Source organism: Theropithecus gelada, chromosome 10 (assembly GCF_003255815.1).
Source record: "Theropithecus gelada isolate Dixy chromosome 10, Tgel_1.0, whole genome shotgun sequence".
NCBI classification, from domain to species: Eukaryota; Metazoa; Chordata; class Mammalia; order Primates; family Cercopithecidae; genus Theropithecus; species Theropithecus gelada.
The window spans coordinates 69570343-69636603 of record NC_037678.1 but is presented as its reverse complement, the minus strand read 5'-3'; the positions used below and the strand labels follow the sequence as shown (position 1 = coordinate 69636603).

Here is a 66261-nt window from a genome sequence, read left to right as displayed (position 1 = left end):
TGTGTGTGTGTGAGAATGTCTGTCTCCCTGGGGTGAGGCTCTGGATGTGGAAGATTGGGGGTGTCTTTGTGAGTGGGTCTGTGTCTGGGCACATACATGTGTCTGTGGGTGGTGTGGTGTAGCCAGAGGCCTGATCAGGTCAGTGCTGCCCTAGCCATGGGGCCCTGGCAGGTACACCCTGTCCCAGCCTGGGCCAGGCCCATGCCACAGAGGAGGGAGGGCCCCTCTTGCCTCGTCCCGGATGCCAGGGCCGTCCCCTTGTCCCTCACCGTGAGCTCTAATCCTGTTACTCCTCATCTCCCCAGCTCTGGGACAATGGCAGCCTTGAGGGAGGCCTGGCAGGTGCAGACGCCGGGTAATCCATGGGCTGCTGATGCCTGGCCCTGGGCATGCCAGAGACACCCCTCCACCCCCAACCCCACTTTTGGATGTTCCCACAGCATACATATGGCTCCCTAAAGTCTTGCTGCCACCCTCTCCAGGCTCAGTGTGCTGATGGGGAAGCCAGGGCACAAGCTGTTAGGGTTTGAAGACCCGGCTTCTTGCCAGGCCTTCGGTACTGTGAGGCCTTGAACAAGCCACAGCTCCTCTCTGAATCTCAGTTTACTCATCTTTACAGTGAGGAAGGGGTTAGATGCTCTGACCTCTAATCTGACGTCAACAGTCTTTGAGTGGTCAGTTCCTCCAGATTCACCCTGAGCAGAAAATGTGGGCTGGACCAGCAAGGGAGCCCTATTCCATGACCCCACTCCCTGGGGAGGCAGTGATACGAAGTCTGCTGGGCACTGCTCACCTCCCAGACTCCTCCAACCCCAGATAAGGAAGTGGAAGCCCAGAGAGATGAAGTGATTTGCCCAAGGGCACATGGCACACGTGGAGCTGGGCTTGAACCCTGTCTTCCTCAGTCCAAGTCTCTTCCTCGCTCCTTCACACCACACTCAGCAGTGGAATGCAGTGTCCTCCTTTCAAGAAACTGAGGCTCAAGCCCACAGAGTGAGAAAAGGGCAGAGCCAGGTCTTCGGTCCTGGTCCCACAGCTATTGACCCCCAGGGACTTGCCAGACAGCATCACCCTGGGAAAATGAAGACTACACAACGTTCCCCGCACCTGTGTTCATGCCAGTCCCCACCTACCTTGCCTTCTCCCTTCTCAGCCCACTCTCAGCTCGAGTAGCATGGGGAAGCCTCCCAGGGATCTCACCACCATCTGCACCCTTGGCCCCTCCCCCTTGATGCCCTAAAGTTCATTTCTAGGATACCTGTCCTCATGGCCATACCAATTAGGTGAGGGTGGCCACGTTTAATATGAGCCCATCTTGCAGATGGGAGAACTGTGGCTCTGTGAGTTAAGTCACTCAATTGTGACAGAGCCAGAATTTGGACCCAGAAATTTTGACTCCAGAACCTTCACTCTAGGAACTAGTGCCCCAGGGTATTTTTCCTCATCAAGTCCCTCCCCTGCTCTAATCCCTTCCCTGGCTCCCCATCACCCTCACCAGGGATCTCAAAAGGGCTGCATATCGCATTGCCTTGGGGGCTTGTTAAACGTCCCCCTAGGTGCTTGTCAGTGGAGTCAGGGTTGCCAAAGGTGAGGCCAAGAGATACGCATTTTAATGAATCCCTTCCTGTGGGAAGGCCCAATCCCTGACCCGGCTTTGGTGCATGAGGGGATATAGGGATGCCTGGGGAGCCTATAGGGGCATCAGAGTCCCCTGTGGTGTGGGGATCAGGAAGGAGGAGGAGAGACGAGGAAGGCCAGAAACTAGGTAGCATTTTCCTCTCTTCCAGGAGGCTAGGCTGGGCGGTGGTAAGACAATGGGTGTTAGACAGGCTGGCTGGACTCCTGTGTGACATCCAGCAAGCTGGTTACCCTTGCTGAGCCTTGGCTCCTTGAGTGTAAGAAGAGGAAATAATAACAGCACTGACCTTACTGGGTCTTTGTGATGACTAGATGTGCTCACATACAGCAGGTGCCTTGTGCACGGTATGTGCTCAATAAACGCTAGTGTTAGCTTTCTTTCCTCTTCCTTCAAACAAATGCCTTAAAAACATTGGGGATGCCCAGCACAGATGAGGCTGTGGAGTAGCAGCAGTGACCATGTGCAGTGGCATAATGCTTGGGGGAACTGTAGCCATAGAGAGTATGGCTAAACATGTACATGCATGCTGTGCTCCAGCAATTCCACTCCTTGTTATTTACCCAAAAGAAATGAAGAATAAAAACATATGCCCAAGCTGAGTGTGGTGGTTCATGCCTGTATTCCCAGCGCTTTGGGAGGCTGGGGTGGGAGGATCACTTGAGGTCAGGAGTTCGAGACCAGCCTGGCCAACATAGCGAAACTCTGTCTCTATGAAAAATACAAAAATTAGCTGGGTGTGGCAGGGTGTGCCTGTAGTCCCAGCTACTCGGGAGGCTGAGGCAGGACAATCGCTTGAGCCCAGGAAGAGGAGGTTGCAGTGAGCTGAGATCACACCACTGCACTCCAGCCTGGGTGACAGAGCAAGACTCTGTCTCAAAAAAGAAAAAAAAAGTCCGCCAACAAGAGTGTTCATAGCAGCTTCATTCATAATAGCCAACACCTGGAAAGCCCAGGCACCTCTGGACACGAGAACGGATAAACACACTGTGGGGATTCACACAGTGGAGTAGTACACAGCAAAGAAGACCCAGTCACTGCCTCACACAACGGAAGTGAGAAAGCTGTGCACATACAGCACACTGCAATTGCACTTAGTGACCCCCAGGAACATGCTGGACTCAGCACTGGGTTAGCAGTCAGGACAGTGGTCACCCCCAGGTGGGCAGTGACCTGGAGGGGACACAAAGAGGGCTTTGAGAGGGCTCCATTTGTAAAAATTCATCACACTGTATACTTGTGATCTGTGTCCCTTTTTGTGTACATGTTTTAGATTTTAGTAAAAAGTTTGTTTTTTTAAAAAGTGTGGTGTGGTTGAGTAACCTGGCCCAGGGCCTAAAGTCATCAGCATGAACATTGTAGGGTGAGGGCTTTAGAGATGATTGAGGTAAACAAGGCAAATGTCGTCCTTCTTCTCCGTCTCAGCAGGCAGAGGTTCAGGGCCCCACGCAGAAGACAGACCCACAGACTCACAGAGCCACAGACACAGTGACAGCTTGGCATGTCACAGATTCTGAGACAGGAAATTCCAGGGGAATGTGGGAGCTCAGAGGTGATACGTCATGCAGCTTGGGGCTCATGAAGGCTTCCTGGAGGAAGGGATGCCTGAGCTGGTGCCTTCAGAGGAATTGCCAACGAAAGCCAAAGTCAGTAAATCCATACAGTAGGTTCCAAGGCCTCATCACACATTGTTGGCCCCTTTTCTGTTACCCCCCTCCAGTCACATGGCCCCACTGCTGTTCCTGGAACACCACCCTAGGCCTTTGTGTGGGGGTCCCTCTGGTCAGCAGGCTCTTTCCAGACAGCCATCTGACTCCTTCCCTCTTCTCCTTCGGGTCAAAAGTCACCCCTGATCCAATACGAGGCCTTCCCTGACCGCCCTATTGAAAATGGCACCCACTCCCCACACTCCTGAGCCACTTCCCTGCTTTATTTTTGTCGTTAGCTTCTAACTTACCGTATTTTTTCTGAGATGGAGTGTCACTCTGTCGCCCAGGGTGGAGTGCAGTGAGGCAATCTTGGCTTGTTACAACCTCCGCCTCCAGGTTCAAGTGATTCTCCTGCCTCAGCCTCCCATGTAGGTGGGATTAAAAGTGTGCACCACTATGCCTACTTATATATATATATATACACACACACACATATATATACACGTGTGTGTATATATATATATATATATATATTTTTTTTTTTTTTTTTGAGATGGAGTCTTGCACTGTCACCCAGGCTGGAGTGCAGTGGTGCGATCTTGGCTCACTGCAAGCTCCACCTCCCAGGTTCACACCATTCTCCTGCCTCAGCCTCCCAAATAGCTGGGACTACAGGCAACCACCACCACGCCCAGCTAATTTTTATATTTTTTGTAGAGACGGAGTTTCACCATGTTGGTCAGTCTGGTCTCGAACTCCTGACCTTAGGTGATCCACCCACCTTGGCCTCCCAAAGTGCTGGCATTACAGGCATGAGCCACCGCACCTGGCTAATTTTTATATTTTTAGTAGAGATGGGTTTTCACCATGTTGGCCAGGCTGGTCTCAAACTCCCGACCTCAGGTGATCCACCCGCCTTGGCCTCCCAAAGTGCTGGGATTACAGGCGTGAGCCACCGCGCCTGGCCCCAACTTACTGTATTATGTGCTTATTTGTCCCTTTCAGAGCTGTGCTGTCCAACACGACAGCCAATAGCCACACAAGGCGATTGCCTGAAATGTGACAAGTCCAAATCTTGGTGTGCTGTAAGCAGATTTTGAAAACTTAGCATGAGAAAAAGAGAGTAAACCCCATTCATAAGTTTCTGTTGGTTATATGTTAAAAGAGAATATTTTGGATTTGATGGGGGTAAATACACTAGACTATTATAATTAATTTCACCTGTTTCTTTTTACCTTTCAAAGAATGTGGCTACGAGAAAGTGTTAAATTGCATTGCATTTCCACTGGAATGGAATCCTGGCTCCTTCGGGCAGCGGAGTTTGTTTCTTTTATTTACTGCGATCTCCCCAACATCTAGCAGACAGTGGGTGCCTCACAAACGCCTGCAGTGGACTGAATGAATGCGTGCATTCCTCGTTGCTGTCATCTGGACCAGCCTCGGAAAGGGGACAAAGCTCTGGAATTCTGGGAATACCGAGCCTTGGTAGGTGGGGGTGGAGTTGACGCCCCTCCCCCAAGTGTGCCCAGAGTCCCTGTCTCCAGGCCCACAGCCCTCTCCATGTGAGGCCTGGGGTGGGGGTGGTGGAAGGTAGAAGACCCAGCAGCTTTAGGTCCCTTCCTTCCCTCCCTAGGCCTTTGCTGGCTGAGGAAGGGTGGGGGGTAGGCAGGGTGGATTCTGTGCCACTGGAATGGCTCTTGGGGAGCCTTGGAGGGAGCCCAAGAGATGGCTGAACGGGTAGGTGGCAGGGCCCCACACCTCACCCCTGGCTCTGAGGGAGGTGGCTGCCTGTGCAGTCCCCAAGCTTTCACTCCCACTCCTGGGCACCAACCCCAGTCCCCTTACTCTCCTCTAAGCAGGAAGGCTTAGCCCAGGCCCTCGGGGAAAACCGCAATTTGCTTCTGACATGACATATTGATGGGTTTCTGGCGGCCATGGCCCTTTTGTGTCCTCAGAGCCGCGTGGGCATATAAGGGCCACCCCTCAGCTCGGGTGGGTGGAGGAACTGACAGGAGGCTGGGAGCCCCCATCCACCCCTTGTGGAGCTGCAGGAGCAAGGGTAAGACAGCTTGAGGCAGCCCTGGGCTCGTCCTGCTGCCCAGCCATTGACCCCACCACCTTCTGCCCTCCCGTATGACTGATGGGCACGGAAAGAGCTCACCTGAGGAGGAACTCACCCTAGGAGGGTACCAAGAGGGTGGGTGAAGAGAAAAACCATGTTCCAGATCTGGCGCCGAGAGAGAGGCAAAGACTTGTATACATTCATAGCCGGAGGGGTGGGCTGTGATCCCTGTGTATGGAGAGAGTTCCAGGAGCGCCCATGTTTCTCCTGGCCAGTGACATGCTGCTGAATGTCTATCTGCTGCCTCCTCAGCAGGGACCCCCTTCTGACACACAACCACACACAGAGGCCTTAGACAAGGTCCCTGCCTTCATGGAGTTTACAGGGAAGAGAAACGAGGACACAAACAGATGCAAAACTGCAAATGGAGATCAGCACCTTAAAATAAATATTCTGGGTGATGTTTAGTGACAGATGGATTTCTTCAGACAAAGTGAAGGAGGGAGGCCTCTCCAGGGACGCAATGTTTATCTGGAACCTAAATGATAAGGAGTCAGCCATGCAAAGAACAGGGGAGGAAACTTCTTAACAAGGAACCGCATGTGCAAAGGCCCTGGAGTGGGAAGGGGCCTGGCATGTTCAAGCTCAACGAGATCAAAGAGGCAGGCAGGGATTTTGTGGGTAATGGCAAGAAGCCTGGGTTTCAATCCAGGGCAATGCGGAGCCACTGAAGGGTTTAAGCAGGAGTGACGGGTAGGCATAGATGGATATGTGATTGGGTGGGCAAATAAGGAACTCCTTAAAGAAAAATCCCACTCTCTGAAATTAGCAGATTAGCCATGCCCCCACCGGCCACCCCATTCCCTTCTTCAACAAGATTTGGGATGGAGGTGGGGGAAGGAGAAAGACAGGACATGTTAAGTCTAAGTGTTGAGTGTCCCCAATCAGCTAGACCTTCTGAAACAGCCTCAGAGCCAGTGGGAAGCAGGTCCTGGAAACAAAGCTCTCATCCTGCTGTCCTGAAGGGGAAGCCCCTCTGTCTACAGCTGTCACTCCAGACACCCGGCCAGGCTCACTGGGCCACTGAGGACTAAGACTTTTCTGTCAGATGGACTCAGGCTTGAATTCTGACTGTGTCTCTGATTAGTTCTGTGGCTTTGGTCTAGTCTCCTATCCCTTTCGGTCTCAGTTTTCCCATCTGAGAAATGGAACCCAATGAGGGAGAGGCTTGGAAAGTGCCTTGGAGATTTGAGTGCATTGGCAGCTGCATCGTGCCATCTGCGTGTTGGCCCTGCTTACATTTGGGAGGAGAAGGCTTTCCTGGGAGTGAAGCTGGATTTGGGCTGTGCCAGGTGGGCAGGGAGGAGGAAGGCTGACAATGGGAACAGAGAGGGGAAAGGCTGGAGCAGGAGGAGGGTCTCAGAGTTCCTGCTTCTGCTCCTCACAGGCGTGCAGCCAGCCATGCTGGGCCTGTGGTCCCTGCTTCTGCTCTGGGGCCTGGCGACTCCATGCCAGGGGCTGCTAGAGACGGTGGGCACGCTCGCTCGGATTGACAAGGATGAACTCGGCAAAGGTGAGCCCCAGGTGGGCAGTCTGTGAGGGGGCTGCGGCAATGTCAACGACTCAATCTATGTGCTCAGAGCATCTGTTTTAAGAGCAGATAAGAGCAGGCTGTGATTCCCAGCTGCTTAGAGAGCACATTCTCCTGGGAGTAGCTGTGCAGGAGTGAAAGTTTCCCTTGCAGGCTGGAATGGGTGATGAATTCCCTCTTCTGGGAGGTGGACTGGGTGATATGAGCTGAGGCTGTGTGGGGACTGCGTGTGGCTCAGGGACAGGGACAGGGTGAGATTGAGAAGGTCGAGAGGAGGGCGCTAGCTGGGCCAGTGTCTGCCTCACATTACTAGGGTAGAGGAACTGTACTTGGCATTTGGTACTACAGAGCCCAGTGGCCCGTGGTGACAGTCTCAGGGATGGAGTAGATGGGTCATGAGCAGGAAATGCTTCAGGGAGGCCCCTGGCCTGCCCCTACTTCTACAGGGCTGTTCCTCCATCCTGCCCTTCCCACAGTCTGCACTGAGTCAGGCCTGGAGTGCCCAAGAGAGGAGCAGGGACCATCTCCTCCAGCTCAATTGAGCCCTGGTGGCTACAAGCTCCCCCTTCTTTGCCCTCCCTTACAGTGCTGCAGGGCAGGGCAGTCCAGGACCAGGAGCCCAAGTTACACTATTGACCCCAACCCAATTTGCTGTGTGACTTTGGGCAAGTCTCTGCCCTTCTCTGAGCCTTAGTTACCCTACTGGTAAAATGAAGGGATTGTCATGAGATTTGCTCATTCATTCTCCAAACACTTACTGGATACCTCCCATGTGCCAGGCAGGGAGGGTGGGTGGCCACAGGCCCTGTAGCGGGAGTAAGAGGCTGTTATGGCTTAGTGGGTTCCACCAGTTGAGTGTAACCGCTGGGTTAATTCCGTTTTAAAAAAGAAGCCTACTCAATCTCAGAGGAAGGAGGCAGCTGCCATGGTCCTGGGGGTGAGGTTGCAGTTTCTAGTACCTTCCTACTTCCACTCTCTCTGCAGCCATCCAGAACTCACTGGTTGGGGGACCCATTCTGCAGAATGTGCTGGGATCGGTCACAGCCATGAACCAGGGCCTCCTGGGCTCAGGAGGGCTGCTTGGAGGAGGTGGCTTGCTGGGCCACGGAGGGGTTTTTGGCGTTGTGGAGGAGCTCTCTGGGTGAGTCCCACCTGCTGCATGCGCTACAGGAAGACTTGGCTTTGTTTCCGGGAACTGAGGAGAGATTGACTCTTTTTATTTTGTCTGATAGGCAGTGAGGGTGGTGTGGGAGGGTCGTGATCCAGGTCTAAAAATGATGACTCTACTGCATGCCTGGCAGGACAAGAACAGCAGAAGGCCACTGTGGTTGAGGGTTCCAGCTCTGGGTCAACACTAGTTACTCACTGTGTGACCTTGGGGAAGTTGCTTAGTCTCTCTGGGCTAATCTAGCTATCTGCATGGCTCCCTTTCTCACCTCCTCCAGATGTCCGCTCAAAAAAGCTCTGCACCGATTAGCCCTTTCTTATCCCCACCATACATTTTACAGGTTTGTTTTATGTCTCCTTTGCTAGATTATAGGAGGGGTAGGATTTTTGTCTGACTTGTTCGCCACTGTGTCCCCGGGATCATAAATAGGGACACAGTGGATGCTCAAAAAGTTTTTTGTTTTTTTTTTGAGACAGAGTCTTGCTTTGTTGCCCAGGCTGGAGTGCAGTGGCGTGATCTTGGCTCACTGCAACCTCCGCTTCCCAGGTTCAAGTGATTCTCCTGCCTCAGCCTCCCGAGTAGCGGGGATTACAGGCGCCCACCACCATGACTGGGTAATTTTTGTGGTTTTAGTAGAGATGGAGTTACACCATGTAGGCTAGGGTGGTCTTGAACTCCTGACTTCAGATGATCTGCCCGCCTCGGCCTCCCAAAGTGCTGGGATTACAGGTGTGAGCCACTGTGCCCAGGCTCAAAAAGTGTTTTTGAATGAATGAATGAAGAGCATCACATTATACCTAATATGTGCTAACTCAATGACCACCTATTCAGGCTTTTCTGTGTGTCTAGCACTGTGCATTGTAAATGAATCATCTCACTGAGCCCAAAGGTAGGACTATTATGAACTGCATTTAACAACTGAGGAGATAAGAGGCTCCCAGCAGTGAAGTGACCTGCCCAAGCTCACCCAGCTAGGGGAGGAGAGGGGAATGTGTCTGTGTGTTTCATCGCAGCCCACACTGCCTGGTCAAGTCCAGGGGAAACCAGTCTGTGGCTGGTGGGCGAATTAGAGGAAGGTCAAACGACAGGGCCCAGGCGAGGCTGAAGCCCAGCGTATAGAGAAGAGTCACTGGACAGGAGGCAATGGGGTGCTGGGAGCGGATGGGTATTCACTTCCCTAAACGGAACACAATGTCCAGAAAGCGGGCTGGTAAATGCTGATGTTGCTTGAGGTTTGCTGTGTGTCATTCTGTGGTAGGTGTTGTCAATGTCCCCATTTTACAGATGGGGAAACTGAGGCACAGCAGCACTGTGACTCACCCAAGCCCATCCAGTCAGCTAGTGGCAGAGCTGGGGTTTGAACCATCTGCCTTTTACTGGCTGCAGTATTAGCAGCTACTCATGGGGTGGTTGCCAGGACAGTGAGTCAATCTGTGCCAAGCAGCTAAAAGAGAGCCGGGCACACAGTAAGTGCTGGATAGATATTATTATTATTATTATTATTATTATTATTGATACAATATTCACTCTCCCTCCCCTGTGAAATCTGCCCTCTCAGTGAGGCTGGAGTCTCAGACATGAACCTGGCATTGTTCATGCCTCGAAGAGCTTCTCATAGGTGGTGGAGTCTGACAGTGAAGATCCCATGGGCTCAGGGCAGTGATGGAGGCAGCCCAGGCAGGGTGGGACAGGTGCTCAGAGGGCATCTGCCTGAGGCAGAAAACCAGGGTGGAAGGCTTCCTGGAGGAGTGCATGTGAACTGGGAGGAGTCAGCAAGCTGAAGAGGGATGCAGAGTGGAAGGAGGGTCAAGGGAAGGGTGTTCCAGACAGAGGGAACAGCCTGGGCAAAGACCCAGAAGACAGAGAGTAATGACTTGTGAGGGGCCGTGTCTCAGAACCCACGTGGGTTGCATTTGTGAGTGTGTGGGGGTATAGTGGGGTGCAATGTCAAGGCCAGAAACCAAACCAGGGCTGAGACTGTGGGGATGGAGTGGGGAAAAGCTTTAATTCCTCGAGCCTCCAGCGGTGATGATGATAGGACATTTGTTGAGCACACACTGTACCAGATTCTGCACTCGAATTATCTCACTTGTCTTTGCAACACATCTACGAGGTAGGAACTAGTATCGCCCCACTTTACAGATAAGAAGACTGAGGCCCAGAGAGATTAAGTGATGGGCCAAGGGCTCACAGCTGGCTCTGTGGGTTTGAGGTGAGATAGGGAACACCACCAAGAGCCACTCTGGGCGCCGCCTGGTCTGGGATGGTGGAGGCACTGGGGGGTGTCTGGGAGTGGGCAGCCCTCTCCCTGACTCCCATCCCAGTCTGAAGATTGAGGAGCTCACGCTGCCGAAGGAGTCGCTGAAGCTGCTGCCGGGGTTTGGGGTGCAGCTGAACCTGCACACCAAAGTGGGCATGCATTGCTCTGGGTGAGTGTGCCCTGGGGACCTCTACCGTCCTGCTTCCACCCCCTGCCCTGTTGGAGACTCCTACTCTGCTGTCCCCCAACTCCCTCCCCCTGTATCCCCCATTTCCTTTCACCCTATTTCCTCCCCAAGGGACTCTCAATCCTACTGTTTCCCCCCTGGATCCTATGCCATTGCCCTTCCCCAGGGACTTCCATTTCCCTCTTCCTCCAGACCCGGACCCCACTGCCCAGGCTCACCGGAGAGGGTGGGGGAAGAGGGCGCAGGGAAGTGCAAAATGGGGCTGGGAGGCAGAGGCTGAGAAGGGGATGCGGTGCCTAGGGCACTGGCAGGGCCACCCTCAACCCGCCTCTGCTCAGGACCCAGCCGACCCCGGTGGGCGGGGCCAAGGGTTGGACCTGGCTGCCTGGCCAAGCGCCCAGCGTCCTTTCTTGCAGCCCCCTTGGGGGCCTTCTGCAGCTGGCTGCCGAGGTGAACGTGACGTCGCGGGTGGCACTGGGTGTGAGCTCGCGGGGCACGCCCATCCTTATCCTCAAGCGCTGCAGCACGCTCCTGGGCCACATCAGCCTGTTCTCGGGGTGAGTCTGCAGGTTCCAGTCTGCAGGCTCCAGCCTGCAAGCCCGACCCGCTCGGGATCATCTCGCACTCATCTGGGCGTCTCCCGGGTCTCCCTGGAGCTGCCAGCTGCCTGGACCTGAACTCATCCTACCCCTGCCTGCCCCGCCCACCGGTTTCAACCCGCTCCACAGACCGACAGATTGAGTCCCACCACCGACAGGGACTTCGGCTTAATCCATAGCTTGCGCCACCCACTCCTGGGCATTCCCCTATTCTGGTTCACCGGATCCTGCCGTCCCCTCTCCTCCAGAACGGGCCCAGGGTCTGCTGGGATCCCTCCATCTGCGGGATTTCAACCCCTGCTCTCAGCACATGAGAGGCCCAACTCTGCCTCTGACTTGCTGTGTGACTTCAGGGAGACCCACTCCCCATCTCCCCATTCTGGGCCTTCATGTCCCCATCTGTATATGTGGAGCTGGATTTGATGATTCGGAAGGCGCTATGACATCATCTCTTCCCAGGGGCTGGCCAGGTGGCCCTCCCTACACCTTGTTGAATCAGGTGGCCCTCCGTACACCTTGTTGAATCATCACAATTTTTTTTTTTTTTGAGAAGGAGTCTCACTCTGTCACCCGGGCTGGAGTGCAGTGGTGCCATCTCAGCTCACTGCAACCTGTGCCTCCCGGGTTCATGCTATTCTTCTGCCTCAGCCTCCTGAGTAGCTGGGATTACAGGCGCCCGCCACCATGCTAATTTTTGTATTTTTAATAGAGACAGGGCTTCACTATGTTGGCCAGGCTGGTCTTGAACTCCTGACCTCAAGTGATCCGCCCGCGTTGGCCTCACAAAGTGCTGGGATTACAGGTGTGAGCCACCATGCCTGGCCTCTGAATCATCACTTTCATGGGACCATGGAGGCCCAGAGGTCTCCTTGCCCAGGATCACACGTACAGATCTGGCGGGGGTGGAGAGGGACTGCTGTCTGGCTGGGTCCAAGGCCTCTGTCAGCACTCTGAGCCAGGCCACAGCTGCCTCCCACTTGTGTCTACTGTTCTGTGTCCACCTTCCAGGCCCAATCCCAGCTCCTGCCCCATCTTTGTTGGGTAACTCTGAGCAGTGAGGGGTCATCAGGCGGTTCTGCGTTAGCTAACAGCTTGCTCCTGTCTCCACAAGGGCCCTAAGAATGGGATTCCAGGCAAGGGCTTTGGGCTCCTTAAATTCCAGTGGTTCTGTCCTGCTCCTCCGGGATAGAGGGGGCCTGGGGAGGAGTGGAGCCCAGGACAGTGTTGGTGTCCTGTGGTTGGGGCTCTGTGGTTGCCACCCTGCACCCCCATGGTCTCCAAACAGACCTGAGCCCATCTACATGCACTTATCCTCAGGTGTCATTCATTCATTCATTTATTAATCTAACAAATACTTGTTGAACCTGCACTCAGGGAGCTCAATAGCAATCATTGTCCTAGGCCTGAGTGTCTCTTGTTTACAAATATTAGAGGGACAAAGGAGACAGACATTTGTCAAGCACAGATTGTACACCAGCCACATACACACTCCCATAACCCAGGCAGCAGCAACTCTCTAAGGTGGGCACTGTACAGTTGGGGAAAATGAAGCCATTCCCTGGGTCCCCTGGGGAGGCGGAGCCAGGATTTAACTCAGGTCTCCAAAGCCTCAGCCAACACCATCCCCAAGAGAAGAGACAGGAGAAATCCAGAGCCCCTAGTGTCCCCCCGACCGTGTCATCCAGGCGGAACCGTCCACCTGGCAGCCACACCCACACGTGTCTCCCTCTGCTCAGACTGCTGCCCACGCCACTCTTTGGAGTCGTGGAACAGATGCTTTTCAAGGTGCTTCCGGGACTGGTGAGTGTGGGGGCCGTGGGCCAGCATGCCCTCTCCCTGGACTGGGCCTCTTTCTCCCCCAGTTTTGGGTAAAGTTGGGTGCCAGGTGGGATTAGGCTGTACTTCCCTTCCACACCCACCAGGTAATCCCATCCGGGCCTGCTGACCGGCCTTCCTGGCGCACCTGCTAGTCTGGGGGTGGATGACACGATCCTTTCAGATCCTCAAGCCCAAGTGTGTGGCTCCAGGTGGCCTGGGTCCCCTGCTCCCAAATCGGAGGCTCCTTCTTACCCCCTGCTCTGTTTCTGCCATTTGTATTAGTACTTACTTTATGTTTTTCTTTAAATTAGCTTGAAATGCAAATTGAATCACTTGATGGTTTTAAACTGAGCCCTGTGTTTGGCAATCATGTCTAGAAAAACATGTACCTATATTCATACATCATATATAAACATATGAAGATTAAAGGATGTCTGTCCATGGCCTGCCCCAGACCATCCTGGTTTCCACACCCAAGAGAGCTGGTCTGGCCCAAGCCCCATATCACCGAGGGAGAGGGGAGGGCCACATACACAGCAAAGGGCAGTCAGGCCTCCTGGCCCCACCGCCTGGCTGGCTCTCCCTGTGCGTACTTGTGAACGCCGGTGGGGGCGGCAGAGGAATGGGAGCCTAGGGTTGGCAAAACTGCCCTGGGCTTGAGGAAGCCAGTTTGGAAAAGAAGCTTAGCAGGAGGAGGGGCCCCTAGGCAGGACCATGTCAGGCAAGTTTCCCCCAGGGCGTGAGGGTGCATTTCAATTGCAGCCCCTAACTTAGTCTCTGGGGCAGTTGGCCAGCAGCTAGGTTTTGTGTGACACAAAGAGGTTTTGAAAATGAGCATTCATTGCCCACATTTAGCATTGAAGATTTCTCGTAACAGTCCAGATTTGTGGCTTCTATTGTGCAATCGGTCAGCCTGGCTGCCGAATACCTCCCTCCTGTAAGTGGGAAGTACCTCTGGTACCTCCCGTCTGGTGCCCAGAGGGTTTGCTTTCTCCACACCCAGCAGAGTCCCTCTCGTCTCCTCTCATTTCTGTGACTTGCCTGACCTCAGAAGTTCTGGAGTTCGGGGCCCCCACTTGACATGCAACAGCCCTCTTTTGTTTCTCTGAAAACAGCTGTGACCTTGGACAGGTCACCTTCTTCTCTGGCCTCAGCTGGAGGATGAAGGGCTGGAATGGTCCTCTCTGAGGCTCCCACTCCAGTGGGCTATGGGACTCAGGCTCTGTGATTCCCAGACTCGGATTCTGAAAGTCAAACCGCTTGCTCCCTGTTCTCCTAGCACAGGGCTTAGGAATGAACACGTGGTGATATGCTGGATGGACACCCCAGATCCAGGCCTGACTCTCTGGGTGGAGGCGAGGAGGTGCCCCGCTGTGGGGTCTTGATCCTAGGCTTCCCAGTGCCCACATAGGATGGCAGGGGATGGCCTGTGACTTTATGGGGAACCAAAGCCACTTTTGCCTCCTCAGGTGAAGGCCTTGTCCGCATGCCCAAACCAGCCTCTGAAATGTGTCTCCCATGGTCCCCCAGCCACCTTTGGGGGTTTTCTAATGGGGCTCTTGTAACCAAGGAAAGACAGCTTGGGGGCCCACTCAACCCTCTGACACCTCAGGCTCCAGCCCCTCCCCTGCCTCCCACCTGTGTGTCTCCTGTCTGTCTCTGCCTTCTGCCTTGGTCCCCAGCACCACGTAGCACCAGATAGCAAAGCATTTAAAGAACATGCAGCTGTCCTCGCAGCAAGCTCTTCTTTGCCCTATAACATCCGTCTCTCTGACACAGCTGTGCCCCGTGGTGGACAGTGTGCTGGGCGTGGTGAATGAGCTCCTGGGGGCTGTGCTGGGTAAGTTAGGGCGCAACGCCCTCCTCTTTGCCCCTTCTACCCCTCTCTGTACGACCCCAATGGGGTAAGGTACTAAGGGGAGCCGAAAGGGGCAGGATCTCGGGGTCCTTCAGTTCCTCCTCACACTGACAGGCTGCCCCTTTGAGGAGCCTCATGGAGGAGGCCTGGGCTGAGGCCGCCTAGCAGGGACTGCAGACCCAGAACCATCGGTTCGCTCTATGTTGGGTGCTGCAGACCAACATTTATTGAGCACCTAGTGTGTGCTTGGCACTGTCAGAAACAGGGGGAAGATATGATGACTACCTGATCAGACTAGATGACCGAGGCCCAGAGAGCTCAAGTAAGGAACCCAAGGCCCCGCAGCCCCAGCAGACCCCAGTCTCTCTGTGCCTCATGGAGACACTAGTGCCTTCGGTGTTCATAAAATGGGTTTGGGAAAATATAAAAAGGCACAACCAGGAAAAGAATAGAAAACTTGGGGCCGGTATGTCTCTGTAGGTGGTGTTATGTAAGAGAGGCAGGGTGGCAGTGTGTTAGTGGCACCAACTCTGGAAAACAGGAATCCTGGTTTTGAATGCTGTGACTGTGTGGCCTTGGCCTGGTGACTTCCCCTGTCTGAACCTCAATTTCCACATCTGTAAAATGGGGATGAAGTCGCGGCCAAGTGAATGCTTAGCAGAGTGCTAGGCACTCAGCAGACATCAGTAAATGGAAATAGGGGCTATTAGGATTGGGAATCGGGCTTGTGGGGTCGTTCTCACCCCTCCCTTTCCCATGCAGGCTTGGTGCCCCTTGGGGCTCTTGGGTCCCTGGAATTCTCTCTGGCCACACTGCCTCTCATCTCCAACCAGTACATAGAACTGGACATCAACGTGAGTAACCAGAGGGGCCTCTCCTGCTGCTGGGGGAGGCTAGATAGGGGATGTCGGGTTCAGGCGGGTGGGTGAGCACCTCAAGACCCTCCTCGGCCCTGTTTCCTGCCCCTGCAGCCTATCGTGAAGAGTGTAGCTGGTGACATCATTGACTTCCCCAAGTCCCCTGCCCCAGCCAAGGTGCCCCCCAAGAAGGACCACACATCCCAGGTGACAGTGCCACTGTACCTCTTCAACACCATGTTTGGACTCCTGCAGACCAACGGTGCCCTCGACATGGACATCACCCCTGAGCTGGTGAGTGTGGTGCCTGGGGGATGGGATGGGGGGCCCCTGCCCTGCTGTGCCTTGGCATTGCTAGTGCTGACCTACGCGCTGATCAGCCCTGCTGAGCCCTCTTCTCTATAATAAAAGGGAGTTGAACACGTTTGGGGTGTGTACACTGCTGTTGTCCACTCCTGTACTTAAGGGAGACGTTGCTAATCGATCGTGGTCCTCTACCTGGTTAAACGTGACTGGGACCTCTGAATCCTTCTCAACTTGGCACTCCAGGAGGTCACTTTCAACTGGTCAGGACTGGCATATGGAATGAAGCCCACTTTCCGTCCCTGTATCAGATGAGCCTTTCTACAGTCTAAGCACTAAAGTGTGAACCACTAACATTTCCACTGCTTTCTCAAGAGCAGATTTGAGTGGGCCAAGAGCAGATTTGAGTGGAAGAAAAGAAAACTAGGCAGGGTGGCTCATGCCTGTAATCCCAGCACTTCCGGAGGCTGATGGGGGGAGGATCACTTGAGCCCAGGAGACACCCCATCTCTACACAAAATACAAATATTAGCCAGGCACGGTGGTGCATGCCTGTGGTCCCAGTTACTTGCAAGGCTGAGGCGGGAGGATCACGTGAGCCTGGGAGGTCAAGGCTGAAGTGAGCTGTGCTTGTGCCACTGCATTCCAGTCTGGGTCACAGAATGAGACCTTGTCTCAGAAAAAAAAAAGAAGAAAGAAAGAAAGAAAGAGAGAAAGAAGAAAGAAAGAAAGAAAGAAAAAAAGGAAGGAAGGAAGAAAGAAAGGAAGGAAGAGAAAAAAAGAAAAGAAAAAGAAAGGAAGAAAGGAAGAAAGAAAAAGGAAGGAAGGAAGGAAAGAAAAGAAGAGAAAAAAGAGAGAAAGAAAGAAACAAAAAGAAAGAAAGGAAGAAAGAAAGGAAAAAAGAAAGAGAAAGAAAGAAAGAAAGAAAGAAAGAAAGAAAGAAAGAAAGAAAGAAAGAAAGAAAGAACGAACTCGGGTTGGATTGTACCAAGAGTTACCTGAACTTTTGTTCTGTAGCTTCTAGTACCTCCCAACTTCCATTCTGTCCATTCTGGCCCCTCTCACATCCTGGAAAGCCCAGACCCCAGAGGCCCCACCCAGAGGCATTTATTTTGGTCTCAGCTTGGGCTCCCCACTTGTAGCTCAGGCCCAAGGAAGCAGGGGTTGGTCACTCACTTCTTGCAAGTGGGGTCCAGACAGCACTCTGAAGGCCTCTGGGAGGCTGGGACAGGACGCTGAGCTGCGGGGAAGGTGTCTTCTAGTTGGGGGATGGGAGCAGTCATAGCCAGGCAGAGACTCTGAGTGTAAGAACATGCCTGTCTGAGCGGCCTGCGGACGTGGGTGTGTGCATATGAGCATCATGGCAAGAGAGAGGAATGTCAGAGGCCTCGTCCTGGTGCTGCGTGTATGCTTATCCTGTGTGAACAGGGTTGTTGTGAGAAGTGGGCATGTGTAGTTCAGGGTAGGGGGGTCTCAAACATCAGGGCCCCCGGAGGCTGGGCCATCATCAATTAGCAGCCTGATGGGACTGTAGTGAACTGGGGGCCCTGTGCCCCATTCCTCAGGCAATTGCCACTCAGCTGACGCAAGGGGAGGGGGTACAGGCTCAGCGTGACCAGATTTTCCAACTCTTTTTTTTTTTTTTTTTAAATTTATTTATTATTATTATACTTTAAGTTGTAGGGTACATGATTTTCCAACTCTTTAGCCAGAAACTGAAAAATTTACATACTGATTTATAAATACTGATTTATAAAAACTTCCTGATTTATAAATACTAGAGACAAATTCATAGTTTTTGAAAATACTATTTGGGTAAAAGGCAAAAAGATCTGGGGTCAGATCTCTGGGTCTTTAGATCATGAGCCCTGGCAGAGTGAGTAAAAGGTTCTGAAGTTAGCCTGCCTGCGTTCAAATCCTGGTGTCACCACTTACCAATTGTGTGACCCTTGGCAAGAGCCTCAGTGTCTCCATCTGTTAAATGGGGGCAATGGCAGCACTCACCTCTTTGAGCTGTTGTAAAGGTGAAATGAGCAAAGGCGTGCAGAGCCCCTAGCATCTGCCTAGCATGCAGTAAGTGCTCAATAATTGCTAGCTGTTAGAACAAACTTGAGTGTTTGTAGTGATATGTATATGAAATTGACAGGGTAGGGGGAAGAGTGGTGAACAAAACTGCCTGTGTGTGCCGAGGGATTCCTGTTCTGTCTCTGTGTTCACCAACTTTCTCTCCCATTGGGGGTCCAGGTTCCCAGCGATGTCCCACTGACAACTACAGACCTGGCAGCTTTGCTCCCTGAGGTGAGTGACCCTCTCATGGGTTTTGATCATTGTAGCTTTTTCCTGATGACCATGAATGGGCTCCAGACTCTTTCTCAATACAGCTCTCCAGGCAACTGCAATTGAACAATTGAGTCCAAATTCACACTAAAGTGTGAATGACTAACACAGCATCCTTTCCTGATAGCAGATTTTGCTTAGAGAGTAAAGGATTAGTGTTTGACTGCCCCAGAAATCAACTGGGCATTTATCCTATGGAAATTGTTTCTGTAGCACACAAGGGCAAAATTCTTTTCGGGTTACTGAGCTCCCTTCCTCCAATTGGCTTACTTCATCCTGACCTTAGTCTTCAATGTCCCCAGAAAAAAGACTCAGGGCACTGGTCTTGGAGAGGAAAGAAAAGGGAGAGGGTCAGGTGGGTCTCCCTAGTGGGCATGAATACATGACTTCAAGGTCTGGCCTCAGCTTTCCCATCCTTCAATTGGGGCTGGACCAGCCGCTTTCCAGCTGTGAGAACTGGAATTCGTACTGAAGTTAAAATGTCTACTACAAGGTCCTTATATAACAGCAGATTCTGAAACAGGTTGGAAAGAGGCCTGGGGGCCTGGGCTCTCACCAGAGAGGATGGAAATGGAAGCTGGTTTTGGGGGTACAGAGGACAAACTCTGAGTCCTTGAAGGTGGTGATTCAAAGCAGTCTGGATGAATGAGGTGGGGGCCTCGGCTTTCCAGAGTCCCTTGGCTAAAGGGCATAGGAGCCTCATGGAAGGGATGCAATTGGAGTCAGACATTCAGAAGAACCTACAGATGGCAGGAGTGGAGAGGGACATGGGGCAGACAGAGATGACTGAAGCAGGGGTATCCAGATGTAGCAAGTGGGGCCTGCCCCTCCAGGGGAGGGCTAGTCTCTGGAGACTGAATCCTTTGGCCTCCATTTGCTGGCCTTGCAGCTTCACAGCCCCATGTGGCTTCAGATTCTGTGGCATGTGAGGGTGGAATGAGGCCATTCCTGGTCCTGATGATCCTGCCACTTGGGGATTCTGGGCTTGAGGAAGCCTAGACTCAAATTCCAGCAGGTAAGCGTCCCAAGGGACGTAATTATGTGTTCCAAGCTTCTGTGGTTCTGTAATTTCCTTAGTTTCATGACGTTGCAATCATGAGACCCAGAATTTCCTGATCGTGTGACTCATTTAGGCAGTCAGTGAATATCCGCTGAGCACCTACTGTGTGACAGGCCCTGCCATGGAACACGGGCATACCTGCAGCTGGGGCTGCACAGAGGGCAAACAGTGAAAGGAGACAAAAGCTTCTGCACTTGAGGGGTTGCCATTCTGCTGGAGGTGACAGACAGTGCACAAATAAACAAAAACAGAAACAGTGTCAGAAGGTGGAAGGCGTGGAGTGGTGAAGGTGGCTTAGGAGTGCTGGCTGGTGATTTTAGACACCACCAGCAAGGCCTCGCTGAGGAGGTAACACTTGAGTGAGGGAACTTTGCAGTTCTCTGGGAAGATATTTCCAGGCAGAGGGAGCAGCAAGTGCAAAGGCCCTGGGGCCTGCCGGGAGCATCCCTGGCAGCTGGAGGAGCAGCCACGTGGCCAGTGAGTCTAGAGGGAGAATGCAGGGAGGGGAGCAGGTGAAGTGGAGAGGTGGGGAGGGGGGATGGAGGACACAGAGCCTGTGGCCTCAGCGAGGATTCTGACTCTGCGTGAGACCGGAAGTCTGATGTGGCAGTCCCGCAGGTTGGTGTCTCCACCCCTGAGTGTAGCCTCGTCGGGGCTGAGACCAGGCCTCTGTTGTTCAGGCTGCAACCTCATTGCCCAGCACGTTGCCCGGTGCCTGGTAGGTGCTCAGTGAGTGTTTGCTGACTGACTGACTGACTGTAGTCCTGGGGCATCTGAGTTCTGCCCCTGCATTTCTCTAGGCCCTGGGGAAGTTGCCCCTGCACCAGCACCTCCTGCTGTCCCTGCGGGTGAAGGAAGCTCCCACAGTCACACTCAACAACAAGAAGGCCTTGGTCTCCCTCCCAGCCAACATCCATGTGCTGTTCTATGTCCCTCAGGGGACCCCTGAATCCCTCTTCGAGCTGAACTCGGTGAGTGGTCAAGGGGTAGGTGGGGGTCTGGCATTGGGGTTCCGAATGGGGCTGACCGTCTCTAGGACTGTGGAGGTGCCGCCCCCGATTTCAGGGTGGGAGCCCCACATAGCCCAGCACAGGAAGCCCCCCAACAACCATTGTCATCATCTGGGCTGAGCCCCAAGACCCTGCCTCAGTTCCTGCCTGCTCCCTCCCGTCATGTCTGCCTGGGCCTGTTGGGGCCGCCCACGCTGCTTCTTGGGGGTCTCAGGCATTGCTCCCCATCTCCCCAGCCTCTCTCTGCCCAGCTATCTCCCTGATGACGCTCCCTTCCTCTGACCCTCCCTCTCCAGTCGGCTTCCTCCACCCTACCTCTGCACACATCTGGACGGAGGCAGGCCCCTCCCGGGACCGTCTGCCCTGGCTCCCCATGGCCAAACACCTGAGCCTGACATTCATTGTCCTTCTGTCCCATCCTCGCCTTGCACATCCTTGCCCCCTAAGCCTCAGCTACTCAAGTCTACCAGGTCCTCCGCCTCTGGTTTGTCTGTGCTGGGTCCACCACCTGGAGTGCCATTTCCCCCTTCCCTCCACTAGCTCCTCATCTTTCATGATTCAGCTGCTACCTCACTGGAGAGGCCTTCCCTCACCGCACAGCAGGCGTGCTTGAGGGGCTCTCCAAGCCCCTGCAGCCCCAGAGCTTCCTCTCCTACAATACCAATTGCCCTCAATTTTAATACTGTGGTTCTCTGCTGTTCAAGAGAACAGCAAAACCTTCAAATTACCTCCTCAGAGCTCAGCACGGACCCTGACACACAGTAGGGCCTCAGTAAGGTTAGTAGACCGAACAGATGGATGGAGGCAGACCTGTCTTCAAGCTCCTTCTGCCGATTGCGGGTGACCTCTGCCTGCTTTGCCCATGCAGGTCATGACTCTGCGTGCCCAGCTGACTCCCTCGGCTACCAAGCTGCACATCTCCCTGTGCCTGGAACGGTAACGTGGGACCCTGGGGACAGGATCTTGCTCTTGTCTTTAGGAACAAGAATTAGGGGCTGGCAGGATCCACCTCCCATTTCTTGGGCATCAACGAAGTTCCAGGTGTTTTCCCAGCATCCTCCTTGCCTTCAGCACCTGCCAGGGAGGAGACAGTGTCAGTCCATGTTATAGACAAGGAATCGGGGGCTCAGAGCAGCAGGCTCGAGTGGGCTTCTTCCACGGCACCCCTTGCTGCTGAAAACCTGCCTCTGGGAGATAAAGCTGCTGCCGGGATGTGGAGTCCAAACTCCTGAGTTATCAGCCCCAGAGGCTAACCAAGAGACAACCGGCCTTGAGTGTCAGGAAGTGCGTTGTTATTCATGTGGACTTCTTACTTCTCTACTCTCCTCAGCCTCGTGGTAACTAGGCATCCATCATGATAATCATAATGACCAAGATGATGGTCCTTCATCTACATGCACAGTACTTTACAGTTTGCAAAGCACCATCTACATGCACAGTACTTTATAGTTTGCAAAGCACTGTGCTGGCCCAGGCTCACACAGCAGGCTGTCCCTAGAGCAGGTCTGCAGTCTGGGCCTCGGTGATGTCACCACGGTGGGGCCCCGGCCTGTCTGTCCCTCCCCTGGCAGTAGGGACTTTCCTGGAGATTGCTGAGACCTGGTGTCCTGTGTCACAGGCACCCATTGCTCCTCTGACTCCATCTTAGCGCCCCCACAACAGGCTACTGCTGCCCCCGCCTTCCATTGTTGCCTCATTGCAGACTTTGACGGAGGGCCTTGCCTGCTGCCTGGGTGCACCTCCACTTCCTGATGCTAGTTCACACGTCCGCCTTTTAAGGAAGTAGAGATGGCCCTGGATTTGCGCTTGGGCCAGATATGATCCATCAGTGAGTTGCTGCCTTGAGTGGACACCTGCTGTATGCAAAGCACTCTGTGTCCAGTGCTCAGTCTGGGGGAGGGCCACTCTTCTGAAGGGTTCAGCCATCTGCCCAGGGTCAAATAGCCGGGAGTCAGACAAAGGCGCCAAGGCCAGAGGTGGTGGTCATGATGCCTCAGAAGGGAGGTTAGGTCCCTTTAGGTCCATTTTACAGGTAGGAAAACTGAATCTCCAAGTCAAGGCTGGATAGAGGGAGAGTGTTGGGCCTGTAACCCTGTTTCCTGATCCTGAGAGCTATGGTGGGGCAGGCTGGGGGTGGGACAGGGGTGGTTGGGGGTAGTGGGGGCCCCAGCATCTCTCTTCTCTCCACCAGGCTCAGTGTCAAGGTGGCCTCCTCCTTTACCTATGCCTTTGACGTAAGTTCCTGGGAGGGTGAGGGGCTTGGAGGTGGTGAGAGTCTTCAGGTGTGGTGTGGAAAGGGGGTGGTCATGAGTCATGGGCCGTATGGCTGAGCTGACCTCAGGATTGGGCTCTGCCCCAATAAGCCAGAGTGGGCAAATATCAGGGCGTGTGTGGGTGTGTTGGGGGGGTGGGGGCAGTGGGGAGAGAGAGAGAGAGTGGGGGGCAGTGGGGGCAGTGGGAAGAGAGAGAGAGAGAGAAACAGTGATCATCTTAGGAAAGTGAATCTCATGATCTTCCATGGTCTTGGAACCTCACAAAGTTGTGGACGTCTAGAACCTCACAAGGGTCCATCATTCTGGAACTTCACCCAAGTAATAAGTTTCCCAAACTCAGAAAGTTCCATTTCAGAGGTCACAGAGCCCCGAGGTTCCTGCTTCTTACAGAATTTTGAGGCTCTGGAATTTCACCATGGGCTCAGTTTCTAGAACATTCTTGGAGTCCCTAAACTGACAGGAATCTAAGGTCAGACCCCACAGACTGGAGCTGGGCACACTTCCTTCAAGGCACTGCCCACCTCCAGGCCCCACAGACTCTTACAGGAAAGCACTTCTTCCAAGCTCATGGGGCCTGGGGTAAAGCCAGCCTAAATCACAGAATCTCTTTCAGGATCGCTGGTGGACAGCCCAGGCCACCCCCAAGTGCCCTGTGCCTGCCAGGAGCTGTGGCCTCAGGCTTGGGGGAGGCTGAGGCGGCTGGGTCCCTGGGTTTCTCTCTCTGGGAAGGGGATGCTGCTGCCTGCAAGGCCACACCCCAGAGCACCACCTGCACCACCCTGTGTGTTCTGTTGCAGGAATCGCGTTTAGAAGAATGGCTCAGTCATGTGGTCCGGGTAGTGTATGCACCGAAGCTTAACGGTATGGCAGCTTTTGCTCTCTTGGACACGTGGAGTGTCCAAATATGGGATTGTCTAGTCTGTTGCCTCTCTTTATGGTTCTGATGGGGGCACTGAGGCCAGAGAGAGGTCGGTCCTCATTTGCAAGATGCAGATACTGAGGCACCAATTTTTCCATTTCAATAACATTGATTAGCACCTACATCATGCCAGCCTATGGGCTTCAAGAGCTGATCTGACCTCAGTCCTGCCTTAAGCTCCCTTAAGCTCCCTGTCTCGTAGGAAATAATCATATAAACAAATGATTAGAATATAGATGACCCAGAGTGTGTAAGGGATTGATGAAGCCTTTAGGAGGCTGGATACAGGGGCACCACTGACACAATACAGAATAGGGACATTTTTGTTTGGGTGTAGGAGGATAAGTAGGAGTTTGCCAATAAGAAGCTGATTCCCTGAGAAGAGAACTGGCTGGCTAGTGAAAGTGATGGAATAGGGTCAGCAGGGTCCGAGGGTCCCTAGAGTCCAAGACCTCCCCACCAACATACCTTTGTTTTCAACGATTCTCTCTTCACAGTGGCCCTGGATGTTGGAATTCCCCTGCCTAAGGTTCTTAACATCAGTTTTTCCAGTTCAGTTCTGGAGATCATAGAGGTGAGTCTTCTCTGCAGATATGGTGCAGATGGGCCTTAAGCTTGTCTCTGGAAAGCCCTACTTGAAACTCATGAGGGGAATGCTTTGCTTCATCCTCTTGTCTGTCCCTGACCCATTTTCTAAATTTCTCAGTGAGTTACAAATTACCTAACTTAGGAATGGCAAATATATGACGTGTGTGCTACCACTCCTCCATTACTTGCCCATGGCAGGCATCATCAATCAATCATGGAGTTCTTTCCCATTGGATTCAGACACATGTCTGGCCTCTAGAATGGAACCTAAGATTTACTCACAGAATCACAGTTCCCCTGGTCCAACAGCAACAAATACATATGCTGTCTCTCCCTTATCTTGTGTCTGCAGCAGATATGACCAATGGATCATGACATTTTTTCTTGTGGAATATTGATATGGCCTCACAATCCTTTTCAAACCAGCACAACTCTGGGTGGTGGAATAGCTCTAGGAGGGGAGCAGAGCAGAGAGTTCTGTACCCATTTCTCAGATGAGGACCAAGGCTGAACTAGGTCAGATTTCTGGCCCAAGATCACACAGTAAATTAATAGCAGAAATGGCACTTGAACTTGAGTCTATTAAGTCCTCAAGTCAGAGCCTGTCCCACACTGGATGTCATTTGTTCATCATTAATTTATTCATTTAATGAGTGCCTGCTGTGTTCCAGGTACAGCACCAATCCCAGGGCAGGGGGGTAAAGATGGCTGCAGTGACGGGGCATTGCAGAGACTCAGGGGCATAACCAAGAGTGGTTCTTCCTTACAGAATGCTGTTGTGCTGACCGTGCCATCCTGAGGCTGAGACATGGCCACCAGCCCTCCCTGTTGACTACTAGAGACCACCTGTCCACTCTGCCTCAATTTCCCTCCCAGTCTCTAGCTGGTGTTGGTGACAGTAAAATTGCCCTCTGGCCCTGCAGCACTACTCCAAGTTTGAGGTGGAAACTGCCTGGGTAATCATAGAATTGCCTCAGAGAGAGCTCTGGGACCTCAGTAGCAAGCCCTGAGCTTTCAATAAATGACTCCTCTATCTCGGCATCTCCTGGCTGGTTTATTCCCCAGTTACACAGGACTTGCCTTGGCCTTTGCCTCCAGTGCCCTCCTTAGCTCCAGGTAGGAGCTTCTGGGAGGTGAGGGGACTCAGGGCCTTGACATTGTAGCTTTGAGTCCCTAACTGACCTTGTTGGCCTGGACAGCCTCTGTGTCCTGTTCTGCCTTCCTCTCTGTCCCTTCCCTCCCACCTCCATCTCTCTCTCTCTTTCTAATACTTTTACCTTTCTCTCTCTCTCTTTCTAAATACTTTTACCTTTCTCTCTCTCTCTCTCTCTCTCTCTCTCTCTGAGTCTGTGTTTTTCTCTGTTTCTGACTTTGGGATGCTTATCAGGAGTGACATCTGAGTTGAATTTTGAAGGGAGAATAGGAGCTTTCCAGGGAGAAGAGGCACTAGCACCCCAGGAAGCAAGGATAAGTGAGACTTGTTCTTGCCTTGTGGTCTGTCGGGGTAGGGGGTCCCTACTGGCTGCACATCAGATGAGCTGTGCCAAACGCCCTTGGTGCAGATGGGGAGACTGAAGCCAGAGCAGGGCTTGGCTGGCCCCGACCCACACACAGCAGAGTTGGGATGAGAGAATAAGGGTCCTGCCTCTAGGTCCTAGGCTTCTTCCCACTGCTCAAGATGGGCCCCTTTGATGAAAAATGCCCCCAAGTTGGCACTTATGGATGGCCTGAGTGAAGAAGTGCCAACCAAGTTTCGATCACTGGCTCAGAGGATTTGAGGCTAGGTGATAGGCAGGGTAGACTTGGAGCTCATCTGAAGGTTTGTCCACCACTCATTCATTCAGCCGACCAGCTAGCCATCCATCCGTCCGTCCATCCATCCATCCATCCAGCCATCTTCCTCCCTTCTTCCTTCCTTCCCTTCCTCCTTCCCTTCCTCTTTCCCTTTTCTCTTCCTTGCTTTTCATTCATCCACCTTACATTTATTGGTGCCTGCTACATGCCAGTGCCAGGTGACATGCTCGGGTTTATCTTCCTGTGTCTGATTTCCAGACACTTCCAGTGCTACTGATTCCCATCATGGTTAAATCAATGGCTTGAGTTAGCTGACCATGTTCAAATCCCAACCTGGCTTCTGGTTAGCCATGTGGCTTCAGGCAAGTCATTTCATCTCCTTGAGCCTCAGTTTCTTCATCAGTAACTTGAGGATGTTCTATTATGGCTTTGAGGATTAAACCAGCACTCAGGATGGTGACCCATCCATAAGAAGCCCCCAGTTCCCGTTAGCTCTTATTACAGTTGCATTATTCTATCTCCTCTCCATGCACAGCTCCAGCTGTCCCTCCTCATCTCTCACAAGGAACACCCTTCCCTGACTCCCACCCTTCTCTCTTCCATCCCATTCCCGTCCTGCCCATCCTTGACCTCCTCTGACCATCTCTCACTGTTACTGACAGCCCTGCAGTGGCTGGATTCCTGGTGCCAACAGGAAAGTCTCCAAGCTCCGAGGCTTGGCATTTAAGGCTGCCTGTGACCTGACCTCAGCTGATTCCTCCTGGAGCATGCAGAGGGAGCAGAGCTGTCTCTGTGCCTCGGGCTCCTCATCTGCGAAGTGGGACTGTTATAGTACTCACTCATGGGTCATCTGGGGATGAAACCAGACAATCCTTGTAAAGCTCTGAGAAGAGTGCCTGGCACCTGGAAAACAAGTAACAAGGTGCAGCCAGGCCTTTGCACGGCTCTTCCCTCTTCCTGGAACATTCTCTCTCCTCCAAACGTACCTGGCAAACCCGTGCCATCCTTCATACACAGGACAGCGCCTCCCCATGTGGCGGCAGGGCCCGGTACTGTATGGGCCACACTGGGCGCTGCCTCAGTCTCACTCTGCCACTTGCCCAAGAGCTCCTCAAGGTCAGGGACAGTGTCTGCTTCATCATGGTGAGTCCTGCAGCTGCAGAGAGCAGACGTGAGAGCAGTTGACCTCTGATGAGCACTTACTGTGTGCTGGTCGCTAGGTCGGATGCTTAACATTCCTTAGTGCACTGAACTTCACAGCCCCCGGGATGGGTGGGTATTATCACCCTGTTCTACATACAAGGAAACTGAAGCTCAGAGAAATGGAATCAGCCGGCTTCTAAGTGGCAGAAGCAGGATTTGAACCAGACCCCTCTGACTTGAATTCCAAAGTCTGCGCTTTCACTGCTATGCTGGAAAGTTCTTGCTGTATTTATTGCACGCTTACTAAGTGCCAGACGCTGTTCTAAGTGCTTTAGGTACGCCATGTCATCAGCTTCTTGAATCAGCCCTGCTTTCTAGGAACTGTCTTCACCTTCATTATACAGTTGAGGAAACTGAGACATAGAGAAGTTAAGTGATATGCGCAAGGCCCCACAGCTAGGTAATGACAAGGTCAAGGTTTGAACCTAGTACCCACCCCTGCCTCTGGACCCCAGTCTCTGAACTCCGCCCTTATGGTGAGGAATCAAGCAAGACTGAAGGAAGCCCCTTGCAGCCCTGGAGGGCTGAGAGTTCTTGGCAGGGGGGCAGGGGCTGAGTGGAGGGTTGGTGGTGGGTCTGGATCTGTTTTCTAATCTCAGCAGCCCAGTGTGACTCTCCCGCCCCTGTGTACCTTGGGGGTGAGTCACTTCCCAGGGAATCTGGGTGTCCTTCCAGCCGTCCCCCACTATGTCCTTCCTGCTCCAGACAAAGGTGCCTTTTGGAAGCTAAGCCCAAGTGATCTCCCCGGCGCCAGGGCTGCCCTAATCCTCTCAAGGCGGCCAGGAAGGACCCAGGGGACAGGTTGGCCTGAGGACTGAGAATGGCACAGAGCCTTGGGTGACTGGCACCACATTCATGTGTGCACCGCACTCTACAGTCTATAGTGTGCATTGCTTCTGCCCTCTTACGAGTGGGGAAAGGAACAGTTGCCCTCTTTGCATTGTATTCCATTTAAAACGGTAATATATTTGTATCACAAGCATTTTTATCACACTAAGTGCCAGGCAATGGGGAACCACAAAGACTTTAAATAGGGAAGACCCAGGAGCTGAGTTACTCAGATGAGTAGCATCATTTTGAAATGTCCTTTCTAGTTTCCCCATTTTACAGGGGTGCAGACTGAGGCACAGAGAAGGAAAGTCATTGTCACAAGTTTATGCTCCTAGCAGGCCGGGCAAAACTTACCCCTACTCAGTGTTTGCTTTCATCAAGGGAAACTAAAGGGGGCTGCTGTTTACGGAAATCCGAGGCTCCAGGGACATTCCACGCTCCAGGGACATTCCACGCTCTAGGGACATTCCACGCATTTCTGAGGTAATTCTCAAAACCCTCCTGGGAAAGTGTGATTATGCCCCTTTTGCAGGTGGCCCAAAGGAGGCCGCGGAGAGTGACTGTTGAGGCTGAAAGGGCAGGTGGGTGTGGGAACGCAGGAGTGTGTGACTCTTGGAGTCCCTATTTCCCATTCCAAGAACCCCTCCAGCCCGCACAGGAGGTAATGAGGTGGTCTGGGCTGAAGCTACTTCCTCATGCCCTCATGGCCCTCCAGACTTGCTGCCATGTGGGACCCAGGATGGTAAGGATGCAAATGCCACTCGCTGAGCCCAGCTGTGTGCAAGACCCTGTTCCCAGAGCTTTGCAGGTCAGGCTGGTTCCAATCACCATCTTACAACCAAGGAAACAGCAAGAACCGGCAGCAGAAGCCAAGCCCAGCAGCCAGCTCCAAAGCCTGTGCTCTTAATGTTTCCATCAATGCACGCACTGCAGATGGGGAAACTGAGTTCCAAGGCGGGGTTGGCCCAGTGGCACAGAAGAAGTGAGGGGTGACATCGGCCGAGCTTGGCAGGACCTATAGCAAAGACGCCTGGCTTCAGAGCCCCCACTGCCTCCAGGGAGGAAGGAGGAGGCGTCTCCTTGGGGAGTCGGGGGCGAAGCACGTTTATTCCCGGTTTGACTTGAAAGCAGGCCTTGGTGGAGAGAGAAATGTTTCCCCGCCTCTCAGAATTAGCAGACGGGCAGGGTTAGCGCAGGGAGGAGGTGGCATTGATTAAACATGGAGATAGGGCCTGGGTTGGGGCTGTGGGGTGGGAAGCAACCAGGGAGCAGTCAGTCCATTGGAGAGCAAGAGATGAGTTCATTCATTCATTCACTTGTTCATTTGTTACACTGGCATCTATGCCTGTGCTGGCCTAGGAGTGGGGCACATGGCTGGTTCGCTGGAGAAAGAACACCTCACTGCGGGCCCTAGGGGTCTCTGGATGGGCCAGAGGAAGTGTAGGGGCTGGGGGAAGCTTCCTACAGCTGTTGACCTTTTGACCCTTAGAATCTGAAGAGGGTTTTGTAGACAGCAGAGATTGCATGTGCAAAGGCCCAGAGGCAGGGAAGCCAGGGGGTGATGAGGAGGGGATGGAAGGAATGAGCAGCTCTGTGTGAAGAGAAGACTGGGATGTGTGTATGAATGGCCTTGGATGCCAAGTGAAGTGGTCTGGGCTGTGTCCCAGCAGGTTTTGGAAGGTGCAACTGGGAAAAGGCAGACGGAACATTCTGGGGTGGTGGAAATGTTCTATATTGTGATAGGAGTGTGGGCTGCATGACCGTAAAAAATGGTCAAAACTCAGCAAATGAACATTTAAGTTTTGTGCATTTCACTGTATTTAAAGATATAAAGAAAGAATCCGAATGGCATGCAGGGGGAAGTGTTTAGTGGTAGTATACTGATGTCTGCAACTTTCAAATGCATAGAAAATAAAAGATGGACTAACGGATGCAAATGTGACAAGAATGTAAATGGTGGGTATCGTTGGTGGGAACAACATGGCAACCATGTGTGTCCGCTGTACAATTCCTTCAACTTTGCTGTAGGTGTGAACGTTTCATGAGGAAATAGTTGGGAAAAACCTTGTTGTATCTCGTACGTAGTAAACACTCAATAAACAGCAGCTATTGTTATTACTTTGGGACTATTATTTCAGACCCCTAAGAAATGAGTGAGGAATGTTTTTCTGATTAAAAAAAAAATGCGTATTCGTGCACCAGTCCCAAGTTTGAGGAGTTGGATTCATATTCGTCTCCCTTAGTCCTAAAATCAGCCCTGTGAGGCTGGTATTAAACTCACTTACCAGACGGAAAGAATGTGAGGCTCAGAGGAGGGAAGTGGCTGGTCCAAGGTCCTACGGTGAGTTGGGGGCTGAGCAGGGTTTGGACCTGGGTCATCCTGATGCTGAGTCCAGCCTGGGCACCTCCTGTCTACCCAGATCATCTGGAATGGCTAGTGCCTGCCTTAGAGTTAGAAACTAGATGCATCTGGGGGTGCTTCCAGTTCCCCAAGCTTGGGGCCTAGCTGGGGTCTCCGGAAATGTGTTCAGCCCAAGGGTTGATAAAACCCAGCTCATGTGACACCATCTGGGGCTGAGTGCAGGCCTTGGAACTAGTCACAAACCACAAACCCTTGTGGTTTTGGGCCTCAATGCCCAATTTGCAGAGCAAATCTGAATTCCGGTCTCTTGTAATTACATGGTATTTCCCTCTCTGGGGTCTGGGCTCAGGCTCAGGCTGCTATATAAGACTAATCTGTGACCAGACTCAACCAAAAGCAGAGGGGCTGGGGAACGGGACCTCTCAAGACTCAGCGGCAGGGACCTCCTGGGGGTAAGGAGTTGCCCCTTCTCTACTCAGTGTCCGGCAGGGGAGGCAGAGGCCTGGGAAGGTAATAAGGAGAGAGTCCCAGCCTGGAGATCCACCACGATGGCCCCTCTCCAAGTTCAGGTGTCTTGTCTGTAGCATGGGCCTAGTCAGGAGAGTCTCTTGGGAATCAACAGAAAGGCCTGGGTCATGCCAATTACATGCGTGAGCAGAGCTGCACTCGTCTTTCCCAGGGATGTTGGGTACCGAGGGTCCTTGCTACCTCCTGGAGACTCCTCAGCTGCTTGCTGACGCCACAAATCCTTCCATTGGTGCCCATCTTTTTAACTGAAAAGGGTGATTCCTTTTTGAACACAGCTCTCTAGAAAATGAGGTTGGGATGAGGTGAGGAAGCCAGAAAAAAAAAATTCTTGCATATAGTAGTCCTTTATATTCTAGTGTAAATGAATGCCTCTAATATTCTTCTGGGAGCAGATAGGAGTGGGGAAAGAATCTGGGGACTCTGTGAAGTCCAAGAGAAACAAAGACAGAAAAAAAAGGAGAAGGTGCCTAAACAGAGGTGGCTGAAACCAACAATTTTTTGGCTCAGATGAGAGGCCATGCCCTGTGCTGATTCTCTGAGGCTTGTTGGTGTGTAGCTGGGGCTGATGGAGTGAGAGAAGTGGGTGAGGGCATGAAAGGAGCAAGAGGAAACTTCCCAGAGGCTATGCAGCTCATTCCAAAATGCATGTTTCACCTCACCAATCTCATAACATTCCTCACTCACTTCTTAGGTGTCTGAAATAATAGTCCCAAAGTAGTAACAATAGCTGCTTTTTATTGAGTGTCTACTATGTATGAGATACAGCTTGTTTGTGATTTGGGAGCAGAGGTTCAAAAAGGTAAAGTCTCTTTCCTAAGCATTAGGACCCAGATATCTCTGACTCAGAGTCGTTAATATTAACCACACGGTGTAGAACTGACTCCTCCAAAGAGATGGGAAGAGTGTTTGTCGGTGAGCTGGATGGGTGGAAGGGCGGCTAGATGAATGTGTTGATGAGTAGATAAACTGATGGAAAGATGAATGGATGGATGGATAGATGGATGGATGGATGGATAGTTGGTTGGATGGATGGATGGATGGATGGATGGATGGATGGATGGATGGGAGGATATATGCCTTGCCAGCTGTTTGGATGACAGATGGATGATAGATATATGGGAAGATGGATGGATGGTTGGATGGGTGGACAGATGAATAAATGGAGGGAGGAGAATGAGTAGATGAGTGAATGGATGGGTGGATGGATGGATGGGTGGTTGGATGGATGGTTGGTTGGATGGATGGATATATGGCTTGCTGGGTGTTTGCATGACAGATGGATAATAGATAGATGGAAAGATAGTAGGGTGAATGTATGAATGGATAAAAGAATAAATAAGAAGGGGAAGAATGAGTAGAGGAATAGATAAGTGAGCGAATAGATAGGTAGATGCTGGAGAGAGTTCCTCAGAGCCTACCTGCTCCCAGTTTGGTGTTTTTGTGGGAATCCCCATTACCCATCTACCTGATGCTCAATTTGTCAATCCCACCTTGGGAGTTAATTAGACATCCATTCTCTGAAACAGTGTGTTTAATGGGTCTGCTTTATGTCACAAGATTCATTTCCATCTGAAAAACTCAAAAGGTGGTATCTGGAATTCTGGACCATGCCTTACTGTGTGACTTTGGCTGGCTTCCCCCGTCTCTGGGTCCCAGGGTCCTGAGATAACTCTTGGCTAGGGCTGCCTAGTGCCACCTGCCAGCCAGGATGGTGGCGCCTAGCCACATCCGCATCTGCACTTTCTCCTCCGCAGGGAAGCAGTGCCAGCATGTGGACGGCGTGGTGTGTGGCCACACTGTCTGTGGCGGCTGTGTGTGGCACCCGCCAAGAGACAAACACGGTCCTCAGGGTGACCAAAGACGTGCTGAGCAGTGGTGAGTCCAGCCCCGAAGGCGTGAGGGTTGGCACACGGCAAGCAGGGCAGCTCTGCCAACTCTGAAATACCCAGGGACCTCCTCCTCCTGGCAGAGTCCACATCGGGTGGCTGGGTGAATTCTACTCTCTGGGCCTTAGTTTCCCCTTTTTCTTTTGGCTATCATTTCCTGAGCACCTACTATGTGCCAAGCACCATGCTGGTGACTTTATGCTTATTCTTTAGAGGCAACAGAGAACAGTGATTAAGGGCCCTGGATCAGTCTTTGTGGGGTTCAAATCCTGACTGTATGACTTTAAGTTTGTAACTTGAGTTCCCTGAGCCTCAGTTTCTTCATCTGTAAAATAGGTGTAATTATGGTCTCCATCTCAGAGAGCTGATATGAGAATGAAATGAAATGACCTTTTGAAAACTTAGGACAGCTCCTGGGACTTAGAAGTCCCTCAAAAGTGGGAGCTATGATTATTCCTGCTTCCAATTCTTAGGAGCTCGCTTTTGTCATCTGGTATGTGAGGACACACTTTCATACTTTCTCCCTCAACACTCATCCCAGGCTATCACGAGCATAAAAAAATGAGATTGTTTCCTATCTAAGTGATCTCTGAGTACCTCACAGGCCTCAATATTTCAATCCACCAGATGGGGACACTTCTGGCCTTGGCTATTTCCCAGGAATCAGTTGTGATAATACATAAGAAAGTTGGGTTTTTTTTTTTTTTGTTTTTTGTTTTTTTTTTGAGATACAGAGTTTCACTCTTGTTGCCCAGGCTGGAGCGCAGTGGTGCGATCTCGGCTCACTGCAACTCTGCCTCCCCGCTTCAAGTGATTCTCCTGCCTCAGCCTCCCGAGTAGCTGGGATTACAGGTGCCCGCCACCACACCTGGCTAATTTTTGTATTTTTAGTAGAGATGGGGTTTCACCATCTTGGCCAGGCTGGTCTCGAACTCCTGACCTCATGATCCACCCGCCTCGGTCTCTCAAAGTGCTGGGATTACAGGTATGAGCCGCTGCACCTGGCCTGAAGTTGATTTTTTAAAGCTGTAAAGAGCAGAGCACTTAGAAGGGAGGGCGATGAAGAAAATCCATGAAGGGCTGGCTGGCTGATGTCCAAATCTAGTTAAAGTGAGACCAGACAAAACCCAGCAGAAAATGAGCTGGCCAGGATGCTAGGGCTAGATCAGCCCGGAGAAGTCCTCCTCCTGTTCAGCCTCTGCACTTCGCTGGTGGGAAAAGTGAGGCCCAGGGAACTGAGCAACACTGCGAGGTGCTGCCTGGGGGCTGGAGGTGGAAAGAAGGGAGGAACCCTGGACTGATGCCCTTGCCTCTCTGCAGCTATTTCGGGCACCCTGCAGCGAAGCAATACTCTCCACTCAGCCCTGAGAGAGGTGCCCTTGGGTAAAGCCCGTGGTGATGGTGGTGGGCCTCTCCTGGGCGGTCTGCTTGGTGGAAGCGGAAGTGGAGGTGGTGGGGGAGGTGGTCTCCTGGGGGGCCTGCTTGGTGGTGGGGGTGGAGGGGGTGGCAGTGGCAGCAGTGGTGGAGGGCTGCTGGGTGGCAGTGGTGGGGGGTTGCTGGGTGGCAGTACTGGGGGGCTGTTGGGTGGCAGTGGTGGCGGTCTTCTGGGTGGTGGCCAGCACCATTACAATGACTACAGACGCACTGAATTACCCCGAGGTGTTGGTGGTATTCCCTACAATGACTTCCCTGTCCGAGGACCCCCCCCAGTATATACCAACGGCAAACAGCTTGGTGGTTATTACGCGTATGGTCACATTGAGGCCAAAGACAGCACTGCTCAGCTGGGGGGCCAATACCGATATGGTGAGATCCCTGAGACCGACGAAAGCATCAGGGACCTCCGAAACAGCGGCTATCGCAGTGCCGAGAATGCATATGGCAGCCACAGGGGCCTCAGGCGATACAGGTCAGCTGAGCGGGCGGCACCTGTGGGCAGGCTTCACCGGCGAGAGCTGCGGCCTGGAGAAATCCCACCTGGAGTCGCCACTGGGGCGCTGGGCCCAGGTGGTTTGCTGGGCACTGGAGGCATGCTGGCAGCCGATGGCATCCTGGTAGGCCAAGGCGGCCTGCTCGGTGGAGGCGGTCTCCTTGGTGACGGAGGACTTCTTGGAGGAGGGGGTGTCCTGGGCGTGCTCGGCGAGGGTGGCATCCTCAGCACCGTGCAAGGCATCACAGGGTAAGGAGGGGACAGGTTCTCTCCAGAAAGCCCCCGTGCACCTCCAAACGGGGATGATCACTCCCTGAAGCTGGAGTTGTGGGAGGGAAGGTCTTCAGAGCCCCACACGCTTCAGGGCTTGGCCTCAGGATTGGACGTCTTAAGAGCCCCAAGTTGCATGGTTTGGGTCTTGGCATGAAACAGTCCTAAGTTTGACCCAGTTCAACTTTTCATGTTTGTGTGTCACTTTGGGCCATTGGTATCATCTCTCTGAGTCTCAGTTTCCTCATCTATAGAATGGTCATAGTAATACAGTGTAGTGGAAAAGACCCAGAGGATTTTAAAACTATACATATATATCATAAGTTCTGTTATGCTCAGCCTGCTCCTCATAGTCAATATTTAATTTAACAACTATTCAGAGCTCCTACTATGTGCAGGGTACTGTGTTGGCACTGGGGACGTGACCCAATGGTAAGCCAAGAAAAGACACATTCCCTGTCTCTATGGAGCTTGCAGGCTGATGGGGTACGTGGGCATTGATAAGAAGCCTAAAAATAAACATACAGTTTCGACAGTGGCAAGAAGTTCATGGAGAAATAAGAATCTCTCTAACAGGGCAGCTCACCTACCTAGGGAGGTCAAGGGAGGCTTCCTGGAGGAAGAGGACCTTAAGTTGAAATCTGAAAAATGTATAGGAGGGAATTAAGCAAGAGGAACTTACATGTATCGGAGTGAACCAGGCAAGAGGGGCAGGGATGAGCAGAGGGAGGGAATGGCATCTTGACATGCAGAAAAGATTCAAAGGAAATATATGGAATGCACACAGCGGGCCTCTGGGCATTGGGATTACGGGTCGTGGCATTTTTGCCTTAATTTTTCTGTTTTCCACATTCTGTCCTTGAACTGCGGGTGTCTAGCGTCTTTAGAGTCAGGAGGAACAGTTGGGGAGCAGAGAAAAGGGGTGTAGGGGAGGGTGCTCGGGTGAGCGGGTGGTAGTTGGAGTGGCGTTCTTCCCACCGCTCTGTGTCCCGAGCAGGCTGCGTATCGTGGAGCTGACCCTCCCTCAAGTGTCTGTGAGGCTCCTGCCCGGCGTGGGTGTCTACCTGAGTTTGTACACCTGTGTGGCCATCAACGGGAAGAGGTGTGTGCCCTTGGCCCTGGAGGGGTCCCCACCACCCTATGGCACAGCCTCTGTATCCATAACACAGAGGCTAGGAAGACCTAAACTTTTGCCAGCGTATGCCCACAGACTTGGACCAGAGGCCATCTGTCAGCTGTGAAAACAGCCTAGCGCAGTGGTTAAGATCTGGGAGGCTGGGCCAGGCGTGGTGGCTTACGCCTGTCATCCCAGCACTTTGGGAAGCTGAGGCAGGCGGATCACCTAAGGTCAGGAGTTTGAGACCAGCCTGGCCAACATGGTGAAACCCCGTCTGTACTAAAAATACAAAAATGGGATCGGCGTGGTGGCAGGTGCCCTGTAGTTGCAGCTACTTGGAAGGCTGAGGCAGGAGAATCGCTTGAACCCAGGAGGCGGAGGTTGCAGTGAGCCGAGACCTCGCCATTACACTCCAACCTGGGCAAGAAGAGGGAAACTCCATCTCAAAATAACTAAATAAATAAGTGAATCTGGGAGGCTGGAGTCAGATGATAGCTTGGGTTCAAATCCTGACTCTCCCATAAGCTATGTGACCTTGGGCCAGTTCCCCAATGTCACCTCAGTGTCTTCACTGGCAATGCGATAATGAGGTCACCCCCTTTTCCAGGTGACCGTGGCTGTAAGTGGGGAAAGGCAAGTAAAATGCCTCCTGGAATAGGGCCTTCCATGCACGAGGTGCTGACTAGAGGACCTCAGAGGGTGGGCTTCTATGTGGACTTATCCGTGTGGGATGAGGTCGTGTTCACCAAGCTAGGCGATTGGGGGTCACCTTGGAAACCAGAATGTGTGCTGAGCCCCGTTCCCAGGCTTTGAAGCTCATGGGCTGAGGGGGAGATAGACTTGTTCACATGTGACTTGAGGGACCGGGGAAGACTTCTGGTTTGGGTTCCTTAGAGATGAACAAGTTTCATAACAGACAGCAGGAGCAGCAAGGACAGGCCTGGGCAAGGGAGGGCTCCTGGTGGCTGGGGGTTGACTCATGGTCTTCCTGGCCCCTTGGCCTCCTCCAGTCTCATTGGCTTCCTGGACATCGCAGTGGAAGTGAACATCACAGCCAAGGTCCGGTTGACCATGGAACGCACGGGTTATCCTCGGCTGGTCATTGAGCGATGTGACACCCTCCTAGGGGGCATCAAAGTCAAGCTGCTGCGAGGGTGAGTGCCAGCCAGCAGTGGAGTGCCTTGGGGGTTGCTGGAGTGGTCTGTCTTTGGCACACAACATTGCATTCACTTACCCACAGGCACTGGGGTGGGCAGGATGATGATGCTGTGGGGTGGTGAGCACTCATGCTGAGCCGGCTGCACTGTCACCTCTGTTCCTGACCTGGTACATGCCTGATGGGAATTCATGGGCTGCCCCTCCAAACCCAGGATGGGGCCTTCGACCAGCCTGGAAAATATGTCATTGTGACACACATTCTTTCCAGCTTTGAAAACGCTTCGATCTGAATGGTCAGGAGCATGCCCGAGACTCACATCTCAGTTTCATGGTTCCTTGCTGTGTGATTTTGGGTAGCTCTGTTGCCCTCTCTGAGCTCCAGTTTCTTCATCTGTGAAATGGGGTAATTCTTTTTCCTTCGGGAATTGAGATAATGAATGGAAAACAGTGCATCAGCTGGGACATCTTGAGAGCTGATGAACATACGTCCAACAGGGGTTGTGTGTGCATTGGTGCCCCAGATTGCAGGAGCATTTCCCACTTGGTTCTGCCGAATTCAACCCTGGTGAGGGGATGAGAGTTTTCCTATGACGTGCTCCTTACGAAATGTCCAACTCTCCACCCTCTGGGAAAGTGGTGTCAAGTGTCCATGTACTGGCCAGCATGCTGTCCCCAGGTGGTGGTCCTGGATGAGGACACACTCAGAGCGGAGTCTCTTTCTCTTCACTCCCTGCCCTCTTCTTTGGCTTCTCTCTTGGAGGCCTCCGACCCTGCTTCTTCCTCTCCATTATTATCCATCTTCTGGCCCAGTCCCCCCAGCCCTTCAAACTCATTGTGCAACTTGAACCCCAAACCTTCTGATTCCTGTGGGCTTCTCAGAGGCTTTACTTCTGCTTCAGAGAGAATGAAGGCAAAGAAAATCAGTTCCCAGGGCCCAGGCAAGGAGAGGAGGTGAGCGAAACCCATGGAAACCTCACAGATTTTTAAATTCGCATTTTCACGAGGAAGTATATACTTGGTAATACACGGTTCACAAACATAAAGTGACAAAAAGGCACAGAGCACAGGGCTTCCTCCTATCCCGCCTCCCTCTGCCTACCTCCCACCAAGCTCACCAGTTATTCATCTCTCAACTCTCCTTCCAGTTTCTTTGTACACATGAAACAAATATGAACATAGAGTCTCATCTCCCCTCCTCCTTTTATGCAAAGGGACACATACTATAAACACTGTTTTACACTTGACTTTTTTTCATTTACCCTATTGGGAGAATTTTCTGCATCCAAACATTGAGAGCTTCCTTGTTTAACTTTTTACAGCTGCGTAATATTCCATTGCCTGGATGAGCCATTGCTTATTTGGCCGGTCCTCTATTGTTGGATATAATTTGCCTAATCTTGTGCCCTGACAAGTAAGGTCACAATGATTAACCTTTTACATATGTCATTTCGCAGGAGGGTTGATGAACCCGTTGGATAATTTCCCAGAAGAGGAAGAGTTTGTGCCCTGAATGTACATAAAGCAAAGTCCAACTATCCCCTCAACACACACACACACACACACACACACACACGAAAGCATGCACGCATACACACACATATATATTCTTAAGGCCCTTATCATCTAAGGAGAGGTGGAACCAGGATAAGCCCCTCAAGGTGAATCCACTTAAAAGGGAGAAATGCATAGTTAGCTTTGGAAGAAACATTCTAATTAGGGCTTTATCTCAAGAAATTCTTTGCTTTGCTGAATTGGCGCAGGGCTGAACAATCAGCCACAACCTCAGAAGGGGGGACCCAGGCAGTGTTCGGAGGCGAGAGACGGAAAGCAGTTCTCAAGAGGTTCAGCTGTCAGGGACACTTTGGTGTAGGATGGTCATGCTTCCTTCATCTCCTTATCACTGCAGGCCCCTGGAAACAAATTCTTAGACCAAAAATCTGTCTGTCCATCTATATGTCTTGTCTATCCTCTATTTTCCTCCTTAACTAACAGGTTGGGAGGGTTAGTTAAGAGCTGGGTGCAGTTGTGTGCACCTGTAGTCCCAGATACTCAGGAGGCTGAGGCAGGAGGATTTCTTGAGCCCAGGAGTTCAAGGCTGCAGTGAGTGGAGATCCTACCACTACACTCCAGCCTGGGCAACAAACTGAGACTGTCTCAAAAAAAAAGAAGAGCAGCATGGGTTACTTCTGTGGACCTCGGCCTCCTTGTCTGTAAAATGGATCACCTCTCCCAATTGTTTTAGCACCAACTATCCATCCTCTCTTGTGGACCACATGAGCGCATTTTATTGGCCAGTATTTCTCCTTCCCTCCTTCCATAAACATTTATTGAGCACCTACTATGTACTAGATACTGAGTTAGATGCTTACATAAATAAACACATTCATTTTCGCTTGGCGAGGACAATATAAGGTTGCAGCAAATTTGAAGATCAGATCAGCAGGTGGGACTGACTTTTGCAGTTGAAAATCAGCAACATTACAACCTGGGTGTGACCCATTGTAAAGCTCCAGAAACTTCATTGATCGAATGAATTCATGAAAAGTCCAACAATTTGCCTGGGTGGCCTGTCTAGTCAGTCCAAGGTGAATGTACTCTGTCCTCCCAGCTTTCTGAACAATTTTCCAGCACTCCGAGGTTCTCACTGTTCAGAGCCTGGACTAGTGACCCGCAGGGTAGACAGCCTTGGCGAGGCCTGCATGGCTGCGAGCCTTGACCTCCTCCCGCTCCCGTCTCCTTAGGCTTCTCCCCAACCTCGTGGACAATTTAGTGAACCGGGTCCTGGCCGGCGTCCTCCCTGACTTGGTAAGAAGCTGTCCCAGGATGGGAGCAAGGGGCACAGGCTTCCCCCAGACCAAGGGGCCATAGTCCAGCCTCCATTCCTGGCGGCCTGCAGGTAACCCAGAGGGACAGAGAGAGCCAGGGCCTGGGGCATATTTTTGGAGGGTCTGGGAAGGACCCTGAGGAATACGAAGGGACAGATTAGTGAAGGGGTAAGGAGAGGGAGCTTGAGAATTGCATAGTTCCAGGTTTGAATCCCGGCTTGGGCACTTCCTAACCGGGTGACACGTTGCGTCACCTTTCTGAACCTCAATTTTCCCATCCGTAAGTGGGAATTAGAGACAGCCTTCCCCACAGGGCTGTGGCGAGGACAGTACCTGGCACAGAGCAAGCAGTCAGTAAATTTTAGCTATCGTTACTCTTGCGTCCCCGACTCCCTTGCTCTGACTCCCTGCAACATCACCAAGGCTTTGTGCCGTTTCTCCCCTGCAGCTCTGCCCCATCGTGGACGTGGTACTGGGTCTTGTCAACGACCAGCTGGGCCTCGTGGATTGTAAGTCCTCCCTGCTTTGCTTCACTGGCCAACATCTACAAGTGCCTGCTCTGGGTGCAGCCCTGGGGAAGGCACTAAGGACCAGGTCCTTTCTGGGAGGAGGGCTCAACATGGTGGGAGCCACAAACCTGCCCTTAGTTAGGCCCTGGAAGTGACATGTGGCTAATGCCACAAGAGAGGTGCCACCTGGCTTTCACTCTTGCTCCCAAACACCCCCCTGAGTACCAGAGAGAGGAGCTTCGGCCGGGGTCTGGGAGGTAATGGCTCTGTCTTGGGAGTCAGGAAGCTGGGTTTGAGCCCCAGCTCTGCCCCGGCCGCTGTGTGAACTTGGAGAGACTCTTCCCACTTTTCTCATCTCTCAAATCTCTCAGTTCACAGAGGGGTTGGAGAGTGACTAGCAGGAGACACACTGTGGAGACTGACCAGGGCCTCAGAACCAGGCTCCACCACCATCTCAGACCCTGGATTTCTGAGTGAACATTCCTGAAAGCAAGCCTGCCCTGTATGGCTGTGCCATTTGTGCAGTGCACCGTTCCAGGGACCTCCTTTCATATGGATTACAGTGGAACAGCAGTGCCTCGAGTTGTGCAGTGCACAGCCTCCACAGCCACACAGGGCAGCCCTCTCTGATAGTGCTCCCGTTTCTCTGGGACTCTAGGCAGTCTGAGAATGGCTTTCCAAGACAGGAAAATCTCCTTCCCTTTGTGGCCAGAGATGAGGAGGGAAGAGCCCAGAAGCTGGAACTGTTCATTACACAGTCAAGGAAATGACAGATTCAACTAAGCACTGCATTGTGGAACCCTAAATTCCTTCCCTGGTGCACAGCACTTCAGAGTTTACAAAGCTTATCAACATCCAGGATATCATTGCCTCTGCCCCCCTCCGCCAACATAGTCCCAGAGGTTACAGTAAACCCATTTTACAGAGGAGGCAACTGAGGTTCAAGGAAGTGCAATGACTTGCTTGGGTTCACACAGCAAGGAAGAGGCAGAGCTGGGATTTAAACCCAGAACTTTTGCTCTTTTCATGGTGTCTGGAGCTGGAGCCTGGGCCTAACTTGTCCACCCCCAGCCCCAGTGTACAAAGAGGGAAGGCATCTGGATGGTGAGGGGACCTCCCCGTGACCCTCTTCTTTGCCTGCAGCTCTGATTCCTCTGGGGATATTGGGAAGCGTCCAATACACCTTCTCCAGCCTCCCGCTTGTGACCGGGGAATTCCTGGAGCTGGACCTCAACGTGAGTGTCTGGGGTTCAGGGCAAGGTGTGGTGGCCCTCCTCCCAAAGGCAGGAGTATCAGCGAGGACCTCCCAGGGCTTCTGCTGAATGCCTGGGAAGCAACACTTGACAGGACCCTTTCTGATTAGAAGAAGGCCTTCTCGGAGCTGTGTTAGAAAACATAATCATAGCCAGCATTCCAAATGCTTACTGTGTGCCAGGCTCGTTCTGCATGCTTTGTGTCGATTAACTCAGCCTATCCTCACAGCAACCCTATGAGGGAGGCACATCTTATTGAGGAAACTGAGGCACAGAGAGGTTAAATCACTTGCCCAAGGTCACACAGCTAATAAATGTGGACCTGAGATCTGAACCCAGGTAATCAAACTACTAGGTGCTAAAAGAGCTGCTGCTGTGGGATTGGGTGTGCTGGAGGAATAAATGTGGACAGAGGTATGCTAGTAAGCATTTAACCATCAGCTCTCCATGATTTTATTAAAAAGTCCTGATTTGTAGCATTGGCCAGTTTCCATGGTATCAAAACTCCCACCATGGACAGCTTCAAGTTACCAACGTGATGTCAGTGAATGCAGAGTTGGGAAGAGATGTGTGAAATCTGACCTTGTGAGCTGGTATGAGCTGGCTTCTCCAGCACTGGCCTGCATCCGGCCCCTAATTTTGTATGGGGCACACACACATATGTACTTTCCCTAGGCTTCACGAACACAGACGCCTCCATACTGGCTCCAGCAGATACAGAGATGCAGGTGCACATCCGTGCCCCCGTGTATATAGGCGCACCTGTGCATGCATATATATTTCCAGCCCCTGTGCATGCACACCTAATATATTCAAAAACATACATCCGTTCAAGAGAGATTCATTGGTCACCCATTGTACGCCAGCCTCTGGGCTGAGTGCTGGAGGTACAGTGATGAACAAGACAAAGTATCTGCCCTGATGGAGATTAGAATGTTTTGGAGAGGACAGACCGTAAAAAAAAATCACTCAAACAAATATACAGTTCTAAATCATGAGCACGGTGATCAAGGATCCGAGGCTATCAGAGCTTAAAGCAGGGAATATATGATCCACCCAGGGAGGTCAAGGAGGGCTTCCTGGAGGAGGTGACATTTCAACTGAGAGCTGCCAAATGAGTGGAACTTAACAAAGGAAGAATGTGGGGAAGGGAATATCCTGTGGGAAGGCCCCACGGTGGGGGTGGTGGTGCTGCGGGGAGACTGACAAGGCCCTGGTGGCTATACAGGGGGAAGGTGAGAGGCAGAGTGGCTTGGAGGCTGGAGAGGTCTCATGGAGCGGATCACCCAGCACTTTATAGGCTGTGAAGAGGAGTCTGGTCTTTGGAGGGTAGATATACATTGTGCAGATGCATACACATGCTAGTTCATCACTGCAGGGCTGAGTTTGGAGAGGATCTGTCATACTGTGGCTGTAATTGTAAGTGACCATGAAACAGGAACTGCAAAATGTTCCATTTTATCATAAACTGGAGGAAAGTTGGGACCATACATCAAAGAGCCACTCAGACTCAGTGGGTTTAACCAAAAATGGCTGCCTGGAGGCAGATTCAGGGCCTCACTCCAGCCTTCAGTTCCCTTCTTTCCATCTTCTCCCTCCGCATGACCCCTTTCTTCTCCTCTCCCCCAGACGCTGGTTGGGGAAGCTGGAGGAGGGCTCATCGACTACCCACTGGGGCGGCCAGCTGTGTCTCCCAAACCGATGCCAGAGCTGCCTCCCATGGGTGACAACACCAAGTCCCAACTGGCCATGTCTGCCGACTTCCTGGGCTCAGTGCTGACTCTGCTGCAGAAGCAACGCGCTCTAGACCTGGACGTCACCAATGGCATGGTGAGTCACAGCCCCGCCGGGGGGAGGTGGGGGGCAGCACACAGCTGCCAGTGACCCTTCTCAGTCCCCACACTTGGGGAATTTGCTGTGAAGTGAGAACTGTAGATGGTCCACCCCTTGGCTCACCTCCAGCTCGTGGGTGTGCATCCGTTATGTCAGCGCTGGCCAAAGTGTGGGGCTTGGGAGGATTTCAGGTGGTCCACAGACCAAATCTCACGATGAGAAAGTTGCTCCCTATTCAATTTTATTTAATTTTATTTCAATTGTTTTTTAAAAGCATAACATATATTCACATATGTGTACCTCAATATAAATGTTTAGAATGTTTTCATTTGGTAAACACTAATACATAAGTAATGAAATGATACATAACAAAATACCACCCTTAGGCATGCCCCAGAGTCATTTTCTTTCCAAACCTTTTCTTTCAAAGACTTTCAAGCCTTCAGAAAAGTTGCAAAATGCTACAACTGATGGACATATATCCTTCACTTAGATCCATTAGTTAAAATTTTGCCACAGTTGCTTCATATCTACCTATGTGTCCACTGACCTTCCTACCCACCCACTCCTCCATCCATTAACCCACTTATCCACCCACCCATTCATCCATCCATACTTCCATCTATTTATTTATCCTTCCACCCACCCTTCCATTCATTCATATATCCATCTACGTATCCACCAATCCCTCCATCTATCTATCCATCCATCCACCCACCCACCCATCCACCCATCCACCAATCAAACCACCCACCCATTCATCCACCAATTCATCCATCTATCCATCAATCTGTTTATCCATCCATCCATCCACCTATCCACTCACTCACCCACCCATCCACCATCAATCCATTCATCCATCCACTCATCAACCCACCCATCCATCCATCAACCCATCCATCTATCCATCCATCCACCTATCCACTCAACCACCCACCCATTTACTCATCAACTCATCCATCCATCTACTCATCAACCCATCCATCCATCCATCAACTCATCCATCTATCCATCCATCCACCTATCCATTCACACACCCACCCATTTACTCATCAACTCATCCATCCATCTACTCATCAACCCATCCATCTATCCATCAACGCATCCATCTATCCATCCATCCACCTATCCACTCACATACCCACCCATTTACTCATCAACTCATCCATCCATCTACTCATCAATTCACCCATCTATCCATCAACCCATCCATCTATCCATCCATCCACCTATCCACTCATCCACCCACCCATCCACCATCAACCCATCCATCCATCTACTCATCAACCCACCCATCCATCCACCAACCCATCCATCTATCCATCCATCTACATGTCCACTCACCCACCCACCCATTTACCCATCAACCCACTCATCCATATCCACTAATCTATCCACCTATCCATCTATCCATTTATCTATCCATCCACCCAACCATCTGCCCATCTATCCACCCATTTATTCATTCCTCCATCCATTCATCTATCCATCCATCCATCCACCAATCCATCCATCCATTTATATATCCATCCACCCACTCACCCATTATCAATCTATCTGTCTGTCTTTCTCTCTGTCTGCCTGTCTGTCTGTCTACCCATCTATCCTATCTGTTGTTGAGCAATTTGAGTTTTTGGAGACATCATGACATTTCATTCCATAAACTTCACTGTGTATCTCCTAAGAAGAAGACATTCTCCACAAAACCATCATACAAATGATGCCAACATTTGCTTCCATTAAGAAAAAAGTCTCCACTTGGTGTCCATATATAGTTAGCCCTCTCTTGCACTTGTCATTGTCCCCTTTTTAACTAAGAGAGAACAGAGCTCATGCCCAAAGCTCTCCACAGACAATGATATCCATGCAGAAGGTAATGGCATTCTTTTGTTTTTATTGTATTTGGTTTTACAGTGGCCCTCTCTTTGTGTCAAGTGTACTGGCTTTCCATTTTGAGTATTTGAGGTCTTAAGAAGTAAGCCAATTTAAAGAAGATGCTAAGTAAATAATAGTAAGGGTGGTTCAAGGATGTGGCAGAGGTCATGAATTCAGTGGACACTGAGTTATGCAAATGGACTTGATGCTGCTCTCCTTGTTTTAATAAGGAATAATATTTTTTATTTTGAGACAGAGGCTTGCTGTGTCACCCAGGCTGTAGTGCAGTGTCGCAATGTCGGCTCACTGCAATATCCATCTCCTGGGTTCAAGCAATTCTCCTGCCTCAGCCTCCCGAGTAGCTGGGATTACAGGCATGTGCCATCACGCCCAGCTAACTTTTGTATTTTTAGTAGAGGTGGGGTTTTCACCATGTTGGCCAGGCTGGTCTCGAACTCCTGACCTCAAGTGATCCACCCGCCTCGGCCTCCCAAAGTGCTGAGATTACAGGCATAAGCCACCGTTCTCGGCCAATAATAACATTTTTAGAGGAGAAATATTCAGGTTTTGCCTGCTGTTCTTTGAGACACTCCTTGGTTAGCTTAAGTCAGCCCTGGCCACTTAATCACAAACCAGCTACCATGATCTATGTATGGCAATGATGGCTGGATAGGCAGGACCTCCCCAAGGGTCTTTAAGGGAGAGAAGATGCCCTGCTGAGTGTCGTAAAGCAAGTAGGAGTTTAATCACTGTATTAGCAATTTCTGTCTCCATTAGGCTATTAATTAGCAATTAATAGCCTCCAGGAGTCACATGGCCCTTCTTCTTGTCCTGTAGTTTGAAGAGCTTCCTCCACTTACCACAACCACACTGGGAGCCCTGATCCCCAAGGTATGTAAGGTGGGCAGTTCCCATTGCCTTCAGCCTCATTCTCTATCTTGTTGTTTGAGAAACTGGATTGGAAGGGAAGATGCTCAGTGCTGGAGGGGGTGCTCTCCCCACAACCCCTGCTTGGGAGTGCAGTGACAGTGACAAGGGCTTGCAGGCTAGACTCCCATGGGTGGGGAGGGGGACACAGAAGGTTGAGGTGGAAAGACCCTGAATTCTGTGGGTGGGCCAGCCTGCATAGGCCTAATCCTAGCCTGGCCACTTCCCTTGCTGTGTGACTTTGGGGAAGAGTCTTAACATCTCTGAGCCTTAGCTTCCTCATCTGTCAAAAAAGGCTGCTGATACCTATTCCATAGGTTATCACAGGAAGGTAAATGAGATGATGCATATAAAGGTGTCAACACGGGCCAGGCACACTCAGGTGCACAGTAGCTTAGAGGGAAGAGCCAGCCCTTTGGAACAGGCAGACATGAGTCAGCACATCCCAGTCATATGACCTTAGGCACACAATTCCTCTCTCTGAGCCTCAGTTTTCTCATCTGGAAAAACGGGGTAACCATGTTCACTTCAGAGGGTGGCTGTGGACCTGGAGTCTGCACCAAGGCAAGGAGCAGGCATTTGATCAATGTGAACTATTATTACTGTTGTTAATAATTACAAATTATTTCTTTTTAAAAAAAGAGCAAGAGTGCTTTGGTCTAATCAGTGACCATATACAGTTCTGGTCCCATGTCTGGTTCTGGCCTATTACCTTGCACCTGGGAGCAAAGTGCTCTGTACCTAGTAAGGGTTATGCAGGTGTGAAGGACAGCTGCAATCTATAGCCTTTTTAGACGTTTTTCACCTCTTTTCTGCCTGCCCTGTTTAGTCCTGGGTGGAATTCAGAGGCTCGAGGGGAAGATCAAACTCAACACATGGTCACTATTGCCCTCATGTGGCTGCAAATTGAACACCAGACGCATCATTCTCTAAGGTGGTAACAGTGGCAGCTCCAGCTAGCAGGTGGACCCCCTCAATCGACTGGACCTTTTATTTACTGGGTCACTTCCTATGTGCACTGCACTTTACAGCTTATGAAATTTTTTTTTAGAGTATACTTTTTCTTTTTTTGAGACAGAGTCTTGCTGTGTTGCCCAGGCTGGAATGCAGTGGCACAATCTTGGCTTTCTGCAAACTCCGCCTCCTGGGTTCAAGCAATTCTCCTGCCTCAGCCTCCTGAGTAGCTGGGATTACAGGTGCTCACCACCACGCCTGGCTAATTTTGCATTTTGAGTAGAGACGGGGTTTCGCCATGTTGGCCAGGCTGGTCTCGAACTCCTGACCTCAAGTGATCTGCCCACCTCAGCCTCCCAAAGTGCTGGGAGTACAGGCATGAGCCACAGCGCCCAGTCAGAATATACTTTTTCATTTGGTTCTAATTGTTCCCTCTCTCCACAGGACCAGAGAGGAGGAGCACAGCATTTACAGATGGGGAAACAGAGGCTCAGAGGGGTCACATGATGAGGCGGTAGCAGAGCTGGGGTAGAAGAGGGACTCAGTCCTCAGTGGCGCTGGGCCTGCAGCAGGGGAAATTCAGGCTGGACACAGCAATGTGTCCTGGAGACCCGGGCTGCACAGAGTCACCAGGGGAGGGGACTTCTTTCTATTTCTTTGAAAGCAATATTGTGGTTTTGCCCATTTCTCTATGGTCAGTTAACATAGTTAAGAAGTGTATTCCTTAAAGTATGTATTTTGGTAAGTCAATTATTTGGCAAATGTGGCAAACTGCCATTTTGTGAATTGTCCCTTTAGTAAATTAGTTTTCAGGGAATCAATCTGCAGCAAACAAGCTCAAGTCCCTCCAGCAATCTAGGCCCAGGGGCAGCCAGTGGCTTGCCTGGGACCTGCCTGTGGGATTCCCCAGGCGTGGACTTCTCATTTCAGGAACAGTGTTCAGAGGCAGTGGGAGGGCCTGGGCTCCCAGCCCACAGACGTGCACTGAAATCTTCACTTTCCTCCTGGCCTTGGACAATTTCCTTGGCATTCCCCTCGGAGGCCCCATTTTCTCATCTGTAATGTGAAGAAAAAAAATTACCCCATGGGTAGTTGTAATGATTGAATGAAATTAAGAATGTCCGTTCAGCACCTGGCCGGCATCCCCGGGAGACCCCATTTCACTCAGTACCAAGTTTGGAGCATTCCCAGGTGTGAGGCATTGAGCCTGAATTTTGCCGGCATGATCACAGTTATTTCTCATAGTGACCCCGTGTGCAAGGCTCAGAGAGGGCAGCCCCTTGCCCAGTTCTCACAGTGGGTCAGTGGCTTTGCCTGTGGTTTGTTCGTTGAACCCAAGCAGCATGTGACCCTGGTGCTCTGTGTTTAGAGGTTGGCTGATAACTCCCTGGGTACCTCCTATGCTAAGGCCCCCCCCCCCACCTGGCCTGGTGCCTGCCCACAGGTGTTCCAGCAGTACCCCGAGTCCTGCCCACTTATCATCAGGATCCAGGTGCCGAACCCACCATCTGTGACGCTGCAGAAGGACAAGGCACTGGTGAAGGTGTTGGCCACTGCCGAGGTCATGGTCTCCCTGCCCAACGACGTGGAGACTACCATCTGCCTCATTGACGTGGTGAGTGTCTGGAGGTACTGGTGGCCCCAAGCTGGGCCTCAAGACAGGACCACGTGGTCTCCTGGAGCCCAAAGGCCCCTTCAAATCCCCTCTATTTCCACCTTTATGACTATGGGCCCAACTTCGGGGCCAGAGGCGCTAACCCAAATCTAGCCTTTACCACTTCCAGCTACGTGACTTTGGGCGTCACTCTCTGTCTCTGGACTGGAATCTTAACTCTCTTGCCAGCCTTGCACAATTTCCTTGGCATTTCCCTCTGAGCCCCAGTTTTCTCATTTGCAACATGGAGAAAAAATACCACATGGGGTTGTCGTGATGATTGAATGAAATTAAGACTGATTTTCTCCTCTGTCACAGGGGGATGGCAGTAGGGGCATCTAAGTAAGATGCTCAGAGCAGTGCCTGACATACCTGAAAGGCTGCCAAGGTGTTAGCTGATATTATTCTCACAGGTTATATATACCCCAGTGTGTGGCCAAACCAGTCTTGGTCATTCATTCGGCAATATTTATTGAGCACCTACTATGTGTTATGCTTTCTACTTGACACTGGGGAAAGGGGAAACGAGACATGTGGTGCCTGCTCTCTTGTCCCTGGTACCTAGCAGGGGACAGATACAAATACAACAATTTTCACAATTATTTCATAGAAAGGAATCCTCTTAAAATGTGAACCATGGCTGGGCACGGTGGCTCACACCTGTAAACCCAGCTCTTTGAGAGGCTGAGATGGGTGGATCACTTGAGGCCAGGAGTTTGAGACCAGCCTGGTCAACATGGTGAAACTCTGTCTCTACTAAAAATACAAAAATTAGCCAGATGTGGTGGCACACACCTGTAGTCCCAGCTACTCGGGAGGCTGAAGCACGAGAATCACTTGAACCCAGGAGGCGGAGGCTGCTGTGAGCCGAGATTGCGCCACTGTGCTCCAGCCTGGACGACAGAGCAAGACGCCATCTCAAAAAAAAAAAAAAAAAAAAAAAAAAAGTGAACCATGTTTCTCTTCTGCATTCCTTCAGTTCTGAAATAAAAGCCCATCTCCTGGCAATGGCCCACAAAGTCCTCATGACCATCCCCTCATCACCTCTGAGCTCCTCCGTGTTCCTCCAACATGTCAGGCACTGTCTGACCTCAGGACTTTTGCACATGCTGTTTCCTCTGCCTGGGATGCTCTTCCCCCAAGTATCAGGTATCTGCATGGTCACTCCCTTACTTCCTTTTTTTGTTTTTTTTTCTTTGAGGCGGAGTCTCACTCTGTCTAGCTTAAGGCCTAGCACATAGTAGATGCTCAGTAAACACTGCTCAGAGGAATGTGTTAAGCTGTGTTAAATGCCATTTCCCCCTCCATGGTTAAGGCTTCAGGCTTCAGACTCAGACACTTGGGACTTTGGTCCCACCTGCTGTCTTCCTGCTAGTCCCTCCTACTCCAGAGCTCGAGACCAAATGAGCCACCTCTAGCTGGGAACCAGGTGCTCCAGGCGGGAGCATGCCAAGCCACAGAGTGTGGGGGTTCTTGTCTGGGCCTTATAAGACGGGAGGTTTAAAGGGTCGATTCTAGCCCATGAGTGGGAATGACTGTCCCAATCTATCCTCCATTCATCAGCCTCTACTGTGTGGAGATTTTCCATCAGCAGCCCAGAGGTTTGTGTGAGCCAGCCCGGCACCCTGCAGTGACTCCTGCTGTCCCAGGGATGCGGCCCTGACTCCTCCCCAGCCCACAGCTCTGCCTGGTTTGGCCCCATTTCACTGCAGCCTCACGAACCCTTTTACCTCCTTGCTCTCTGGCCTCCTGTCTACCACTCTAATGCCAACCTCTTTCCTGCCTCTGGGCCTTTGCCCATGCCCTCCCCACTGCCTGGATTACTCTCCCACCCTCTTTCCGTCTGGCCAAGTCCTACATACCCTTCAGTCCTCAGTTCAAAACACCGTCTCCCATGCCAGCTTACACCCCTGCCCATGCACCCAGAGCCCCCAGTTCTTCATCAGGCCAATCATCGTGGTCTTTGTTATCTAATAACATCACCTGAATCTGTTGGGAGCTTACTGTTTTCTCACAAAGCCAACTTTTAAATTCAATTTATTTTGGGTGGGAGACAGGGAAGGAAAAAGGGATTTTCCTACAAAAAGGCCTCTTACTTGGAGAGAGAGAGAGAGATGAGCCTGAGCCTTTTATATCCTCTCCTGGGGGATGAGACAGTTATGATTGGCAGTGGTGATACCCAATCTCATCATCTAAAGCGAGTTTCGTAGGCTACGAGCCACTCCCCACCCACTCTGAGGCATTGCAGAGACACCTGGTAAACACCCCCTATAAATCATGGGGATCCTGTGACATTTGCCTTACTGAGAAGTGTTCACTCAGCCCTTACGTTTGCAACATTAACTTGCAAACGATAGTTAATGTTGTCAACTTATTATTGCAAACTCCTTCCCTCCAGAGGGGGTGCAAATCCATTACATGGTGAGTGTTAGCCAGGAGTCTCATGCTTGTAAAAGGAGGTCTGACCCAGGCCTCGGGGAACAACCTGCCATCACGCTCAGGATTAACGAAGCCCTAGCTAGCATAGGGCACACAAGGAGCCCTCCGCAAGCACTGGCCAAGACATGATGGCAGTGACATCTTTCTCCTTTCCTTTCCCTCCAGGACACAGAACTCTTAGCCTCATTTTCCGTAGAAGGAGATAAACTCATGATTGATGCCAAACTGGACAAGTAAGGGGCTATGCTGCCTTGGGGTCCTGGTGGTGCTGGTGCTGCTCACGGAGGAGCCACCAGGGAGCGGGTGGAGGTCTCCTGTGTGGCCATCAGGGCTGGGTAAACCCAAAGAGCTGCAAAGGTGACAATGGCTCATGCCTGCCAAGACCATTGTCACAAGCCAGGCAAGGTGGGTGAAGCCATGAACTTAGAAAGAAACTACTGCCAAAATCAACAATGTCAGTAATAATAATGATGCTAGGGGGTGGGCACAGTAGCTCATGCCTGTAGTCTCGGTGCTGTGGGAGGCCACAGCTGGAGGATTGATTGAGGCCAGGAGTTTGAGACTAGACTGAGAAACACAGCAAGACAACATCTCTACAAAAATAGAAAAATTAGCTGGGCATAGGTGCACACCTGTTGTCCTAGAAAAAATTAGCCAGGCATGGTATCATGTGCCTGTAATCCCAGCTACTCAGGAGGCTGAGGCAGGAGCTCAGGAGCTCGAGGTTGTGGTGAGCTATGATTGTGCCACTGCACTCCAGCCTGGGCAACAGAGCGAAACCCTGTCTCTAAGTAACAGCGATGATGAGGAGAAGGAGGATGGGGAGGAGGAGGGTGCTGGTGATGAGGACGTACCAGACTCTGCTCTATATACTGGAAGTGTATGTATTATCTTGTTTCTCCCCTCCGATGGTACCAGTGGAAGTCAGGGCTATTATTCTCCCTTTGTAGGGAAAAAACTAGGGCTGGAAACAGTGGATTTACTGACCCAGGGCCACCCAGCAAGTACATAGAGGGGCTGTGAGCCAACCCAGTTTCGTGTGACCTGCTGCATTGGCTGGGTACCATCATGCGCTTTGGAGCCAAGCAATATGGGTTCAAATCCTGACGTGACCACTAACGGGCTGTGTGATATTGGCCAACCAACTTCACCTGTAAGCCTCAGCTTTCTCATCTGAAAATGGGGATAATAGTCACTACCTCATAAGAGTCATAAAAAGAATAGTTATTATTCATTGGATGCTTTCTGTGTGCCACGTATTTGGCTAAGTCCTAGGTGTGTCTTCATTTAATTCTTTCTTTTTCTTTTCTTTTGAGCCAGGGGCTCACTCTGTTGCCCAAGCTAGTGCGCAGTCATAGCTCACTGCAGCCTTGACCTCCCCAGCTCAAGCGATCCTCCTACCTCAGCCTCCCAAGTAGCTGGGCTTACAGGCATGCGCCACCACACCCCACTAATTTTTGTATTTCTAGTAGAGACAGGGTTTCACCATGTTGGCCAGCCTGGTCTTGAATTCCTGGGCTCAAGTGATCTGCCCACCTCAGCCTTCCAAAGTTTTGGGATTACGGGCGTGAGCCACTGCACCCGGCCTTCCTTTAATTCTTGATACCAGCCTATGGAAATAAGTACTATCATTATTTCCATTTCAAGATGAAATGAGGTCATATGAAAAATTTTTAGCACGTGACTAGATCATTGTAAGCTTTTCTTTTACAACCAATATGTCTTAAGCCCACAAATGGCAGTTACTCATGATTAAGATAGTGCACATCAGAGACATCCAGGAGTTCCCAAGGAGGAAAGATTCAGCCTGTGGCCTGGATAAGGAGTAGGGGTCAGCTGTGCAAGAGCTGGGGGTTTCCTGCAGAGACAGCAGCACAGGCAAGCTTTGCAGAGAGGAAAAGGGCACAGATACTGTGGGGTGCAGTGCCTGAGGGGGAGAGAGGGCTGGGTGACGAAGTCAGGAAGAAGAAAACATGTCTGAAGTGGAGAGTCTTCTTTCCTTAGAAGGTGCCTTTATTTTCCTCCTGCTGGACAATTCTGAAAAGCCCTGAAAGATTTCCACCCCATGGGCAAGCCTGGTCTGGCCTCTCTCGGGTAGGACTGTCAGTTGCAGCAAGATTCAGGTGCAGCAAGACGGAGGCCCTTACAGAGCAGAGCGAGACCTCAAACCCCGGCCTCAGCCTCCCGTCTCAGAACAGCACAATAGCGAGAGTGCAGGTTCAGGGTGCGAGACCTGGGCTATCCCTCCCTGGCTCTGTGGCTGTAGTAAGCTACCCTGGAGCCTCAGGCTCCTGCTCCAGTGGATGGCTGGAAGGATTACACGAGGCGGTGGCGATCACTCATGCGCATATGGCAGGGCCTCTGGAGCAGCGCTTTACAGGAATACCCTCTTTAGTCCTAGCAGCCACCCACTTTGCAGATGAAGAAACTGAGGCATAGAAAGGTAAAGTACTTTGACTAAGGTCACAAAGCTAGTAGGTGGCAAAGCTATGATTTGAGCCTTCTCTGTGTGGTGCATGAAGCCCTGGGCATGGTGTCTGATGTGTAGTTAGCGCTGAGCGTGTAAGAGCCAGCGTTGTTCTTATTAAATCGCTGCAGATGGAGAGTGATCGTGAGGATAGGGGAGGGGCTTCTCACAATTTGTTGCAATGCAAGAGCCTTATGATTTTCAGGCAATCCCTGCTTCTCACAGGCTGTTTTCTTCATCCACAGGACCAGCCTCAACCTCAGAACCTCAAGTGTGGGCAGCTTTGATGTAAGTACCATGGTCAGGTCCCAGGGCGAGATCTTCTGGGAAGGAGCCCAGGACAGGCCTTCCGGGAATGGTGTTCCCGCGAGGCCGGCTGGGCACAGGGAGTTTGTCCATTCCAAAGGGCTCCCGTCAACACTCTCAGCCCTCATTATGCAAATGGACAGATGGAGAAACTGAGGCCCACAAGGCAAGTGAGGGGTAGAGGACAGACTTGCAGCTCCTTCTACTCTGCCTCGGGTGCTGTCCCATGTTAACTGGCTGCCCCATGGGGGGCCAGTGGGCCCCAATCGCTCCACTTCAGGGTGGGGAGGCACAGTGGCAGCCTTGTCCCACAGGAGCCCTTTCCTCCTGGAGGTAGGAGCCCCTGACTCCTGTGTGAGCTTGAGCGATATCAACCCACTCTGAGCTTCCGTTTCCCCATCTATAAAATGAGTAAAAGTTGAGTTCATTCCTAACCTCCCTTCTTCCCTTTTTGGCCCTGGGTTGTGGAATTCTGCTTTTCCAAGGGTCCAGGAATCGGAGAGGCTCACATTCTAGGTTGGGTCCTGTTTTATCTCTTTGTTCACTCTTGGGTGCCCCACCCCCACCTAAGGCTTCAGAAACACTCCTTCTCCCCCACCCCTCACCTCTGCTTTTTATAAATTGACAACTAAGCATCTGCTAGCTTTCTGGGACAAGCTTGGATGAGATTTCCACATGTGCAGAAAAAGTCAAACCTATTCATTGTGTTGCTTATTTTATAGTTTTCTAACCCAAAAAGCTGCAGCCTGTGAAGCTGGTCTTGCCAGCTTCATTTTATAGGGAGAAACCGCCCAAGGCTTCCCAGCTGGTTGGGGCAGAGTTGGGACTAGAACTGAAATCTCTGGACTCCAAGCGAAGAAAGGGGCTGACAGTGTGAAATTAATGAATATGAAGCTATCGAGATGTGCCCTAGGCACTGAGTTATGCTTTTTTTCTCTTTTAATGAGGCTTTCTCATTTAATCCTTACCACCTTATTATGATTTTGGTATTATTATTACACCCATTCTTCCAAATAAGGAAGGTAAGTTCAAGTGACTTGCCCAAGGCAACAGAGCTAAGAAGAGGCACTGCTGGAAAGTGAGTCCATGCCCTCACCCTGTGCAGACTGGAACGTCCGACATTTTACATACAGGGGCTTAAGTCTGATTTTTATAACCACCCTCTGAGGCAAGGGTTACTCACTCCTGTTTTCAGAGGTGGAAACCAAGGCTCAGAGAAGTTAAGGGAGATAACATATGAAAAGGCTTGAGGCCAGGAGTTTTATGTGATCTACTCACCACCCTCACCGCATCCTTGCAAACTCAGCTCACTGACCCATTTTGCAGCTGAGGAAGCTGAGGGTTAGAGGGTGAAGGAGCCTGCCCAGAGGCCCATGGAGGCTGAGCTGGGATGGGAACCCCGGGTGTTGGCTCCAGGGCCATTGGGCCTTCCGTGATGCCATTATGGTACCATCGGGGCCAGGCCACCCTAAACCCTGTGCTCTGTGCCTCCCAGGGGAGGAACTAGGCCTCCCTCAATCCCTGCTTCATAGGGGCCTTGGATCAGTGCCCACACTGGGCCTCAGTCTGTCCATCTGCATAATGTGCAAGTGGACGGAGGGCACCTTAAGGCTACCCGTGAGAAATTCTGGGGTCCCAGGGGTTCTAACTGCCAGAACCTAGACTTTCCCAGAGCAGCTCTGTGTCTCCACCTTGAGCCAGGGGAGCAGACCCAAGGGGCCCTCTGGAGCTAAGCAAACCCCTTGCCCAGGCTCAGTCCTCCTTCTTCCTCTGCAGATTGGCCTCATGGAGGTGCTGGTGGAGAAGATTTTTGACCTGGCATTCATGCCCACAATGAACGGTGAGAGTGGGTACCTGCACCTCTGGGAGCTTGTGGCTTGGGTACTGGGGGATACTGGCTTGTTAGGCATGCTGGATGTGCATCTATCCTACCTCAATAGTATTTCTGAGCACTTCCTTTGAAGTGCATTGATGAAAGCCTCCAAATCCAAATGAGGCCCCCAAAGTTCCAGCACCTTCCTTATTTGCTTCTTTCCTGTTTGGCTGATTGTTTTATTTTTCTGATTATCTATGAAAATTCCGATTATGTATGGACATTGTATGTGTGCAAATTTTAGAAAGTATAAAACAATTAAAAAACTCACCTCACAAAGGCAATGAATCTCAACATCTGAGTATATTTCCTTCTAAACTCTTTTTTTCTCCATTTTTTCCCCATGTGATTGAGATATTTTCTGACTCACATTAAAAACTGTATTTAATTTTAATTATAAAGGAACTACACGAATACATTCTCATTTTGAAAAGTTCCATTGGCGCAGATAAAGCTAAAGTCACTCTTACCGACGTCCCCAACCTCCTTCCTAGTCCAGAATCTGCCCCCCCTTGGCGGCCATATCAAGTTAGGAGGTTTTCTTGCCTGACTTTATAAACAGAGTAGACTGAGCTTGCTTTGCTCTCTGTGGTGTCTCAGGAATGTTACTGGGAAGGCTGCTTGTTGAACTATGGGGGTCATCGGCTACTCACATTCTGGGACTGGGAAACTGCCCGATCCCTCAGGCCACTGGGCCCCAGACTCTCTCCCACTCCTGCTTCCTGGATGAGAAGACAAGGAGGGCTGGCACGTCCCAGCTGATGTCATCAGCTACACCAAAGGGGGTTCTTTTGGAGCCATCTTGATGTCAAACTAACCCTTGTTCTGGGCCCTGTGGCCAGAGGACGCTGAGTCTCACTGGTGGGGAAAGTGGTGGTTCCTCCGTGAGAGACGACGGGGTCAGGAGCTGGGCTGGGCCGACCTGGAAGGAAAGAGGTGGAGCCTCTTACATGGCTTAATCACTAAGAGTGGTGTGAACTTGGGGGCGAATCTTTTAATCATACTGAAATGCAATTCACTATTTTCAAAATGAGATCTTAGACTAGGTCCATAGTCCCCAAAGTGAGCTCCGTAAAGCAGTCCCACAAAATACCCTGTAAAAAGGGTTCCATGGCCGAGCAAATTTGGGAAGTGCTGGAGATACTCCTGCAGCGTAGATGCACGATGTCTTTAGCTTTTTGAAAAGTCCTGCTGGAATAGGGAAGTCTATTAAATTTCGCTTAATTTACTTCCCCAGCCACTCTTTCCTATCCCACTTCTTTTTCTCTCTTCCTGCTCTCTTTCCAGAACAGTAATTAGCAGGTTTACCTAGGCTCTGACAATCTGAAAACAAACAGCACATTCCATGGCAGAGTCAATGGTTGGGGCTCCACGTGCACCTTTCCATTACTTCACTCGGCAAACATTTGCTGTCTCCTCTATGACCAGGCAGACCAGGCAGAGAGCTGGGTGATGCTGGGGACACAGTTCTTTTTATTTTTTATTTTATTTATTTATTTATTTTTTTTTTTTTTTTGAGATGGAGTCTCACTCTGTGGCCCAGGCTACAGTGCAGTGGCGTGATCTCGGCTCACTGCAATCTCTGCCTCCCGAGTTCAAGAGATTCTCCTGCCTCAGCCTCCTGAGTAGCTGGGATTACAACTGTGCACCACCACGCCCAGCTAATTTTTGTATTTTTAGTAGAGACGGGTTTTTGCCATGTTGACCAGGCTGGTCTCAAACTCCTGACCTCAAGTGATCCACCCACCTCAGCCTCCCAAGGGGACACAGTTCTTGCCTTCAAGGAACTCACAGTGTGGTGGGAGTGACAGATACAGAAACAGAGAATTAATATTTTATAGTTTCTCTAACAGAGCAGTTCAGAGTTGGGATGGGGGTGCTGCAGGAGCCTAGAGTCATTTGGGGTCCAGAAAGCCTTGCAGAGGAGGTAACATCTGAACAGTCTCAGAGAGGGCTCAGAACTCACCATGGATGCTAGGGTGAGAGAACGTGCGCCAGGCAGGAGGAACTGCAAGGACAAAGGCCTAGAGGCATAAAAGAAATTGCCAGAGCCAGGAGTGGTACCTCACGCCTGTAATCCCAATACTTTGGGAGGCCGAGGCAGGTGGATCACGAGGTCAGGAGTTCAAGACCAGCCTGACCAATATGGTGAAACCCCATCTCTACTAAAAACACAAAAATTAGCCAGGTGTGGTGGCGCATGCCTGTAGTCCCAGCTACTTGGGAGGCTGAGGTAGGAGAATCACTTGAACCCGGGAGGTGGATGTTTCAGTGAGCTGAGATCACGCCACTGCACTTCAGCCTGGGCGACACAGCAAGACTCAGTCTCAAATAAACAAATAAAAGAAAGAAAGAAAGAAAGAATTGCCAGGCGTAGGCACCATGGCTCATGCCTGTAATCTCAGCACTTTGGGAGGCTGAGGTGGGGGCAGATCACCTGAGGTCAGGAGTTCAAGATCAACCTGGCCAATAGAGTGAAAATTTGTCTCTACTGAAAAAAAAAAAAAAAAGGCAAAAATTAGACTTGTTGGCGTGTGCCTATAATCCCAGCTACTTGGGAGGCTGAGGCAGGAGAATCTCTTGAACTTGGGAGGTGGAGGTGGAAATGAGCCAAGATTATGCCATTGCACTCCAGCCTGGGCAACAGAGCGAGACTCTCTCTCTAAAAAAGAAAAAAGAAATTGCCAATCTTCTTACAAATACTGCCAGCTTCTGGTGAGACCACCACCTCTTGGACCACTGACGATGTCTGACTGTTTTTTATTTTACAGCTGTGCTGGGTTCCGGCATCCCTCTCCCCAAAATCCTCAACATCGACTTTAGCAATGCAGACATTGACGTGTTGGAGGTAAGAGGAGATGGAGCTCCATTCTGCTTTCCCTCCCTGCCCTTTGCTCGTCACCTTTGACCACTGCATTCAGGCCAGGAACTGGGAAGAGGAAAAGAAGAGGAGGGAAGGGGAGGAAACAGGGTCCCCTTCCTTCCAAGTATGGGGCTGAGGGAACAAAGAACGGAGCTGTTAAGGATCCTTAAAGACACTCTCACATTCACAGTCTCATTTAGCCCTCACCACAGGCGTCATTGTTGCCGTCTTACAGGTGGGAGAACTGAGGCTCACAGCAGTAAGGGGTTTACCCAAAATTGAATGTGACATAGTTCCTTGGAGCACCTTTTATTGAGCACCTACTGTCTGCCAGGCACTGTGCAGGGGCCTGGGGATCCAGTAGTGAACAAAGACAACCCTGGCCCTTGCAAAGCTCTCTCAGCCCAGTGGGGAGATGGCCTTTGGGTAATATTCCTGAAGTAATTGGCTAATTATAATCATGGCAGGTGCTTTGAAGTTCACATGCAGGGGCTCTTGTTTCCACAATAAAAACCACCTGTGGTCAATATCTGAAATTTGGAAAATACGAAAAAGATTAAACAAACATGTATGCATCTTCCAGCAATTACTCCTGAGAACATTTTGCTGCTTTTCATTCCAGTCTTTCTGAAGTTTTATTTTTAAACATGGCTTTGCTCAAGGAATCAGTAGCATTGGGGTTAAAGAACGAGGGCTTGGAGCCCAGTGACCCGGGTTCAAATCCTAACTCTGCCAGTTTCCAGCTGGGTAACCTCTCCAAGCCCCCATTTATTTCCTCTATAAAAAGGGGCTAATCCTAGTACCTACCCATAGGGCTGCTTTTAGGAGAAAATGGGATTCTGTGTGTAACGTGCCTTGCACAGGCCTGGCACATAATAAGCATTTCTGGAAGTGTCCACCATTATAAATACCATCACTATAATAAAGGATGCTGCAGTGAACATCTCAATGCACAAACTGTTTCTTGATTCTAGATTTAGTTCCTTGGAACAAACTCCCAGAAATGGAATGAATGAGGCCTTTGCACCAAATTGACAATTTCCTTGCGAAAGGAAATTGCCCCTCACATTTGTCCCTCACATTCATGACAGGCTCAGACTCAGGGAACAGCCCCCTTCCCACATTGCGGGGACAGTCAAGGGAGGTGGACAATGACCTTTGATGGGCAGTGCGGGCAGGGGTCAGATGCTGGCTCTGGGACAGTCCCCTGCCCTGACCCCATCTCTTGAGATCCTACAGGACCTCAGCATTGCTTTGAGTCTCAGTTTTCTCATCCGAAAATGGGAAGCAATAATGGCCACCTCATACAGTTTGTGGTGATAAAGTAAACGAGATACAGCATTTTATTATAAAATGTTATTATTCACTTCAACAAGGGGGTTAGGAAACAGGAACAGGATTGGCACAGGTTTACCTTCATCATCATCATCATCATCAGCTCTGCTATTTACTGAGATATTCAGTGCCCCATGCATAGTTTTTCATGGATTTGGCCTTATCACAGCCCTGGTTGATGTTTGCCCTCACTTAATAGATGAATGACTTGAGTATCAGAGAGGGTAGGCCGCATGCTCAAGGTCACCCAGCTGGTGAGAATTAGCGTTTCCACGGAAACAGTGTGAAGCAGCTCAAACCAATGGCTCTCAGTGGGACTGTACTGCACCCTCCCTGGCCCCCAGGGCCTTTTTGAAGTTGATGGGGATGAATTTTTCTTTCCTGAATGCGTGCAAATTTTCATGTCAAAATACATATTGTTTTATTATAAATGACTTACCTTTTTTATCCTTTATATTCTGGTAAAGGAATTATACTGGTTTTTGAAATACATGTATACACAGGTTATAGAATCTGTGAACTTTATTCCAGAATAGTAAGATAGCACAAATGCCTGCGATAAATGCGTAATGGGTAATGGGTTTGAAAGGTTTAAAGAAAACCTCAGTCCCAGGCTTGGCCCTGTAGGCTCCCCTGTAAGTGGCAGCTGCTATTATTGTTATTATTATTATTATTATTATTATTATATAGGTCTTAGCCATTTATTTTGACTTTTTATTTTGAAATAATTTTAGGCACACAGAAAAGTTGCAAACATAGTACAGAGAGTTCCAGAATACCCTTCTCCCAGCTTCCCCTAATGTTAACATCTTACATAACCAGAATACCATGATCAAAACCCAGAAATTAACATTGGTACAAAATCGTGAAGAATCTGCAGATGTATTCACCAGTTTCCTTTCTATTGCCGTTGGTCTGGTTCAGGGTCTAGCCGAGGACCCCCTCTTACATTCAGTTGTCACGTCTCTTTAGAGTCCTCCAAGGCAGGACAGTTCCTCACCTTTTCCTTGTGTTTCATGACCTTGACATTTCCGATGAGTCTGGCCTGTTTTGTGCAATGTGCCCTGGAATTGATGGACACTTTTTTCACGATTGGATTGAAGTTTTGTATTTTTTGGCAAGGACACCACAGAAGTGACGCAGTCCCCAGTGCATCCTTTCAGCGGGTACCGATGTCCATGTGACTTATTCCTGGAGGTGTTCACTGTGGGTGCTTGCTTAAAGTGTTTCTTCACTGTAAAATTACTATTTTTCCCTTCGTAACTAATCAAGCTCTTGTGAGGAGGTACCTGGAGACCATGCAAATATCCTGTTTCTTGTTAGACTTTCTCCCACTAATTTTTGCCATTCAATGTTCATGGTTTTGCCTGCAACTGTCATGACTGGTGTGTGCCTAATGGCGATATTCTGCTTCTCTAGTTCCTTTGACATGTGTCAGTTGGAATTCTACCAAAGAAGAGCCGTCCCTTCTCCTCCATGTATTTATGTATTCATTTAATTATTTATTTCTGTCGCTAGAGACTCATGAATAGTTCTTTTGGTCTATGGGTTATCATCTCTTTTATTACCTATATTACTGAAGTTTTTTTGGTTTTTTGGTTTTTTTTTGAGACGGAGTTTTGCTCTTGTTGCCCAGGCTAGAGTGCAGTGGTGCGATCTCGGCTTGCTGTAACCTCCACCTCCCGGGTTCAGGCGATTCTCGTGTCTCAGCCTCCCGAGTAGCTGGGATTAAAGGTGTGCACCACCGTGCCAGGCTAATTTTTGTATTTTTAGTAGAGATGGGGTTTCACCACGCTGGCTAGGCTGGTCTCAAACTCCTGACCTCAGGTGATCCGCCCACCTCAGTCTCCCAAAGTGTTGGGATTATAGGCCTGAGTCACCACACCTGGCCAAAGAATTTTTTTTTAAATTATGAAAACTGGATCTTGGAAGACTGTGAAGAGGAACTCAGGCCTAATTTGCTTATTTTGGGGAATAAGGGGACGGGAAGTGTCTTTCCCAAGGTCCTCTGTACAGGGCCGGATAATGACACAGCCGGGTGCTCCTCGGGCCTGCATGACCCCTTTATCTCCGCTGTTCAGAGTTACTGCTTCCTGGAAACATGACCAGCCAGTTCCGTAGGCAGGTGAGTAGCGAGGCTCTAGCCACAGCCACCCCACCCATCACCAGCTACTCTGTTCTGCCATCCAAGGACCTTCTGGTGCTGAGCGCGTGAATGACAGAGGCAGAGATGCTGCTGCAGCTGGAAGAAGCCGGAACCAGTCTCAGAGAGGCTCGGCCTGGAAACAGACCCCTGCCCAGAGTCCTCTCAGCCTCCATGACAGGTCCCTCCCTGGCCCCCCAACCCTCTTCCTCCCTTGCCCCAACCCTGAGAAATCGTCCAGCAACTACCTGTTGGCAAACATTCCCTTCCATGGTCAGCCTGCCAGGAGGAGAGTCACCTTAGGGCTGGAGGCCTCTCAGACCCCATCCCGACAGCAGGTTGAGTATTCCCACTTTCAATAAAAGACTCCACTTTCCCTGCACTTGTGACAAGTTTCCATGAAGGACCCTCCCTCAGGGTCTGGGTGGTTTGGGGATTTTTCCCTCTTTGGCTGCGCCTGGGCTCTTGGCAGTTGTAGCTACAACTGGGGGGAGGATGATCCCTCTGGGGACAGCAGGGGAACCAGCCTGTCTCTTCACATTAAAACAACCACAAGCATTCTACAGAGTGGGTCCCCTGCCACTAGGACAGCTTCATACCTCACTACTCCCGACTCTGACATCAGGAGGTCATTAAAGTGCAGGAATTTTGGAGTAGGGAGGATGAGGTTCAAATCCCAACTCTGTCACTTGGTTGTGTGACTTGATGAGGTCCTTAGCCTTCCTGAACCTCAATTTTCCCATCTGTAAAATGGATAATAGTAATAATTATTATACTCCAGAATGAGTGTGAGGATATTAAATAAGGTCAGGTGTTTCTGAGGTGCTTAACACTGAGGCTGACACGCAGTAGGTGCTCAATATAATAAAGTGTGAGCATGTGGAACCCTTTGCTCTAGTCAGAGGTAAACTGAGGACAAGGAGAAGTCCTTGGCATGTCTCTTGGTGAAGACAGTGCCCAGGGGACCCCTCCTAGGGACAGTGCCATGTCTCCCTGTAGAGCCATAGGGCACATTCAGGGCAGTTTAGGAGAGTTATTTGATCCCAGCCTTGAGGGCATGCAGAAATACTGAAGTCCCTTTTACATAATTAAGGATTTTTTTTCCTCCTAGTGATTTTTAAAAAGACTCTTTTTTCATGTCTCATTTGTTTTCTTTTACTTAAATATCAGGAATCTAAGCTACTGGGCTGTAGGGTTCAATATTAGATTTCTGGCTTCATCATCCATCCATTCTTGAATTCACTGACTGTCTGGCAATTGTTTAGGGACTAGGATTTCTACACTTGACAAGGGACACAGGGCTTCTGTCCTCATGAAGGTTAGGTTCTAATCCATGAGACAGACATTAAGTAATTACAGCATAAGTACACAATAATAAGTAAATCAATAAACAGAGGCCATTTGAGATTGTCATAAGAGCTATAAAGGGAATAAACAGGGACTCATATCGGGGAGGGAAGGGGATGGGAGGTGGCACCACTGGGTGCTCAGGGAAGGCATCTCTGAGGAGGAAACAGGAGGAAACACATCATCAGAGACCCCTCTGAGGGCCTTCACAGCCCACCACCCTTCCCTCCGCAGCTTCCTGGGTCTAGGTCCCTCCTGGTCTCCTTAGTAATGCCCAAACCCTAACTAACCCCTTGGAGGAGGAAGGGGCTCAGACAGAAGTAAGGTGGGACTTCCTGTCCAGCCTGCCCAGGGAAGGGCTAAAGGGGAGGAAGTCCTAACAGGGTGGTGCTTGGGAAGGAGGCTGCTCCATTCCTGTCATGGCTGACCTCTCTCTCCTTCTGCTGTGTTAGAACCACCTGCTATAAATCCTCATGAATTCATCCATTTGTTTTCATCTCTGCACCACCCTGGTTTCACTCCCATCATCTCTCCCCTGGGCCGCTGCTCCAGCCTCCCCACTGCTCCCCTACCTTCCACTTCTGCCCTGACTGATACAGGGCAGGTGAACCCCAGAATTGGGGCTTATCCCAGGAGGAGTCTTGGCTTTTCCCAGGGAAGAATTCAAGGGCAAGCTGGTGGTGGTAGACAGCAGCTTTTATTGAAGCAGCAGTGCACAGCAGCAGCAGAGGTACTGCTCCTTGATGAGCAGGGCTTCCCCACAGGCAGTGTGCCCAGAGGAGCAGCGGATGGGCTGTTGGTGGCTGTATATCTACCCACTTTTAATTATATGCTAGTTAAGAGGTGGGTTATTTGGAACTTTCTGGGGAAAGAGCTGGAAGTTTCTGGAACCATTTAAGGTAACTTCTGAGTTGCTGCCATGGCCCATTGCCATGACATTTGTAAACTGTCATGGCCTTGTGGGAGTGTCTTTATGCTAATGAGCAGTGAGGGCAGCAACTAGAGTCGCTTTCGTGGCCATGTGCTGGTTTTCCCTGAATTCACACTGCACCCTGTTTTGACCAAATCCTGCTCTGATTAGCAGGGTCATGACCAAGGTTATGACCAGTGCTTGGGAAACAAGTCCTGGTGATCTCCTACCTCTCTACCCTCCATTTGCCACTCAGCCGTAACAGGGCTGAATTTTTAAAACTGCAGATTCGATCACCTTCCTCCCCAGGTTTTCCTTCCATGAGCTTTTCGTGGGCCCAGAGCAAAATCCAAACCCTCACCCCTGCCCACAAGGTCCTACAGGGTCTTCCCCCATCCCCGTTCCCCAGCCCACCTCTCCCTAGTCTTCTGCTGAAGAAGGGAAAGTGAAGCCCTCCACGGGGCCCTCCCACCCTAAAAAAAAGGTTTGGCGTTACAAATAACTCTTTTCAGCCAGGCACGGTGGCTCGTGCCTGTAATCCCAGCACTTTGGGAGACCAAGCTGGGTGGATCGCCTGACGTCAGTTCAAGACCAGCCTGCCCAACATGGCGAAACCCCGTCTCTACTAAAAATACAAAAATTAGCCAGGTGTGGTGGCATGCCCCTGTAATCCCAGCTACTTGAGAGGCCGAGGCAGGAGAATTGCTTGAACCCGGGAGGCAGAGGTTGCAGTGAGTCAAGATAGTGCCACTGCACTCTAGACTGGAGGAGAGTGTGAGACACCGTCTCAAAATAGATAGATAGATAGATGGATAGATAGATAGATAGATAGATAGATAGATAGATAGATAGATAGAAAGAATAACCCATTTCATTTTCCATTGGGTCTGATTTCTCAAAAGTCAAATGACATGCTCATGTGTTCTTGTAACGTGAAAAAATGGAAGGATTTGGGAGACTAGGAAAGGAGGAAGAGACTGGATTGGGCCAGATGAGAATTTGGGCAGAGCAGCATGGGGCTGAGTGCCCAGATGACGGTGGATGGTCAGGAAGGCTCGGAATTTTGGGGAAGAGGGGTGAAGCAGGATGTGATTAGTGCTGCTGACTCAGGAGAGGGGCCTTAACACCCGGCCTGATGGTCCAGGGCTCAGACCACACTGCTCCATTCTACTGCTCATGACAGTGGATTAAACCATCACTGCACCCTGCGTTGACCATGACAAAACCAAGTGAACGGTTGTTTTAAATTTAAACACAAGAAAAGCCTCACTGAGCATCTCCACCAGTTTGGGATGATACTGAGGTTTCACTGATGACCAGAGATGTTCCTTAAAATGTCAGGATTCCAGTTGTCTGCCTGCGAGTGCTCTGGGCTCCTGGAAGCCTCGTGCGGCAGCAGATTTCATGCCAGAATATGCCATGTATCTCCGCTAATGTCTTAATTCAGTTGTAGATGACAAATAACAAACTTGAACAGCCTCCTAAAGACTTCAC

General features: G+C 50.9%; 2 protein-coding genes across 2 annotated transcripts; both read left to right on the top strand.

Annotated features, from left to right (window-relative positions):
• The first annotated feature begins 6709 nt into the window (after positions 1-6709).
• On the top strand, positions 6710-25006 carry BPIFB3 (BPI fold containing family B member 3). The gene is made up of 15 exons (XM_025400212.1): positions 6710-6920; positions 7923-8079; positions 10431-10535; positions 10970-11110; positions 12889-12952; positions 14750-14810; positions 15591-15682; positions 15800-15979; positions 18233-18286; positions 20186-20356; positions 21264-21331; positions 22587-22629; positions 23466-23529; positions 24085-24161; positions 24945-25006. Exons 1-15 carry the CDS (start codon positions 6809-6811, stop codon positions 24972-24974), a joined length of 1419 nt encoding a protein of 472 aa, XP_025255997.1. The 5' UTR covers positions 6710-6808; the 3' UTR covers positions 24975-25006.
• Positions 25007-30757: 5751 nt separating this feature from the next.
• Positions 30758-62892, top strand: BPIFB4 (BPI fold containing family B member 4). Its single transcript, XM_025400016.1, has 18 exons — positions 30758-30817; positions 31585-31692; positions 32648-32768; positions 34100-34162; positions 34439-34958; positions 35977-36081; positions 37107-37250; positions 39996-40059; positions 40528-40588; positions 41732-41823; positions 43471-43671; positions 46387-46440; positions 48875-49045; positions 51689-51756; positions 54236-54278; positions 56073-56136; positions 58941-59017; positions 62559-62892. Exons 2-18 carry the CDS (start codon positions 31648-31650, stop codon positions 62580-62582), a joined length of 1917 nt encoding a protein of 638 aa, XP_025255801.1. The 5' UTR covers positions 30758-30817; positions 31585-31647; the 3' UTR covers positions 62583-62892.
• The last annotated feature ends 3369 nt before the right edge of the window (positions 62893-66261 follow it).

What these genes read in the sequence shown, in the direction of transcription:
- BPIFB4 (XM_025400016.1), top strand. Translation starts at nt 31,648, where the DNA reads ATGAGATACAGCTTGTTTGTGATTTGGGAGCAGAGGTTCAAAAAG. An exon ending in CAAAGACGTGCTGAGCAGTG is followed by an intron (nt 32,769 to 34,099) that starts GTGAGTCCAGCC and finishes GCCTCTCTGCAG; the next exon opens with CTATTTCGGGCACCCTGCAG. An exon ending in ATTGATGCCAAACTGGACAA is followed by an intron (nt 51,757 to 54,235) that starts GTAAGGGGCTAT and finishes CTTCATCCACAG; the next exon opens with GACCAGCCTCAACCTCAGAA.
- BPIFB3 (XM_025400212.1), top strand. Translation starts at nt 6,809, where the DNA reads ATGCTGGGCCTGTGGTCCCTGCTTCTGCTCTGGGGCCTGGCGACTCCA. An exon ending in CAAGGATGAACTCGGCAAAG is followed by an intron (nt 6,921 to 7,922) that starts GTGAGCCCCAGG and finishes CTCTCTCTGCAG; the next exon opens with CCATCCAGAACTCACTGGTT. An exon ending in GTGGGCATGCATTGCTCTGG is followed by an intron (nt 10,536 to 10,969) that starts GTGAGTGTGCCC and finishes CCTTTCTTGCAG; the next exon opens with CCCCCTTGGGGGCCTTCTGC.